The sequence below is a fragment of the Agelaius tricolor genome, unplaced genomic scaffold, assembly GCF_023055355.1.
Source record: "Agelaius tricolor isolate 1412-34295 unplaced genomic scaffold, bAgeTri1.0.p SCAF_18, whole genome shotgun sequence".
NCBI lineage: Eukaryota > Metazoa > Chordata > Aves > Passeriformes > Icteridae > Agelaius > Agelaius tricolor.
The window spans coordinates 7777484-7849572 of NW_027269278.1; the positions used below are offsets into that span (position 1 = coordinate 7777484).

Sequence of the window (72089 nt, forward strand, 5' to 3'; positions counted from 1 at the left end):
GGTAATTCATCTGTGATGTGCAGACCTGTCTGTACATGTTACAATCCACACTTGGAAACAACTTGCCAGGGTGATTCCCTTTGTCTCTGCCAACCCAGTGTGCCTTTCAGCTCTCCCAACAAAAGGAATAAATAATTATCCTGTTCCTCTCTTTTTTCAAATGTGTTCATGTGCCCTGGATGCATTATGTGATAAATACAGGCACAGGCTATCTGTGAAAGTTTATCACAGTGCAGGATAAATCACAGTGACTTCACAGATGTTTAGGACAGAAATGTAGTACAATCCTGCCAATGAGGAAAGTTTCATTCACTGATTAAACACAGGAAGAAGAAAATAAAAGAGGCTTTCAAAACATGAATGGTGGCCTTGGTTTTATAAGGTAGAATTAACAGCTGCTTATTGCAGTGAACATTTTACTTTTGTGATATGCAAAATCCCCCTTAGGAGAAAGGCTTGTCAATAGCTTTTCACAAACAGGAATTTTTCAGGGCACCATTACAAAACTGTTAGGCAAAAAGTGTCCCTTCCAGGAATAGCACATGCACTATTTTAGTTAATAGAAGATGGATATTTTAATCCACATGCAAATGACAAAGAAAAATTGTTTTCTCACACTGTTCCTCTGAACTGGCTGATGACACAAGTTACCAAATGGCACTCCAGAATCTACAGAAAGAGTGTGCCAGTGCTCCTTTTGTTGCAAAGAAATTCTCTTTTTTCAATAGCTGCCTGATGACATTGTGAATGATACCATTTTAATTCACAGCGTATCATTCACTTCATTCTTCCATCAAATATCAGAAACCTTGAAAACTTTCTGGGACACCCTTTCTTCCACAGCTTTTTGGGAGAGGTGTAAAGGTTTTCACACTTTTGTTACTGCTTCATATTTCAGACATTTTGATGCAGCTTGTGAAATAATGTGAGTACTGCATCTGCCCTCCTGCACTGACACCATCTTGCACATTTATCATCTCACATCTTAGTGTAACTGAGTGTCTAGCTGACATATTTCTGCATGGGAAGTCACCTTTGCTATAATTAGATAGTAGTTTAATCACTTCTGTATTGCTGGTCTGGTTCATTCCAGATGCAGAAGTTTAGGAATTGAGACACCTAGATATGTTTTAGATTTTTGCCCTTCTCTTGGGACTGTAGTACCTCCACTGGAAGCACAGAGGAGTGACAAAAAATTGGACTGTGGGGAGGAGTGCTTTTCCTAAAAGGAAGAATAAAAGAGGTGATGATCTGTTATGATTTTATATAATGAATATATCTCTGTGGGTTCAGAAATTTTGAGGGGCCTCTACACAAGAGGGGAGGGGGCATGTCCTAGGCTAGACTGCACTAGAAAACCATGTGGGAATTACAGATGGGCAAACTGTATCTGCCCTGTTGAAAACTGCCCACAATGCACCCATCAGTAATAGAAAAGAAAGAAAGAGGGTAAATAGTTTCTTGAAACTGAAACTTTTTTAGGTTTTCATTTAGGGAATGATGATAACAGCATTAATTGACTGAAAGTTTAGAAAAGACTGAACAATGAGACACTAAAAGCTTCTGCTATATGATTATATAGCAATAGAGGGGGAATTGTCATGGATATTCCTCTGCATGGCTTACCTGCAGTGGCTGCCTCCTACTTATTAGTTCTTTGAGTTTAGGAACATAGATGACTTCTTTTTGCCCTCCCTTTTGTCAAGTCTGGCAGTGCTGAGCTGCAGCCCAGCCATGGCTTGTCCATGTATTTCTCAGGGACAGGGTGACAGTACAATGCCACTTTCTGCAGCCCTGCCTGCTGTGTCTGGCCTTGTCCCATGGAAAGTCTCAAAGCCCCCGTCAGAAATCAAGCAGGAGCTTCCTGGCTCCTTTTGAAGGCAATATTTCAGAAGTGGCTGTCAAAGGGGAGCTCAGGCAAGGCTGCAATAGCTCTAAATGTGCCAGCACTGGAAAAATCACCTGTTGTAACCACTATGCTGAAGTGGAATAGGTGGCAAATCCCAAACAAGATGGTGTTGGAAAAGTCTGCATCCCCTTGATGTTTCTCTTTCAGGATATGGATTGTGGTGCTGAAGCTTCACTGACCAGATGAAAGCAAGCCAGTGACTTTTGTAAAAGTATGTTGAAAAAATCCACACTTCATGGGTTCTTTCAATGCTATCTCTGTGAAAATATAAATCAAACAAGTGTGTAAAATATTCCAGAATTGCAGAAAATGGATTTTAAGATGCTTTTTCAGAAAGAGTTGGGACAAACACATTAAATATATTGCCAAAGGAGAGCAATATTCTTTGTAGATTTCCTGCCATACAGAAGATGGTATAACACAACAAACTTCCAGCAAGCTGGAATATTCTTGTGAGTTGTCTGAATTATAGAAAACTGTCATTTTACAGAAGGATGTATCTTTGGGTTCTTTCTTCTTTCCTGTTAGGTGATTTGCTAACACTGATGGCACATTTGGTATCCTTTATGTTTTTAGTGATCTGAAATTTAAAGTTTTGTTTGCTTCTGCTACTTTTTCACTCTCAGCACTGAAGTTCACAGTCAGGAAAGCCATTATCTTGCTGTTTTCATTATGTGGTTGTGTAATTCCCCCCACAGAGCACTTTAGTTCTGTGTGGTTTATGAGGAATCTCTGCATTTCCTGCAACACATTCAGTTGCCTGATGGCAGCAATTGGCCTCTCCCCGTGGATATGGCACTGTTTGACCACTGCTTTTCAAAGACACTTGGGAGGAGGGCTGAGTTCCAAACTGAATAAAACTAAGTCATTCCATTAATTCATTTGTACAGTAAGAAATTTGTTAAGATGGAGAGCAGAGAGACCCTCTCTTGAATGTCAAGCAGGCTTTCCTAATTGTGATTTGTGAAGCTTTAGAAAAAGTTTCCCAGGGGAAGTTGTGGAAGACATGGTTCTATTATGTGTAAAGCTGCCTTAATTAATCTTGTCTGCTTTTATTTTTAGCAATATGCCTGAAATTATTGCTTTTTTCATTTCTAAATTCTAAGGAATTTCAACCTACCTTGATGTATCTCAGACACAGAATGAGGTGCTCTGATAGGTAGTGAATAACTCTGTCACCTGCAGCTTATATGAGGAGATATAGATATGTATAATGTGGTTAAAAATGTATGTAGTACAGTCTGTATCTGGGCCACTTTTCCATCCACTGTTCAGACCTTAATTTAAGCTGAAATCAGCTGGGGAGTTAATTGCTCAGAACAAGAGCAAGGTGGCAGAATTTTCCAGGTGTCCAGCCTTTAACTTGGAAAATCTAAGCTGCATCATTTCCCTACAGTGTTTTCACTGAGTACTCACTGTGTGTTTTTGGTAACCACCAACAATGGAATTTCTGCCTTTTCATTATGAAATCCTTCAGCACCACAGTTTAAGGATTACACTGTAAGGACATGGCTCTAAGGTAGTATATGTTGAATATAACTTTGATTTCAGTCAAATACTCGTTAATTTGCCCACTGGCAGAGTAGTTTTCTCTTCTTCCAAGACTCAAATGTACACATAATTTTGAATATGATTAAGGATTTGGTTTTTTCCTAAAGAAAGCCACATACTCTGTATTTCTCCCAGTCTAAATTAGGTGGATACAGTTCACATTTTGTTCAGTGGAACCTTGAAGCTGCACAAGGCCAGTACCTTTTATTTTTTTGTTTGCTTTTGCACATTTAGTGCCTTGTGACTGTATGGCAGTTTTCTGTTCTCAAACTCACGCTGTTTGAGTGAGATTTTGCTGTGTTCAGATTGAGCTTTACAGCAGCTACTCTTGTGTGGCTGGAGCCCAAGCATCACACCTGCAGCTGTGAATGTGTGAGCAAACCAGGAGACAAATTTTCAGTGATAATAGGATTAACATTGGGAGATTTAATTCCTTTATCTCTCCAACCCATAAAACATCCATTGTTTTAATGCTGGCCGGGTTTTTTCTTTCAAATCAGATTTCCTTGAAGAAATTTGGAAAACTGTTACCTGTGTGTGAATGTGATTAAGCTGATGCTGCAGCTCTTTATTATCTGAGCTATTAAGATTCAAAACCTGAACCAGTCCTGCTATAAGTAAGAATGAACAGGAAAAGTATTGTAAGAAAGTCAGACATTTTAAGAAAAATGCCTGAATAGATTTGGTGGCACTTTGCAATTTGAAAAATAGGATACAGGATTCGTGATGGAAAAGTCGATGTTCACCACTGTTAAATTGGCTTTATCTCTGTCAATTTGCTGTTCTAAGACACAGAAAATAGATTTTAGATATTTTTTCCGTCCCCAGAGATAGAAATAGATTTTCTCATATTGAAGATTTTGTTTTGTCTTTTATTCTCTGCATTCTCTACAGAAGTTCTGAGATCGAAGAACATGCACTGCACTGAGCAGGAGAATTGTCTTTGTGTTAAACCTCAGCTTGCAAAACACGAAGGGAGTTTGCTACCAGAGTGGAATTGGATTTCAGCCCTTGCCGTGCATTTGTCTTTCAGGCTGCCCTCCCTGCTGAGAATGGCTTTGTCCGTGGACTCGGCTCGGTACCGCTGGCAGCGACGGGGAGCTCGCGGTCCCTCCCGGGCTCTGTCAGAATCAACACCTCTGCTGCTTTCTGCCAGTGCCAAACCAAAACTCTGTCTAAACACATGGAGGATTGTGCTGCCTGACAATGGGAGACACTGGAAGGACTGGAAACAAGCTTCTACAGTTTATTCTAGAAACAGGATACAGACCACGAAGTACACATGGTTCACTTTTTTGCCCCGAAATCTTTTGAGACAGTTCCACAGGTAAAAAAATTCATTCAGTGTAGGCACCCAGTTTGTGGTGATTGGAGTGGGGCTGGCCCAGCCCCATCCCATGGGCACAGCTGTGAGCAGCAGGTGAGCAGCACTGCCAGCAATGAGCCATGGAGTGCCAGGGGCACTGAGCAACCACCAAAGGGAGCAGAGGGCACACAGGGGCAGGGCATCAACAGGAGGGCATAAAAGGTTGGGCTGAAGAGCAAGAAGGGCAGATGCTTGCAGCCTTCAGAAGCGATGGGATGGTGCTCTGTATGGGTTGAAGCTTTCTGAAATTGTGTAGTGATACTTTGTGTATCGTGGCTGTCTCCACTGCAACAATTCAATGATCCTTGAGATTCAAGAACTCTCTCTGACACTGTGATACTTGAGTGTGATGGAGAAGGGCTGCTTTCGTTGTAACTGCACTAAAATTCAGGTGATGGTAATTTTTAACAAAATGGCTCTCAGTTGACACTGAAATGGTGGATTAAAGCAAGCAGGGGAGTGCTTAACCACTGCTGTGACCAGCTTTCTTAATTGAATGCTGCAAGAGTTCTCCTTGTAAAAAAAATCATTTTTGTATTTAAAAATCCTTCTGGTTTTGTGTTGTATAAACTTCTGGTTTTTAGAGCACAAAAGGAATTCATTGAATGTGTTGAGAACACCTCTGAAATTTTGTAGATTTCAGCAGCTCAATTTTGATTTAGTTTTAATGTTACAAAGTGACTGTCTACCAATGTAGAAATAGTATATATGTATGTGCAAGTGCAAGGTCAGGTTTCTTTCCAAGGTCTGGTTTAAAATTATGTAAACCCCCCCACCCCCAGCATAAAGAATCAAGTCAAAAAGGACTGGATTCCAGGGAACCATCATCACAATAAAGAGAAATGGAAGTTGTAGATTCATCTCTAGCTTTGAAATTTTAATTCTGTATACTATTTTGGCCCATTCATAATTTGACCTGCCATTTGCAGAATCCTTCATGGATTCCTGATGGGTACATTTCTATAAATTCATTGGTTAGCTTTTTGAGGTTTGTTTGGCTTTTGTTTAATTTTGTGCTTATTTTCAAGACTGAGGGGCCATTAAAGACCTTGGAGATCCCACAGACAGATATTGTTTCCAACATGTGAGAAAACTGGAGCTAGCTATAATAGTATGAAAATTTATGTCGCAAGCTCTTCTGAAGAAAAAATTTGCATCTGGGTTAAGCAGCTGATTAATTTGTTCTGGAGAAAGGAAAAACAGGGTACAAGAGTGAAATTATTAATGTTCCTTTGACACAGAATGGGGGTTGTTCATTAAGAAAAGGATACATTCTAATTTCTGACTACTTTTGATTTATTTTATACCTTTTCAGGTTGGGTAATCTTTACTTTTTCTTTATGGTGGTTCTGAACTGGTTCCCACAAGTGGAAGTCTTCCACAGGGAGATTACCATGCTGCCTCTGGTCATGGTGCTGCTTTTCAGCATGATTAAGGATGCTCTCGAAGACTACAGAAAATACCAGTATGATAAGACAATAAACTTCACTAAAACCAGGGTATATGACAGGTAAGTAAACTAAATCTATTATTTGTTTCCTTGCTTCTGTTGTCATAGAAACTGCTCATCTGATTTTACAGGAACTCCCTCACTAACCTTTCAGAATACTCTAAGTTTGGAAGAACCATTACAAAATATTTTTTTCTATCTTTAAAAATGCCTTATTTATCTTACTTAAATCATCTCGATATCACTGAGGCTTTGTTTCATATCACAACAGTGTGTGCTGATACATACAGGTTTTCATTTCAAATTTTCAGAGCAGCTTGTCAACACACACAACATCCTCTCCTCATAGCAGAAGGATCTGGAGGATAAATGGAACTTACTCAAGCCTGGAACAGAAAACTGGGGCTGTACAGAAACTGGAACAAAGTCTTTCAAATGTCTCACAATAAAGCCAGTAATACAGAAATTAATGATCAACTACATTCCAGGTGAATCATATAATAATAATCAGGAGATGAAAAAGCAGGATTCAAAATCATATAATAATCAGGAGATGAAAAAGTTTTAGGACTTCCAGTAAGCAGAGAGATCAATACAAGCCAGCTTGGCTTTGGAGCTGGTGCAATACCTGTGGGAAGCTGTTTGCTCAGGACTGACTCAGAAGGAAGAAATCATTTCACTGCAATTCTTGTTGCAACATTTCGATTTCATCAGAGTTTCTTGTCCAAGTACTAACTTGAGACTGCTTACCTTGTCACTACATCGTGAAGCAAACAGGAGCTTTCATTTAAAATAAGCTTAAATATTTGTGTGCTTTCCTTTTTTCACCTGCTCTTAAGCCCAAGCCACAGTGAAAAAAATTGCTATGGTTTACATACATGTCATTAGCTCTTGTGGAAATGAGCCCTCATCTGTGCTGACATATTTCTGTGTCAGAGGAAGAAGGCTCAAAGGGGAAGGGGTGTCCAGGTAGAGAGAGGAGGGCCTGGGGAGAAGGATCAGGCTGAGGGGCAATCCAGGTACATTGTACTTCCCTTGTTTCTGTCTGTGTCTGATTCCTCTGGCTACAAAACCAGAGGTTTACTTAGCTTGGGGGAATGGGGTTGGTTGTTTGTTTAATAATAATCGATCTTATGGCCATGAAAACAAACAATAGATAGAGGAAATAAAAGAGAAATACTGTCTGTTCTGAGGCTGGTAGCAATCCTTTGTTGACATCTGGGACACAGAGCTCTGCCCATTACCTTTGAGCTTCCTGGCAACTCCCAGGGCTATAAAGTGATCCTGAAACTGCTGGAGTGACCTGTGAACATCGTGTGTGTGTGTGTGTGTGTGTTCCCAGCTTTGCCACAGCTCTGCGGTAAAGCAGAGACACTTCACACGAGCAGGGGAGGGAAATGGTCTGAGCAGGGCCTCCAGGCATCTGCTGGCAGGAAGAACAAAACATTCAGGATGCTTTTGGCAGACGTGAGGTGCAGCTGCCCCAGCAGGATCTAGGACCTGGTGCAGCTGAGTCAGGATGATCCCTGGCCCTGGCTACGTGGAGGTTGGAGTGGAGGAGGCAGCCCTGGGATTCAGACATCTCAACTCTTCTCTTCACCATTTGGGAGTTCATTTGGACTGCTGAACTCTTCTGACTTCATTGGTTTTCAACTTGGAGCTACTTTTTGAAAGAAAAACAAGATGTCAAGGAAAATTGCTCCAGGCTGCTTCTCTACAATGGCATGGAAAAAACATTTTTTCAAGGAAACCTGCTGCCAGTGTGGTGCTTCAGACACGGAAATCCAAAATGAGGAGCTGGAGAAGAGAGGAAAAGTAAGGAAAAGAAAGAAGAAAAATGAAAATAAACGTGTTGTCATCTCCAATTTGCCCTTTGGAAGCAAGAAGTGGAAGGAAAATCCAAACAGATACTATGACACCAATGAAATTAAGACCACAAAATATACCATCATAACTTTCCTCCCTAAAAATATCTATGAGCAGTTTCACCGCTTTGCTAATATTTATTTTGTGTTCATTGCACTGCTGAATTTTGTGCCAGTGGTGAATGCTTTCCAACCAGAGGTGTCTGTGATCCCAATTTGTGGCATAATGGCCATCACAGCCATTAAAGATGCTTGGGAGGACTTCAGGAGGTATAAACTGGACAAAGAAATCAATCACATGGGATGCTACATTTACAGCAGGTAAGTTTTGTATAGCTTTTATTGCCAAAAATATTGGGTCAAGATCTTTGATCAATGGTGAGGCTTTTTCTTTAAAAAAATTAACAAATAACTGCTGAAAAAATCACAGTCATTAGGTGAAATAGGGAAAAGTCATGGGCACTATATATCACCTGGTATTTGTTCTCATACAGGGAATTTTTTTTTAAGTATTATTGTATTATTTAAGTTGTTTTGTTTGGTTTTTTTTTTTTAAGTATTATTTGACTGGAAAGTTAAGTTTGAGTTTCATTGTATTGGTGTGTCTACCAGCCTCTTAGACAAACAGGTGCCTAAAGAGCTACCAGCAGCTGAATTTCTGAGACATTTTCAAGAGGGTTTAATTCTACTGACCTAAGGTAGCACAGAACAAGATCTGTCATGGGACTTGTTTGCATTCTTAGATGCCAAGAAATCACTGAAAAACCTGGCTCTTTGAACTACATTTTATTTTGTACTCTATGTTGTTATCTAGCTTTCAGTTATTTTTTCTTTCTTAGGCAGTATGTAAAAGGAACCTGTAAAAACACAGTCTAGAAAGGAAAGATAGTAATTTATACCTCTGTTTAGTCACCTCTAAATGAATTAACTACGTGTGCCTGTGCTCGCTTCCTCAAAGTGCTTCATGAGTTCTTGCTTTTAGGAGATTCAGAAGATTGAAAATTATGTTTTATTGTATCAAAACTGTTCTCTCAGCAAAGTAGCAAATGACTTCTCCCTGATAAAGTCAGAAGTGCAAAACTTTCCATCTCCATGAATGTACCTGTCATCCCTCAAAATAACCAACAGTGCTTTATTTGGCATGTGCTTTCATGGGCAAGATCCTGCAGAGCTGTGGCTTTTATCACATGGGACTGTCATTTCTGTTTGTTTCACCTGCATGTGTTTGGCAGATTTTTATTTTTATGTGCTGCAGGTTAAATAGGAGAGTAATAGGTTTGCTTGTACAGGGACTAAACTTAGGCCCACATATAGATAATGATTTGTCATTAAAAAAAACTGCACTCCTCTCCTTGCCAACTTTTAATAAAAAGCTGGAATTTCACAAGTTTCTAAATATTGAGGATTTAAGGTCTCATATGTGGTGAAGAATGTCAATAATTGTAGCTCTTTGGGTAGGATGGCAAACTGCCTCTTCTGTCTATCTTTGAAATTTCAATCTGGCTGAATATTCCAGCTTTTCAGTGTTGCATTAGCCTATGAGGCAATGGATTATCTGTTAATACTTGTTAAAACCAGCATGAGACAGCATAAGTGGGGCAGTAGGTGCTAATGAATAAATCTGCAGAAGGATCTTATTTATTTCCTCTTTACACACAGAAACCATGCCAGATTAAATCTGAAAGCCTTTTACCATGGGAACATGAGAAGTAGGGAATACAATAGAACTTGTTTTGTATAAGGGAAAAATATCCACCATGGAATTATAACTTATATTCCACTCCAGATTCAAGATTGTTATGCAGAAACATGAGTCAGGCCTGCCTTAAAATTGGTTATTCCATCCCATATAAAAGATTTTGATCTATGAATCAGTCTTGTCTAAGATCTTGTCTTTCACCAAAGTTTTATGGCCCAAAAAGGTGGTGTAAGGGAAAGGAAAATGTGAAGGGTTTCAGACTACAGCATTCATCCTCTCTGGAAAAATTGTGGGTAATAACATTTGCCATCAGATCAGTCACTACAGCTTAATATATTATGAATAATTTCAATCAGGCTTCTCTGGTGCTTTGGGAAGCTGCAAAGTCATGGAAGGGCATGAAGTCTTCTAATTTTATTCCATATGAATCATGAAAATAAGTAATTGTTTTAGTGTAGGTGAAAGTCTTTTTGGGACACTGCAAATTTTGTTAATATTGTGGCAGCAAAAAGTTATTTCTAATAGAACAACTGATCTCCCATCCTAGATGAAATATTACTTAGATTTTAAGAGATAATCTTGGAGTGTATGTCGTCTTTATTTCATATTTTAATAAGGCTTCTGGCACCTGTTCCAAAAGAAATACAAAGGCAAACCAAACTTCTCCAGATACTGAATGTTCTCCAAAACTTTCTTGAGGACCAGGGGAAATGCAGTAAATTGCCTTCTTTCAACAGAGAGCAAGGGAAATTAAAATTAAATAGGCTGGCCTGTAAACATATTTATTCTAATTTTCTTTTCACAGAGATCAGCTGAAATGGGAAAACTGGTCTGCTGGTCAAATGAAAGAAAAGACACTTCCAGTAGTGTATTTAAAGAATGTTTAATTGAAAAAATGGGAAACAATTAATAGGCATTAAAGTGTCCTGGGGAGATGCAATAACCCAGATGTTTGATGGAGGAGTTTGTACTTTTGGAACCCAAACTTTTGAAATCATACTCTGTAGACAATCTGCTGTGCTGTTGGAATGAATCACACACAAAAAGGAAAGAACAGAAATCTGAATTGCAGATGGTTCAGACCTATGTTTAAATGCCTGCTTTCTCATGGTGTTCTTTGAAATACACTTTGTCTACTTTATCATTTTCCAAGCAAGGCAGACTTCCATTACTACAAAACACCAAAGCATTTTCTATGATGCTATACTTTATTATGCCTCTTTAATTGCATTTACATTTCTTAAGTTGCCTGGTTTCATGGAACCCTAATTAGTTAGACTCCATCCATAACAGTCAATTATAATCTCCAAATATGTGTGATTTTTATCATATTCATTTTGTTGCACCCAGATGTGGGTGAGGGTCCATAGTGACACAGTCCCCAGGCAGGTGCAAAGGAGAGCTGCTTTATTGCAAAAACCAGGCCTTTTTAAGGAGTTTGCCCAGTATCAGTTACATAGTTTTAAAGCATAACAAACACAATTCAACCAACCACCATACACCACAATGTGAACACACAATGGTTTATAACTCGTTTTCATACCCCTAATTCAGCTGAGTCCCTTCCCCACAGTCCTCTTCTACTTAGCCACAGTAGCAGGCCTGAGCCATGGTTTTACAGGGGTAACAAGGCCCTTGCTTTACAAGGCTGTACCTATATGCAACACCCAGAGACATTTTAGTCAAGACTGGCACACATTGCTCTCTTCCTCCTTCTAGTCAGTCAGACCCTCCAAAGCTCCCATGGTTATTTTTCTCTAAACTCTCTCATCAGTTTATCATTAACTTATTAACAGGGGCCAGCACTGAATGTGGTACACAAACCTGAAAGTGAATGCCAGTGCAATAGTTGCTATAAGCTATCATATATATTCAATTTTCTTGAAGTTCTATAATGTTCAAGGAACTAATTGTTGTGTAACTATTATGTAGCTTGGCTGTGATGTACCCCAAGGGTTATATCAAGCTCTGTAAACACTCCATAGCATTCAGACAGGTTTTTGCATCAATTGCACATTTTTAGAAGATTAAACCTATTTTTTCCTCAGTGTTTTAGTAGACATAAAGATACAAATGCAAAGGCTATGCACAGTTCATTATGGCACAGCAGCAGTCACAAAAACATTAACATTATTTAAGCAATTCATATTTCTTAATTGTACAAGCCTAAATCCAGGTATCTGAAACAGTGACTCAGAGAAACCTTGTTTATGTGCCTTGAATCATCCTGTGGCCCTTTTGGAGAAGCAGGTAAGCCAACAGGCATCCTAAATGAGGTGGCCTGGTTACTCTTTCCATAGAAAGTTCCTCTGTAATACTTTCAGACCTTGTCATTTTCAGGTAGTTCCTACAAGCATCAATTTCCTCCTCCTCCTCTCTCAGTCCACTGATGCCTGTGGCACAAAAAGTTTAGGCTGGCCTTCACTCTGACTCTTTGTCTACTTAGTGTAAGGTTTTAAAACATTTAAAGATTTTTGCATCAGCACTAACTCTGGGTTAGCCCTGGAGCAGAGGTATAGAAAGAAGGAAAAAATAAAGCGCTCATTATTGTGGTGCATGAAATGAGAACTGCCAACAGCAGAAAAACTGAAAGTGGCTTAATCTGGACCCACTGTTTTGAAAGAGAATTAAAGTTTTTCAGGCAGCTGAAGTACTGTGAGTCTGTGCTGCAATTTTCTCTCTGGCAGCAATGGAGATTTGCTTGCCTGCAGGTGGCCATCCATACTTTATGGGAAGCTGGGCAGCAAAGGCTGCCCTTCTGTTTGAACCTCCTTCACCTGCTCTGTGTAACTGGATTTCTGAACAGAGGAGAGATTGTATCTCCTGTTGGTGCCCCCCCTGTCTGGGATAGTGCCTGGGACTGGCCAGGGATGCAGTGACCAACAGAGGTATGGGGCATCTGGAAAAGAGCAGAGAAAGGGGAACATGCTTGAAAACAGGGATTGACCTACTGTCAAAACTCAGAGTTTAAAGAAAAACAATTTTTCTCTGGACTCAGAAATATCATAAGCAACTCATTCAACCCAAGGTGAACTGAAAGTTTGTAAAGTAGAAAGCAGGATGAGAGAAAATTCCCATTCTGACAAGGGCATAAGAACTGAAAGATTTCTTGCCAACACTTAATTAAAAGTGTTGGTCAGCAGCACTGAGTTTTCTCTTGTTAAAGAGCCTTTTCTTTCTGCTTTGTTAGTTTTGTTTTCTGACAAAGCATACCTTTAAAGACTAGGAGCCTGCTGGAGGCCTTAGTGGGTTCATTTTACACACACAAAAAAAAGGGCTAAAGTCTGTGTCCCACTTAAAACCTCACCACAGGTAAAATTGCAAGCAGTTTTCTTGGGCATAGCAATATCAAGGCTTCAGTGGTACCTTCCCTGAACAGCGTAGGAATCTCACCAGCTGGAGGCTGAAGACCTCCTGAACAGGTGAATTCCTGTGACAGCCACAAAGCAGGCACTTGGACTAGTTGAAAGTTACTACTGCCTAATGTTAAACATGAGTGTTGTTCTCTGGTAATGGGCATGCCCTGCTCTGCCATCCCTGGCATTTTTGTCTGCTCTTCATGTACTGTGGAAATTTTGTCCCTAGTTTAGCTGTGGATGCCTGAATTAGCAGTGAGTTTGACACAAACAGTGCCTTCTGCTTGAGGAATTCTTCAGCCTTGCAGTGAGAGAGAGAAAATGTCCTTACCCAACAGAACACTCAGGTGTGTTGTGTCACCATGGCACTGCTTGAAACCAGTGCTACTAAAATCATGAAGAAATTAAAACACCTTGTGTGGGATATGATGATTGCACTGTGAAGAATTATGGACAAGCTGAACTGAATAAATGCAAAGAGCTCCCAGCTGGTCCAGGCAGCAGCACCTGAAGGTGGAAGAGCAGTGAGCTGCAATATTGTCAGTCAGGGTGTATTGCTACAGGAGGATCCTCAATCTCTGTGGAACAAAATCCATAAAATGCATTACTAAAGCTACCACTGCTTCGTGTATTGCTTGATCAGAGCTTTCTTCAAGATCTATTACCTGCCAAGACAATTAAAGCTGCTTCACAGAAAAGGTGCAATGGCTTAGCAGCAGGAGCTAATGACTAAACATTAAGACCAAATAAATAAGAATCTCTGGCTTTGGCTCAGAGACCTGCAAAATCATGGCCTCATGGCATTAAGATTCAACCTAACTGTCTGAACTTTTAAAATACCACTAAACCTGGAGAGTGGAGGGTTTCTACCATGTGACCTCAAGAGCTACATGGTCATATAAAGATATGACTATCAAAAAGCTGATGTAGGCTGTGCTTTCCAGAAACTTTACCAGTTAATTAGAGTCCATAGAAACTAATGCTAATGATTAGGAGACATCAACTGAGTCACCTTGAAATTATCTGTTCCTTCCAACTGGTGCCAGGAATAATTGTAACAATAGTATTTTGTTCAAGGCAATAAAAAAAAAATACATTTTCCTAAATACAAAAATCTACAATTTACAAAATTAACCTGGTAAAGTCTAGGTAACATGCTGTTTACGTCTGTTTTATTTTATTTCTTCAAAAATGAGTTAAAATAAATCCAAAACCATTTATATGAACAAATAATACATTTATAAAGATCTGGTACTTACTTAAAGTTTACATAAGGTTCAGTTTTTTATGGAAGTTGAGCATAGGCTTGTATCATTGAGACAGTAAGTTGCTTGTTATGATGCTATAGGCAGTTTAAGCATATGGGAAGATAGGATCTGTTATTAGCATTGAGGAATTTGGAATGCCAGTATGATACAAGTGTATGTACTTTATTAGACTTTAGAAATATTCCATTTCAGTTATTTTTAAAATATAATTTTGCTGTCTTAACATAGTGTTCAAATCCTGAGAGTTTGGTGCTGTGAGGAAAGGCTGGGGCTGGGTACAGGACTGGGCACTGATAAATGGAACCATTGGTGCTGCTGGGCTGGTGTGCTGGAACAAAAACTGGGATGGGGTGGGATGGGATGGGATGGGATGGGATGGGATGGGATGGGATGGGATGGCATGGCATGGCGTGGGGTGGGGTGGGGTGGGGTGGGGTGGGATGGGGTAGCGTGGCATGGCATGGCATGGCATGGCATGGCATGGCATGGCATGGCATGGTGGCAGGAGCAGTGACACACCCACACACACACCCTGGCACCTTCCCATGCCCAGGCAGTGTGTGCAGATCAGGAACATCATCAGCCAATTGTGCTGTACTCTGACCTATGGACAGTTTCCAGAATCAGTTCCTGTCTGACCTAGTGACTTCCTTGAGTCCTAAATCTGGTCCTTTGCTGTCAGGTTTTTTGCTTTGTGGCAGTAGCTCTTGATGGTGAGGTCATGGACATGAAGTGACCTTTGATCTTTGTGAGGGGTTTGCATATCAAAGCTATATAATCTTTGATAGCATAAAACTGGGCAAGACTTTTACTTGCAAAAATAGACTGTAAAGAGTAAGCAGCTGTGTGATTCAGCCTGTTGCCATGTAGACCCAGGATCCCAGGATATTGTTTTTTTATAAAATAGGTGATGCTTGAAGGAGGCCATTTTCAAATACAGCATTCTAGCAAATTTACATACAACAAAATATAAATATGTAGATTTCTCTATTGACAACACTGATATATTCTTCTGTGTGCCATGACCTGGTGACAATTTGGGGGGATATGGTGCAGAGCAAACAATATCTTTATTTTGAACTGCAAAGGATCTTGAGATAGAGCTTGCAGTAATTCTAGGGAATAAGTTCACTGGACTAATTGTCTGATAAAATGTTTCTAGATGACAAAGATTTCTGAAGATCTTTCTTTAAGACAATCTAGCAGACACACATACTGTGGAGTGCATGTGAAAAATTACTTTTATTTAATCTTTTCTGTATAGCAGAAAAATAACTTTTATTTCCCTCCATTCACCATGCATTTTGATCCAGTTTTTCTCTGAAATTTATCTTTATTGAATCCAAGAAAGTGAAATCAAATTGTTGACACAAAGTCAATAATTTATTCAAGTTCCCCCACAATCTCCAACTGCAGCAGGATTTTTTTATGATCCTTTTTTTTTCCCAGAAATTACTTCATAAAATCTGTTTAGTTCAGGCCTTCTGTTCAGATTTGATGAGTTCAATAACAGTTCTGGCAGACATCATTTTGACTGTTCAAGGCCTCTTTTCATTGGCAGTATCCTCTGATGGGCATCATCATGATATCTATGAGCAAGGGATCACTTTTTGAATGTGCTTTTGATCAATTGCCTGGTAAAAGAGAGCAGGGACAGAGGAACTTTCATCTTACCTCTTGTCTTCAGTGTGCCACAGCCCTGACACCACACGCTGTACGAATCAAGGGTCCAGATTCCCACCTATGGAAAATCCCCACATCTGGTGGTTTTTATTTTATTGGTTCAATAGCTTTGCCCTTTTTGTGTGTTTCTCATCAGACCATCTTGGCTTTATTAAGCTCCTCTGTTTATTTAGCAACCAGAGCTTGTGCTGTTAACTTTCATCAGTGAACAGAAAATGGGCAGTGTTCCCAGTTACAGGGATTGCTGAAAGGAAACTGCTTCATCTGAAAAATCTTGTTAGACAACTAGGACAGAGCTGCCGTGGGGTGCACCAGTTTCATCATGAAGTGCTTTCTTCCTTTCATCCACTGGCAATTCCCTACAAAGTTGTAGAAAAGCTTTGTACTATTTTTAGTATTTTTAATTATTAATCATATAATATAATCAAAATTTTAATCTTACAGGTTCAGATGAAGTTTTCTTCAGGAGCAGAAAATTCTTTGAATACTCATTGGGATAGAGTGACAGTTCCCCTGAATACAGGTTTGGGATTCCAGCAATCCCTGAGCTGCAGTCCCTGTGCCTAGGAAGGCTTTTCCTCTGATCTGAAAGAGGTCATTTGGCTTTTCTGACTCACTGTCTTCTCTCTAATTAGTGACTGGCTAGAAGCCTGAAGCTTTACATGTAATGTAGGTTTCGTAGCAAGCTATTGGAAAAAAAAAATTACAAATCCATTATTTCTGTGGATTATTTGGGCTAATCTGATTTCTTTCAGCTGATGTGGAACACAGCTAAACAAGGCCCTTCTATATCATTTTATGAGTGGACAAAATCAGAAATATGTTCTGTAAACTTCTGACTTGTGCAAGAATTGACGTACAGAGAGGTAGGATTACCATGGAGAAGCCACAGTAAACATTATATGCAAACTATAAATGGCATCCAAATGTCTAGGATGGTAAGACGAGACATCTGCTTCCTCTAAACTGATCTTGTATTCTTTCTTTCATGTTTTAGGCAAACAAATTAAGAAGTCCTCTTCAGAAGTTGTTTGGCATGGAAAGGATTGGTGCTTACATAGTTGATTTGTTATATTAACTTAGTATCTGCTTTGTAGAGGATTAAATACTCAGCATACACTTGCTAAAATACTTTTCAAATAGAAATTTAATTTGATTTTTTTAAAATGCATAGCAGCACCTAATTAACTTACAAAAACCTCTGTTCTTCTGTGTGGTCTTTTATGTCTGTTGTTGCACAAAAGAAAAAGGACATGCAGGTAAGCAGAATAAGACAAAATGAGAAGAATTAAAAATTCAAGAAAAATCAATGTAAGATGAAAAAATATTGCTACAACCTCATTGTTCAGTGAGTGCTTCAAAAGCAGCAGTAAAGGGATTCAAACCATCAGTCTGGAGGGTTCTGATTTTTTAATGAAAATTCAGAACTACTGGGAAATGGACAGAATTGAACTTCTTGCATGAGCTGCACAGGTGCCTGCTTGTTGCTGTTTTGTGGCTGAGGGTGCAAGCCCAGTGAGAGGGTTTGCCTGGCAGTGCCAAGGCTGGCTCTGCACCAGCCCAGCAAAGTGGGTGAGCAGGGAGCAGCCCCTGGCCTGGCAGGGAGGCAGCGCTTGGACGTGTGCTTTGAACTGCAGCAAAACTCTTTATCTCTCCCATCACTGCTCCCCTTCTCTGACACAGACACTTCGATGGAAGATAGTATTCTCCATCCAATAGATGAGGATGATTAAAAACTTAACCAAAAATGAGACTCTGAGTCATTACAAAAAGCCTTTAATTGTCTGTCTGGTAAAGTATCATGAGCATTTTCCCTCTCACAGAGCAAGGCATAAGATGATTCAGTTATTCATCCTGAAAAAATAAATTTCTCTCAAGGAGTTAGAGGAACCAAGCCATTGTTGCAGTGCTTTTTTTTCCCATTAACTAATTTTAAAGCTTATTGTGTTGTTTCTGGTCTGCTTAGATGGTTAAGAGCAGTTGAAGGATTAATTACTGAAAATACAATGTCAAAAAATGTCTGCTATTTGCTGAGCTAAGTTCATTGATGAAATAGTAATTTCTTTTCTTTGAACCCCATAAGCTCTTTTTTTTTTTAATTTTTTGTTAATTTATAAGCTCTTTGTTTCTTACTTTAACTTTTCCATTAAATTTGGGCTCTGGTTGTATTTTTTTTTTTTTTTGCTTAATACTAAGGGACCATTTGTCAGCTCTTCCACCTTTTGAAGTTGTTTCTCTGCACTAAGCTAAAAATTTGTAACTGCCTCTGAAGAGTTACAAACTGGAAAGACCTGAAGCAAGTGCAGCTGAAGTATCAGTTTACTTCTTTCAGGAGCTATATGCTGATGTTGGAAAGTGTCTAGGAAACAGTCACAGTCAAAAACAATAATCTGAATTTCTTCAGTAAGATACTCAAAAATACCTCTGTTAGTCTGAACTGCCTGCAATATTTTGTTGTGCAGATTATAGGACTAGTGCTAGAATGAAAGAGAACTGCTGAAAATGTTTTATTCCATGTAAAGCTTTAGTTTGAATATGACAAATGATGAAGTTGTGCTGCGGAAGTGTCTGAATCCTTAATTTCTAGCTTCTGTTCTGTGTTCTTTAAAAAAGGTTCTTTAAAAATGGTGTGTCCCCATGCCCTATTTTCTGTTTTTGAAGCCCCCCAACCCAGCAGTCCTGCCTTCCTAATGCCCCTCATCACCCACGTTGTTCTTTCAATGCCACAGGGAGGAACACGCTTACGTGGAGAAATGCTGGAAAGACGTCAGAGTGGGGGACTTTGTGCAGCTGCAGTGCAACGAGATTGTCCCAGCAGACATCCTGCTGCTCCACTCCTCTGACCAGAACGGGGTCTGCCACCTGGAGACCGCCAACCTGGACGGGGAGACCAACCTGAAGCAGCGCCGCGTGGTGATGGGCTTCAGCAGCCAGGTCAGTGCGGCAGGGCAGCCCACAAATGGCTGTGCCGCCCACAAAATGGGCACATCTGTCTCCAGCCACTGCACAGAGGGGTTCATTTCTGCATGGCAGCTGGAAGGAAGCTCGTGGTCCCCTGCCACAGCATCCGTGGGTTTCCTTATGGACTCTGTGTCTCTGGTGTCCTGACACACCAAACTCACTGCGTAGGCAGGTGGAGGTGTGGGAGCTCAGCTGGAGCTGCTCTAAGGCACTATGGGCTGGCAGTTATATAGGAACCCAAAGTAAATTAGTTGGTTTTTATTTTTTTTAAAGTTAAATGTTTGACATCAGTTTGTGATTCAGTTGGAATTCTTAAAATCACCATTTATTTTTCATAGGCAGTATCATTTCCTTTTTACCTTTTCCCTTTACTTTCCTTTCCTTTACTTTACTCACGTGGCTCATGTTGGAAAAACCTGAAGTAAACTAGAAAATATGACTTACATATTGTTGTTACATTTTCAAGTATCTTTAAACAAACAGCAGGGCAGTTTTTCAAATAACCCAGAACAAGGAGTGGTAGCACACGAGGAGGAAAACTTTGTTCCATTGGAATCACTCCAGCAGACAGGAAATAAAACCTCTCAGATAATTCTAGGAATTACATTAATTTATTCAGCAATTATTACCAGTGCCACTAGGAAGATCTTTTGGGATTACTGGTGTGTGGGACACAGCTGCCATGGAGCAACCAGACATTAAACAAAGCACACCATTTCCATGGCCAGTTGAGATCAGGGGTGTACTCGTGTTATTCGCTTGTTGTTCAAATGGAAATCACTTTTCAAAGACAATTAAGGGCTGTCTCATATTGTGGCATAGCACAGGCCTTTTCTAGTGCCTTCCAGTGATGATTAGGGAGAGGTTTTGTTCCTGAAACACCCTCTAAATTTTAATATGTAAAGATTTAGCAGAAAAACAGCAATCTGGCTACTTAACGTTTTTAAAATGTTGCATTTTTGTCACATAGTTCTAATTTACATGTTAGATTTTCTACCTATTTTTCCTTTTAGACAAGAACAGGGTGCTCTGCCATTACACAAAATGCAAACTTTTGCCCCAGTTGTTCATAATGTGTGGAAGTCTTCCACTATATCAGAAAATACCCCTGTGCTAAATTATGCCCCTGACTGCCTATTCATGGTGATTTTCTTTAGACTTTGAGTTATTATTGAGATAAACTGTGTGCCCAGGAAAGTCTATACTTAAGAACTCCTGTTACATGAACAGGGTGGAATGCAATTCTGGCCCTGGTGGCAGCCAGTGCTCAGGAGGTCAGAGCTGACAAAACTTCCTGGATCACCCTGCTCTTGTGGTGTGCTTGTGTAAACAGTGTCCTGGATAAAAACCCCAGTGGATGTGGTATCACACTGCAGGTTTTAGTGTGCCAGCTTCTTCCTTGTTCTTTGAGCTTTGCTTGGTCCTGTGATTTATGAACTGCCTGAAACCCCCTCAGATGTAATTCTGCCTATAAAGTGACTCTTTAAACAGGGAGGAAATAAATACATATTAGTTAGTTCTTCAGTTGGGTTAGAACTAATGGGCTTAGTTCTTCAGTTTAGGATGCAAGAAAGGTGGAGAGAGACTATTGACAAGAGCATGGAGGGACAGGACAAGGGGAATGGCTTAAAACTGACAGAGAGTAGGTTTAAATGAAATGTTAGGAAGAAATTCTTCCCTTTCAGGGGGTGAAGCCCTGGCATAGGTTGTCCAGAGAACTTTTGGGTGCCCTATCCCTGGAAGTGTCCAAGGCCAGGTTAAACTGGGCTCTGAATCAGCCTGGCCTAGTGGAAGGTGTCCCTGCCATGAGTCCTTGCTCAGAGCCCCATCCAGCCTGGCCTTGGACACTCCCAGGGATGGGGCACCCACAGCTCTGGGCAGCTGTGCCAGGGCCTCACCACCCTCACAGGGAAGCATTTCCTCCTAATCTTTAATGTAAATCTCCTATCTTTGTTATATTCACTTAAAATGAAGACAGGTGTTTCCACTAATTGGCATCTGTGATGTCTTGTTCAGTACACAGCATTTTCTTCACTTAATTTAACCAGTTGTTACTCCAAGATGAGGAAATACTCAGCCCTTCTGAAGCTCTGCTTCAGGCTGAATGAGTTAAAATGTCTTTGTATCTCCTGCTAGGGCAAGTGTTCCAGCCCTGGTGGTCTAAATTAAGCTTTTTTTGGTGTTTAGCATTTCAAATACTCATTGGATCTGACACTCAGTGTGTTTTCTCTTGTAGGATACTGTGTTTGAACCAGAATTTTTCCAAAACACCATCGTCTGTGAAATGCCAAACAATGATCTCAATAAATTCAAAGGTTACATGTAAGTATTTGTTATCCATAAATGCATTTTTGATCTGTACTTTGATAGTCCTCTTGGAGGAATTGGATAGAAGGAACATATTTTGAGGAAATTGATGGTTGTCACTATTATCTATTCCCAGATCCAGAAGTCAATATAAAATGTAGACTTGGACTCTGTTTTGTGGCAAGGTAGAACCAAGGCTTGGCATTGCATTTACAGTTGTTTCCTACAAATTATTTTCACAGAGATTCAGCTCTCTTCAAAACTTAGACATAAGCTCATGTACATTTGACCTGATGATTGGACTAAACTAGATTTTAGATAAATCCTTCCAATTGTTTAAGGTATCCATCTGCATGGCTCTGGTTTCTTCACCTTTACAGCCACAGGGAAAAGGTGTCTGAGACCTAATAATCCAGTGTTTCTTCTTATTAGAAAGGTAGAAAAGTCAAACATGCATGCAAAATGCTATTGAACTGATGCACTAGACTAGTATAAAAAAGTAGGGTAGCTTTCTTTTTTGTCTTTCTTCATTAAATAATTCTGGTACAGGCATAACAGCAAATTCAGCAGATTTAACCCCATTTATGAATTATAAGGCAAATTTCTGTGTCATGGCTCATGTCTTAACATTCTCTTACCCTCCAACACAGAGCAGATTATTCCCACACCACAGCAGAGAGTTGTCCAAAGTTCCTACTGCCCCAGACCAAATGCCTGCCCCATTGTCATGCAAATAATTGAACTGCATGAGTGTGCCAGCATCCTCACCCATGCCCCAGCTTTGCTAAATTTACCAAAAGCTAAACTAGGAATTAATGGCTCTGCAAGAAGCAGTGAGAGTGTTGCACCTGGAGGAGCTGCAGATGGCTGGCTCTCTGACAGAGCAAACCAGGGAGTGTCTCCATTAGCACTGACCATACCTAACCTGGTTTTGAGGCTGTGCCCTGTAAGAATGGTGCCTCTAACAGCAATGCCAATTCTCCTCTGCTGCAATTTCTTACAAGGGAAAAAGAGGTCGAGTTTGTATTGATTGCTGGCTGTGGTTGTTGGCTTCAGGGCACACTGGGTACAATCTAAATTGAAGCAATCCCTCCAATTAGCAAAGAGCACTTAGATTATAGAAAAGTAGGAGATATGACACAAGGAAACACACACACAAATACACACCCTTAGCACTCAGGACTGGCCTCAAAATATTCAACTCTCAGCTGAAAGTCTGTGACAGAAATCTCCTTGGTGAATGCCTATTATCTCACTTGCTTGATGGAACATGGAATTAGCTGCCTTTCTCTCCCCTCTTCAGGAACAGAAGAAAGGATTTGGTGGGGAAAATTCCTTGCTGAGAGTTAGTGAAGTTTCTGTCTTTGGTCTGCTGGGATTTGAGCTATTTTGTAAACACAAATTATTTGGAGCAGGCTACCTTCTTGTCCATGAACCCTTAATAAATTACTGAGCCTCTACTGCCTTTCTATAAAATAGCAGGAGCAGTCTCTGATAAAAATGATAAGAAATAACTTGGTGACATCCATCTGACATGTCCAATCACAGAAAATTCTGTTCAAGGGGATTCAAGAAGGCTTCTATTAAATGAGTTCCCCAAGGCTGAATTTAGATTCCAAGAAAAATAGATTTCTGGCATTATGTTTTTACAATTCCACCAGCTGTAAGCTGTTGACACCTACACCTTTTCCCTTGGCAAGTTTAAGTTGTGTAATCATGTGCAGCTGCACTTAGACATTGGACTTCACTTTGCTCTAATATAACACCCAGCCTTGCCCCTCATTTGAGAGATGAGACTATTTGCTGGCAAATGAAACACAGAATTCCAAATAGAAAGTAGAGAGAAATGATTATTCTAGGAAAAAGAAGGTCTTTTCCCACCCTGACCTTTATATAACAGAACAAGACAGAGCATCTGAAATAGAAGCTCTCAGCTTTGGTAAAGATCTCAGGAAGAACCTACCAGTGTAAAATGAAAGCTGTGGGTAGGGGCAGGTGTGTGCCATCAATTTTCAGAGGCAAGCAACAAATTTCCTGCCTGATGGGCCCTGACATTTTGGTTTTCACCAGTTTGTGGTGCAGGCAGAAGGATCTGGTGAGTGATGGGGCACCTCTGGCCAGGATGAAAAGTCTTGTGTCCAGGATGAGAACAGGAAGAGCTCCTCAGCCCAAAGGCTGCTTCAGTGAAGTGAGATTCACAAAGACTGTTGGTGGCTGATGGAGTCACAGAGGCTCTTGCAGGGTGAAGATGTATTCATCTGAACCTCTGCTCATCTTTCTAAAATAAATTTGGCTGTAAGAAGTTGCAAAGTGACTCTTGTTTTCTTTTATAAGATATTGAATCTGCCAGATAAATTTCCAAGTGAAAGCCAAACTTGCTTTGTATTGGCATCATGACACACATTGTGCAAGTGGTCTTTAAAAGAAAGACTTGGACTTCTCTGTAACATTTTGCTGGAAAAGTTTCCTTGGAGCTGAGGAAAATAAAAGCAAAAAAGGGCCTACAAAATTACTTTATTTCAGCTTGAAACAGACATGCACGTGAAAATTTTCTTTAACACTCCATTAGAAGAGAAAAATTAATTGCCCTATTTGATTATATTTCTTCTAGGGAGCAGCCAAACCATGAACAGGTAGGTCTCAACATTGAAAACCTCTTGCTTCGTGGATGTACAATCAGAAATACTGAGGCTGCAGCAGGAATCGTTATATATGCAGGTAAGATGGACTTTTTATTTAGGTAAACTGAGAACTTCCCTGTAAATATCCTTAAAAAAATAACTATATAGTCTAATATTACAACCTAATTAGACATTTTGTTTTAAAAACTGGTAGTGCACAGAAAAGGTATATAACTTTTTTTTTAAGGTACTACTCATCCATCTCCAAAGCCAGCAAGTCTTGCACTGGGTCTTTGGCAAGTGACAGTATCCTTGTGCATGTCAAATATCTTGTAAAAATATCCAGACAAGTAAAAAATTGCTCAGGTGTATTTAACCCTCAGCTCTTGCTATATCACTAATTCCATCTGTCATAAAATCTACACAGCTGCCCTAAGGGAGGTCTCACTGGCTCCTCAGGGTAGAAACTGGAGCAGCTAAAGAGCTAATTAGGAAAAAAAAAAAAATTCATCTGTGAATTTCATTCATCCATTCAATCTGTGCCAGTGCCAGCATGCAGGAGGCAGTGAGGCAGCAGCTGGAGGTGACAGAAAAGGCAGCAGCAGCTCAGGTTTGTGCTGACACAGACAGAGTGTGTCTGTGCAACCATGAACTTCATGCAGGAGACATGGACAAAGAGAGGCAGTGTTGGTGCCCAGATCAAATGCAGCAGTGGCAGGTTCAGCAGTGGGTCACTTCATCTGTTCCTCAGCATCTTTTACCTTTGGAGTGTTACCACTGCTTTTGCTCAGTGAGCATGATTTATCATTGGCTTTGCCAGCTGTGTCCTCTTCTGCATCAGACAGAGTGTATCAGCTTCCCTCTTCTTTGCAGATTAAATAAAAGTCAATTCAAGCACAACAATTAATCCCATTAGCTATTATTATCTTTCCAGTAGAGTTATATTAACTGTTTTATGCCTAATCAGCAGCGAGGGGTTCAGGGTTGAGCCACCTAAGAGAAAAGAGAAGTTACGCCTTTATGAGAGTCATTTAGCTTAGATTAATCTCCAGAGCCTGGCACAATTTTCCTGACAACAGGAAAATTTCACTGCTCCACAACTGGACTCTGAATCTGCAGCTCCCAAATGTTTCCAAGGCAGCTTTGCCTTTGCAGGTGTCTCACTGTGAACACCCCATGCAAGGGTGGTGCCCACTGGGCAGAGGAGGAGAGCCAGAGCCAAACTCTGTAATCTTTTTTTTTAAAGCAGCTACTGTATAAAAATCTCAGTGGGGATCATTCCTGATATAATTGGGGTAATTTATCTTCCCTTCTCCTGTTGCAGTTCCTCATTTTCTCCTGTTTAGCTCAGATTTCCCAGTATGTTCCCTTCATCAGTAGCACAGATCCTAATGTGGATCTCCATTTATGTTATTTAAGCTGCCAGTAGAAAAGGTTGGAGTTTTAAAGTTTTACCCAAGACATGGTGGTTTTCATAGGAGTAGGTCTTCAAATCAATTTCCAACTGAGTTCTTATTGTTAATGTCAGCATAAAAGTTTTGGGGTTTTTTTTCCCTAAAATTAGACTGGCTTCAGTCAGTATCAGCCTCATTTCTAGGGTTCTTTGACATTGATTATACTCTGGCTTTTAATCATGGTCTGTGACCTTTTCTGAACAATCAAGATCAGTCACATAATAAGATGGCACACTTTCCATTTTTATGACTCTATTACTCCTCAAACTTTCTTTCTAATGGGAGCCTTTGTGAGGAGTGCAGCCATCACTTAGTGCAATTGCTTGGTCTGTGCAGTTCCCATCTGACCCGAGGACAGTTCTACTTTTCATGGCTACCCAAATTGTTCTACACAAAGCAATAGCATAAAACACAAAAACCTCATTACAGAGTGACAGCCAATGCAGTTTTCTCATTCTGATTGGGACAGCAGCAAGAATTATATGCTTTTCATATACTAAAGTACCAGAAAATTTTAGATGAGCCCATCAGCATCCAGAAATAGAGACAAGGTACCAATAGGGGGGTAGGTGAGCTGCTGTGCTTTACAGCACAGGAAAGGGTGAGGATTAGAGGAGAACAAAGCTGTTTATTTCCTATATTTCTGATTTTCTGGTCCTTAGAAGGTGATAACTGTTACAGAACTGTTCTTTTCCTGATGATCACCTGAAGTGGAAAGGAATGGTAGAACTGATATTTGGAAATAAGCTCATCACGATTTCTTCCTGAAATAAATTCATCAACACTTCTTTGAGGGCTTTCTGGGAGGGATTAGAGGGCTTTGACTTGTTTTGATTTCAATACAAAGCATTCCATTACACCTGACATAAAAGAAAAGTGAGGAATAAGATTCACACAGCTGCTGGAGGAACAGAAATGCAGCAGCAGTGCTGTCCCCTTCAGTGTAGCTCTGTGGTTAAGAGATTTTGCTCACCAAAGGGAAGGCTTAGGGTTTGTTCTGAGTTCTGCCTGTATGGGAGGGAGCACAAATCTCCTGCCTGTACACTGAATAGCTGCCTAAGGGGAACAAGAGGGTTTGTGCTTATGTGTGAGTTGGAAGGACAGAAGCACTGGTAGCATAAACTGGTCCCACTGACACAGCTCCAGGTTTTGTAAATAATTACATATCCATTGGAATATTAAGCCAGGATCCCCAGCTCTTGAGTGAATGTCCTGAACATAAGGCTGGAGACTAATTTTCTCTCTAGCTCTCTTCTTAATTAATAACCACTGATGTAAACCTGGAATGAATCCAGCAGGTGTGATTGAACTGCACCTAACTTCCAGATCTTGAGTTAAAACACTTCCCTAGAGAAACCTAAAAGGCAGTTTGGAAAACAGTCCTTGTCACACACATCATGCACATACAAATGAAAACTAAATACAAGCCTGCAGGGTCTGTGTTTTCAGGGAAAAGGACTGCAGAAATAAACATAAAATATACAAATCAATATAACAACAGATGGTGTCCAGATATCCCAGTTGTGGAGCCACAATTTAGATAACATTAATAGAACTGAAAAAGTAATTTCTGCTTCTTGACTTCTTGCAGCACTCCTTTTTTTTTCATTATTATTATTATAGCTGCTCATCTCTATCTCACTAAGTTTAAGGATTGGGGATTTTTTTATTTCTCATATGACTGTTTTGTCAGCACTTTACAATCAAATAATGAAAAGCTAAATATTACTGTTTTTCACTGACTTGTTGAATTTTATTTAATATACAAAATGTATCTAGTGCCTTTTGAATTGCTGCTGAAAAATATTCAAATCTAGGTTTCAGGAATCTGTATAGCACCTAAACAATTTGTTCATAAAATGCCAGAATATACTATCATTCATTTTCTTGTTCTTCTTGTGGTTATTTGGCTTTGATATTTTATATAAACCTTATGATCCTACTTAATCTGCTATCATTGGGACAGAAAAATGTATATGACAGCTGAAACCTGTGATATAATGGAGGTTTTTGGTAAACTGCAATATTTAGACTCTGTCAAATAGGAAGATGGACAAGGAAAGTTCTGAATGTCAACATTAGTCAGCCTGCCCTCAGCTGGGGGGAGAATACTTTTTTAAAAACCAAACCAAAATGCAAACTATTACATAAGCATGATAATGTTCATTTGTGTTTGGAAGGTCATGAGACGAAGGCCATGCTGAACAACAGCGGCCCTCGCTACAAGCGCAGCAGGATCGAGCAGAGGATGAACAGGGACATCTTCTCATGTGTGGGACTCCTGCTTGTGATGTGCCTTGTTGGAGCTGTAGGTATGAACCACTGACAAAAGTCTATTTCCCAAATGGTGATTAAAATGGATGTTACAGACATGAGTGAGATCTACAGCTGAATGCTCTTGGGGTCTTTAGGCTCTTTGGTCTTTCCAATGAGTTAAAATGGCAAATCTGAGCAATTCAGGTGAAGAAAACGTGGCTATAAATGTTTCAGATAAGATTCATCCCCACCATGGTATCAAACATGTAAAGCAAGAGAAAGCCATCCTGTAGGACTTGTAGGAATCATTGTAGGAATGGATATTTGTCAGCTGAGATTTTCCTTCCCTCCTGAGGGGGTGTTTGTTCCTTGTGCATAGCAGCAAAAGTAAAATGATTTTGCTTTACTTTCATTTCAGTAGTGTCTTCCTCTGATATGTTTGGGAGTGGTATTAAACAGAGACACACAATTTAGAACCTATGAGCTGCTCATAGCTAATTCATTCAGTTTACATCCTCCACAGCTTGCTTCCTTCTCAAAAGCCCCTTTACATCAGGCTGTGAAATGGATTAATTGCTTATGTTGCAGTATCCTGCATTTTTCTGGGGTCCTTGCTGGTGACCACGTGTGAATTTATTAACTGGTGTTTGGTAACTGACTGGAGTTTACTGGACTGGTAATCTCACAAAGATCATCTTCACTGTGTGCAAGCACCTGCTTGCCTTGCAGCTCTGATGGCAATCTGTCCCAGGCAGGCCAGAATTAACAGGATCTCATCATTCAGAGCAAAGGACCAAATTTTAAGTGTACTGACTTTTGAATAGGGCGATGCTTTAAGGAGATGACAGGGGCTCCCATGAGCCCCTTTTCCTTTTAATGGATCTTGTTTCAGTGCCAGCTTACTCAGTGCTACTGCTCTGATTTAGCAACAGCCAAATCAAGTTTTCCTGTGCCTGCCCTGGAGGAATGTCATGTGGCACCAGTCAGTCATCAGGTGGGATGCCATGGGAAGTAAGGACCATCCAAAACAGATGAACAACTGAACAGGCTTGATCACTGCTTTAGCATCACTGCTTCATATTGCAGTGGGACTTTTGGCACCAAAATGGGATTTCAGTTTCACAACTGAGATCTGTGTGAACGAGAGATTTTATTTTCCTTGTTCCCTGGCTGCTGTCATGTGAATGTAGAGACTTGCCTTGTCTGGTGTGTAGGGGCTCTTGAGTAATAAAGTCCTTCAATTTAAGGTTAAAAGAAGTCTGAGATGAAAAAAATCAGCATTTGAAAAATAATTTATCTAGTCAGGTTAAAACAAAATATTCTTCGTCTAAGTTAAACATGTAAAAGCATAAAAAGTCCATTACCTTTCAGCCATCCCAAATGTCCAGAGACTCTGCCATGAGTTGTTGCTTTGCAGCCTTGTCTGAATTTAGGGTTCTAGGAAAAAGTATCACTGATGGATCAGTTATCAGAATTGTTCTTGCACACAGTGATAAATTGGGGTAAGAAGTGGCTTGTAGAGCAGAGTTCTCCTTGTTCAGATGTGACTGTGGTCTGAAGCAGCCAAAGAGTATTGCTGAAATAATTTGAATATTTTTGGCAGCATTTCAGTAGGCAGATGCTGCAAAACAACTGCTTGGTTAACTGCTGTTAATGGAAGTTTGATTTGAGCTGGACTGATAGAGGTTTTGGCATCTGGACAAATTATGCAATGAGGGAAACCAAGTTGTTTGCCTTAGCTCTGTGGGAAGCTTCTGATGCTGTAAATTTAGTACCCTCCTTTACAAAAGTTTATTTCAATAAGGAAAGTATGGAAAGTGGTAAAACAATTGTGATGGGATGTTGTTAAGTCCTGGAACAGAGGCTTTGTTGTAGCAGTGCAATGATATCTACTGCTGGTATTTAAAACACAGAGGGAGAAGCAGTTTGAGATATGATTTAATTGAAGGAATGTAAAGATGAGTGGCCCAGACTGAATTTAGGGCATTTGTCAACTCTTAGCAAAGACAGATTGAAATCAAGAATGGTCAGGGAGGATAAGAAATATTTTAGTTTGTCTATATACAAAGATTCTAAGGTTTACTTCTGTGAGAGGAAAAAGAGTCTTCAGCTCTGAGGATTTTTATGGATAGGTGATAGGGATGGAGTCTTCCAGCAGGGAAACACTGAGTGAGAAAAGATCTGTGCAGAGCTAAGAGCTGTGGGAAACACCTGATGAAGCAGAGGTGAATGAAAATATCCCTGAATACTCATTTGTCACTTACATATCAATCATGTGCATGTGCTGCAGAGCTCTGCAGGTGCTCTGCATTCTCCAAAAGATTTGCAGCATTGCTTGGGGAGCATTGTTTTGGAAATTCTCTCTCTGCTTTGTTAGAGCAGTCCATATCTGCACGTTTCAGAAGCTTTGTCCCTCACTCCACTGCCCAGCCCATTTCAGTCTTGTTCCTCATTCCTACAGGGCATGGCATCTGGACAGGAAAGTTTTGGGAGCATCCACCTTACGATGTCCCAGACCAGAATGGCAATTTTGTGGCTCCAGTTCTTGCTGGTTTCTACATGTTCCTGACAATGATAATCCTGTTGCAGGTAAAAGACAAAAACCTCTCTGTTACCTCCACAGAAGAAGCTACGCAAAATTGAGTATAATCACTAATGAATAATTAATATCAATTAATAGCAGTGCAGTGCCTTCTTAATCCTCCTTGAAAATATTGCTAGGAGTGTTTCAAACCAGCCAAGTGTGAAATAATGCTTCTTTTTTCTTTTTTTTTCTTTCTAACTTCATATTTTCTTGCTATTGAAACCCCACAAGGATATATATGTACAATATCTTTAACTCAGAATATCTAGCAAATGCAAAAAAGATATTTACATCTAAATGCCAGCTTTTTTTTTTTTCTGCCTATATCCAGAATTCCAAAATAAGAAGGCCACTTAGCAGCTCAGAAAAACAGTGAAACAAAAATTGCCATTTGCCAGTGGGGAATAATAACTAGGTATGGTTCATCTGGTCTAGGAAAGAAGCTAAATTAGAAGTAGGATACTTGTATATCTGAGTGTGATTAAGCCTAATTGGGAAAGAATATTTTATTGGGTGAGGGAAAAAATTACATTTGCTTTTCAGATTTCTTGATGTCAGCACTGAGATTTAAGTGGACAGAATTTCTTTAATATTAACAAAATTTGAATATAACTTTCAGAGCTGCTCAGAGATTCCTTGGGGGATTATTCTTCATTACTGAAACAGAATATTTGTGCATCTTAAGAATTCATTATTCTTTGAGGGCAAGGAAGCTTGTGGGTGGGAAGTGTTGTGTGCAAAGTAATGGTTTGTGAAACTTTTCTGCACTAAGAGTCTGTGCTAGTCCATCCTTTCAGAGTTTCAGAAGGGTAAAAGGGAGAATGATCCTATGTCCAGAAAATGTGTTTTGTAAGGGCATCCTATGAAAGACCCACCATTGAATTTAGTACTCTAGGAATTGAGTCTTATGTTTGCCACTTAGCCCTGTTTCTCCATCGCAATTGTGTGCAGGAATTTTTTTCACCCCTGAATTCATCAGTCCTAAAATATGTCTCTAGGAAGAGCTGTTTCTTTGGAAATCATTCAACCTGTGCCAGGACTAATTGCTGGTAGAAAGCAGTGAAATTTATCTCGCCCCTCACTGAGAATTTAAACTCTCTTTCAGATTTTAATCCCCATATCTCTTTATGTGTCAATTGAATTGGTCAAACTGGGCCAAGTCTTCTTAATTCACAATGACATTGACCTGTATGATGAAGAAGCAGATTTGCCCATCCAGTGCCGTGCCCTCACCATTACTGAAGACCTTGGACAGATCCAGTACATCTTCTCAGACAAAACTGGGACACTAACAGAAAATAAAATGGTATTTCGACGCTGTACTATTGATGGAATTGAGTTTTCCCATCAGGAAAATGGTGAGAGACAGTTTTTTATACTTGATTTTTTTGTCCGAACAATTAAATGTCATTAATTTAAATATTAATACCTAAACATACTGAGCCCTCTGATCAAATGTAGAGTTTTGTGGAATAGTCACTTTTTTGTGGGAGACTGCTGTTACAGAGATTCACAAAAGTGAAGGTGTTTTAAATGATTCAGAAGGCAGATGGGAAAGGTTTTCCAGATCCCTCTGCAGGCACCTCCAGGATCTGCCCTGCATTCAAAGAGAACACTTTCTCTTTCATTTCTAAATGAACACCGGACAACCTTTTTTATAAGCTCACAAACTGATGCTAGTTAATATTTAAACTCAGTGGGTCCAAAAGTAATTATTTCTGTGACTGTGTAAACGTACCCTTCTGTGTGATATGAAAAATCCAGGTACTCATTTCCTGGAGTGGATCCTGGCTGCAGTCCGGGTCTGGAGGATCCTGGCACTCGTGCTCTGAATTCATGGTGTTGACTCAGGCTCCTTCTTCGTCATTACTTTCATGCTCTGTGTAGTGGAAAGGATCCTGTTCAGCTGGCAAGCAGCTGCCAAAAAGATGTGTGTGTTCTGTGACTGAAAACATTAGCAGATTTGTGAATTACCATATTTCACTCTCCTGTTCCAACTGCAAAAAGCAGCTGAAGAGACAAAACATTAAGAGAAGCCCATAAAAGTGACTGATCACTTTGAAAACACATTTTTATTTTCTTGCAATAATGACAGTGGCAATTGCCAGAAACTGCTGGACAGCAGGCAGTGAAATTTTTCTGGTGATGGCTTTTGAAATGTTTTGGCTTTGGTTTAGTTTGTTTCAGGTTTTTTAACTGATCAAGGAATTCCTCTCAAACAATGAAAAAAAAAATCAGTGAAGAATCAGAAGTCAGGTTTCATTTTTCTTTTACAGACAGGCGACTGAAAACACAGAGAGAGCTGGATTTAGACAATGTGGATTTTGCAAAGCTTCAGCACTTCACTCTTCCTCCCATGAACCTGGAGAGACCAGCCACCTACAAGCCCAGCACGGTGAGGCCTTTGAGGCGGTGCCAGAGCGACCGGGCGCATTCCAAGGGCCACACCAGGAGCAGGTCCATGGGTCGGCGTGACAGCAGCCAGTCCCAGGTGGCCTTCAGCAGCCCCATCGTGAGTACCAGCAGCCTGGGCCAACACCTTCTAACTTACCCCACCTGCTGCTTTTGGGAGGGAAAGCTGCGGGAATCCGAAAGATAAATCTTCACCGACTCAAGAGGGTTTGATTCACAGCCTTAGAGATGTCTAGATTGGTGTGAAAGGAAGGTACACAGACATTGAACAGAGAAATCATAAGCTTATGTTTCTATAGAATATGTCTTGAGTAAGAAAGTGTATTAGATAAGATGATGAAGGGTTGTATAGTGTAGTATTGATTTGTGGAACAAACAAACTCCACAACTTTTGTGAAAGTTGTAAAGCCAGTATGTTTATTACAGCGCTGGATGCATGTGGGAATTGCTCCCCTAAAATGACATGTGTGCCTCTGGGAACTCCAGATTCTTTTTTATCTCCCTCTCAAATACATATTCATGCAATTTCACAATAGGTCCATACATATTCATTCTACTGATTTCGAGTGACATTTGCCGCTAATATTTTTTATCCGAAAGAATCTCTGGGTCAGGAGTCAGACCAAACAGCTATGTTTGCAAGCTACAGACTTAATTCAAAGATGTACATTTCACCTAAATCAAACTGGATTTCTGCTCTGGAAAATTTCAGTGTCTCAGTATTGTGGTTTGAATAGAATAAGCTAAGAGTTAGAAGACAGCTAGATGTTGTAATAGAGACATATATGTGTACATGTAAGACCTTATTGGACAAAACTATCCACATTGCAGCAGAAAGAAGTCAAGGGGACAGGTTAGAAAAGCAAAACACTCTGTGGCAACTGTCCATTGGATTAGAAAGTTATATACTGTCTGCAACAAAGAACTTGTGACCATCTTAGACTGACTGCTTGCTGTCTTATAAATCTCATGGCCTTTGAGACTGATGTTATCTAAGCAATAAATCATTCTTAGTCTAATTGTGGTCCTGACCCTTCAATTAATGTGATAACAGCCACAGGTAGAGAGGAGAAATCCAAGCCTTGCTGGAGCTAAGAGAGGGAAGGGGGAGACAAAGAATCAGAGTCCTCAATTGGAGCGTGCAGGCTGCAGTCTGGGGGGAGCAGGATCTGTTGCAGTTTAGGTCTGAAGCTTCCCAAATTCACCCACAGCCTAATTAAAGTCAGACTGTTCTGCTCGTCTTGAAAGTTTTTTAACAGACGTTTCAGACAAGGCTTTTGTGAACACTAAAAGGTCATACACTTTCAAAATTAGAATTCCAATTAAAGTTAAAGGCCTGGAAAACCCATCCAAATCTTTTTATTAAAAAAAAAATAGTCTGATAAATGCAGAATTCTCAGAACTCTGCTGCAGTTGTTATAAGATCCTACTTACTTCATTCAGTTCTGCTGTCATGTAGTAAGTTCCACTCAGAACTCCTACTGTTCTTGGAATAAGAGAGTTCTCTAAGTTGTTGTTATCCCAGTATTTTCCAGCCCAAACCTCATGAGTTGATGAGAACATCTCCATGGATTCTTGAGAACCCATGAGCCATGACTTCTGAGAACTTCTTATAGGTCATGACTATTGAAGGATGATAAAGAAATTTCTTGCCAGTATATTTTCCAATTACATTTTTTACTGCCAGGCCTTTTCTTTTTCTTCTAGAAATAAACATTTTTTTTTTAATTCACTGTGAAGCAGTATCTGAGGAACTAGTATCAAATGCCTCTTTTGTAGAAAACCATTAAGCTGCTCTTATGGAAATAACCAGCCTTAGCTGCTCAAAGGTGTCACTCTAACTGGATAAATTGTTTTAATGTCCTATGACAATTGTGAAAATAGAAACATTTAGATATTGCACAGAGCCTGCCCTGTATGATCTTTAAATGAGACATAGTACTATCCTTTGCCACCTGAGCCAATTCCCTATTAATAAAATGGGAATAATAAATTTTTGGTGTCTCTATAGTTCCTGCCCTTTGGAACTTGTATCACTTCATCTGATTCACTAACAAATCACTAACAAATCTGCAGCATCCTGAGTACTCCTGGTATACAGAGTGTGTTTGTAGACTTGTGTGTATGTCAAGAGAGAGAAGTTTGTAAGAAAAATCCATTTTTCAGAACTGGAACACGATAGAAAATTAACATTTACTCTCTACCTTTAGGAGTTCTTATGAATTAAGGGACAGTACATTTCCTTCTCGATTTAATAGTTCCAATAAGTAGTGCCTTGCTATTAGAAACATTTAACAAAGATTTTCATTGTCCCATGGTCATCAGGTTTTCATGCCATCAAGTAGAAGAAATGCTATCAAGTTAATGAGGAAACCTTAAAACTGAATGGCACTAGCCATTTTTTATTGGCATTTTCAGTAACAAAATTGTTAACATTGAAAAGGTGGCAAATTTAAATGATTATCATCATTAGTGCTGTTTTATTCAGTTCTCTTTTTAGCTTAGTTAGGGTTTTTAATATATGTTCAGGCTGAAAATTCAGGTCAGCGCTGTTTTCACTTAATGTGAAAAAGATAAGAAAAATTGTTGTGATAAATATTGATTTTTTTTATTGTTTTGTTTTTAAAACCTGTCTCTGATGCCACAATTAGCCTGTCAATTTTCAATTTTTCCAGAGGAAACTTTTGAGTTCAGAAAGTTGCTGCTGAAGTGAAGTACACAGCAGTGAATTTTCTGATTTTTAGTAGATCTCAAAAGAAATAAAATTCTGAGATCATCTTCGTTTTGAAGATGCATTTCCTTCTAATTATCTAGTGATGCAGCTTTTTGAAAGACACCACCTTTCCATAGATGTTAAGTACAAAAGGCATTTTCTAGGTCTAAATTCAAGAAGTCTATGAAGTTGCCAGTTCTTCCTTGAGGACAAGAGTGAATGAAAATAATCCTGAGTAATTTCTCTTCCAGGAAAAGGACGTGACTCCTGATAGCAGGCTGCTGCGGCGAGTGCGAGAAGCTGCCCTCCAGACTGAGAGCTTCTCTCCTTTTATACACACAAAGACTTCCACATCCTTTACTGATTTTTTTCTTGCTCTCGCCATTTGCAACACGGTTCTGGTCTCCACAGCTACTAAGCCAAGACAAAGGGTAATCTAACTTTAAATACACGAGGAAAATGGGTCATGCTTCCATTTAACAACCTAGTGTCCAGTGAAAACTGAAGTGGTGAAAAATGCTTTGTTTGATTGTTGTCCTCTAGTTCCTTTACATTTTCTGTAATGTCTACCGCTTCCATGCCTGTGTATCCCTTCCTAGCTTGTCTTATAATGTTTGATGACAGCTAAGGCTACCCCAGGATCTGCACTTTTTCTTTTAGATTTTGTATTATATATGCTGTAAGAAGTTTGTTGAACACACTGGGTTTTCTCTGATCTGCCAGGCAATTGACAGAACTACAAGAGCTTCATTACATCTTTGCTTCAGAAGCAGAAATACAAATCACCATCAAATTTGGATGGCATCTCTCATATGACTTCTCTATTAAATCCTTCCACCACGGTTAAATGGAAGGAGAGGGAAAAATGGAAATTTGCAGTTATTGTCATTTAGGTGCAGAAAAGTAGAGAGAGGTTTTGAGAAGGCTCTTGAAGTTCACATTTATTTATTTTTAACCTTCGTTTTTCTCCTATTTCTAGGTCACAATCCCACCACCAATAAAACCTTCAGGAATCACCCTGGAGAAGATTCATCAGATATTTCAAAGGCTAAAATTAGCAAGCCTTAGTCAATCTTTTTCATCATCTCAGTCTAGCTCACAGCTTGGTGCCAGCTTCAGTGCAAAGAACACCGAGGAGCCTCTTGCTGTGCTGGAGAGCTGTGACAATGACAACGACAACGACGGCTCTGCCAGCAGTGGGGGCCAGGAACTCCAGGACAAGGGCAGCACAGAGATCGGTGCTGCTTCCTTGGATGAAGTTTTTAGGTCTGCAACCAACATTTCTGTGCCAGCAGACTTTTGTTACGAGGCCGAGAGCCCGGACGAGGCAGCTCTGGTCTATGCTGCCCAGGCCTACGGCTTCATGCTGGTGTCGCGCACGCCCGAGCAGGTCACGGTGCAGCTGCCCCAGGGCACACTCCTGACCTTTGATATCCTCTACACCCTGGGGTTTGACTCAGTCAGGAAAAGGATGTCTGTAGTGGTGAGACACCCTCTCACCAAGGAGATTGTGGTCTACACAAAAGGCGCTGACTCTGTAATAATGGACCTGCTGGACAACTCCACCACAGGTAATGAGCCAGGGAGGTTTTCTGTTGTGTCTCCTAACAAGAAGTGTGCTCTGGTCTTTTCTGCATGACATATTACATCTAGATATTAGGAGTATAAAGAAAGAATAAGCTTTGTCTAGTATTATCCTTGCAGATCAGAACTGAGATATTTATTCAACTTCAGAAGGGCTTAGAATATGGAATGGGATAATTAAAATTCACTGATAATGCTAACGCATGGGGATTGTGTACTCTGCAATAATACTGTCATAAGGCCCCGACCATTGCTTTTCAGGTTGTCAGCCAGAGTGCTGTAATGTTAATTTAAAAAACCACAAGTAATGTTATTTTAAAGGCAACAGGAATTTTTAGCAAGATTTCAGCTTCTGCACAGCCAATACTTTTGAGCATTTCAAGAACTTGGTATTGTAATGGAATCCACTTTTCTCCAATGCCCACTCTTTTTTAATCTTGGGCCATTAGATTGAAAATTATCTGTACTTAAAATATGGAATCTTTTCCTTGTGTTTCACAGGTGACATTAGCTCAGACAAGAGACTGAAAAGAATAAAAGAAAGAACACAGAAGCATCTGGACTACTATGCCCATGATGGACTGAGAACCCTGTGCATAGCTAAGAAGGTGGGAGAGCACCAGGTTCTGTACCTGGCAATAGAATTGCTAGAAAAATATAGTGGTTATAATTCTCCTTCAGACAACCAGCCAGATATAGCCCATCTCTTTGTCCATCTATTTGCCTTGTCTGGAGTCTTTTTTTCCTCAGTGTGACCCAATGAGGGATTTTTAGTCAGTCTCAAATAATTTATTTCTGTTTCTCCTATAGTACTCAGCTGACCTACTCAACAGTGCTTCCAAGCAAGAAACAGAGTCTGCAGAGCAGCCAAACTTCTTCTCTTTTGCTTGGCATTCAACTTTCAAAAATCTTGCTCTCAGGCTGAATTACTAAATTTTAGTGTCATGTTGTCAATGTGCAACAAATAGATCATATTCAAGCTCTGGAGAAATGTAGATCAGCCCTCAGAAACTGTGTGCTCCCAGATAAGCAAGAGTTGTGTGAGCAGGAGTTTCTCTACGTCATATTTTTGAGTCTCAGCTGTAGGTCATTTGTACAAACTACTTGTTCTTGCAGTTTTCTCTTGGAAAAGTCTGAGTTATTTTAAAGATGACACAGTACTTTACCAGTTTGGATACAAGTTAAGTCTCTGTGATCCAGAATTTTGGCATTCCTCTCTTATTTAAATTTCAAATAAACACTGTTTAAATTGTGTTATGCAGGTCTTGAATGAAGATGACTTTCAAAAATGGGCCAACTTTCGTCAGGAGGCAGAAGCTGCAATTGACAACAGAGAGGAGCTGTTAATAGAGACAGCACAGCATCTGGAGACCAAACTCACCCTGCTGGGTAGCTAAAAATAAGAATTGTCATTGCATGAAGTATCACTTGCTCTCCTGTGATAGTCCTGGCAGTATGGCAGACAAGAGCTTATACTAATTTATATCTAAAATACTTCCTCTGTGGTTTGGAAATCTCCAGGCTAGGGAGATAAAATCCAATGACAGTGTCTGTACAAGTTCTTGTGCATTTGGGGCAGCAGTAACTTTGAAAAAGTTACTTGAAGCTATTGTGTGCCCTGAGCAAAGAACATGCACATCAGCTGTTACTGTGGCTCAGCTGACACAGCAGAGAATGAAGTTCCCACAATTCAATCATGCATACATATCCTTAGATAAACCTATAAAATACCAGAAATTAACTTCAGTTTTGGGCATCAATTCTGAGGGAATTTTGGTAGTTGAACTGCATTATAAAATCCAGTAACTTGAACATGTAGGTGTCTTGCTGCTGAGTTCCTACTGTTGTTGCATTGTTGTGCTTGCTTTGTGCACTTTGTAAAAGGATGTTTAGCATTAAAACTTACATTGATTGACATTTCTGCATTGTTCATCTCATATCTAACAACATCATTCTGTTAAATTATGGAGCACTTCAGTGCTTTCTGTTCTATTTTGTTTGCAAACATTTTGTTCTTTATGACTTTGATTTTTGGAGTTGTCATTTTTCTTTGACTGCAATTTGTGCCCATATTTTGTTAAATTTCTGTGATTGCAAGTAATAGCTTATATTATGGCTTCTCATAATCTCTGCAGTGATTTAAAAAATTAGAGTAATAATGCTAAATGCCATAAGCAGACCACATAAGAGGTAATGTAGATTTTGTCAGAGTCTGTTACCTTTGTCAATTACTAAGGCTCTATGTGCTTTCACACTTTAATTTGCAAAAAGTGTTCCCTTAGCCTAAATCAATATCTATCTTTAATGTACCACAGTTACAGCATCTTCAAACTGACCTCTAGTGGAAGGGATAAGGAGTATTGTAACATTCAGATGGTCATTTCCCAACATCATCAGGATGAATGTTGGCATCTGCTTCTAAGTTTGTGCATGTTCAAAAAGAAAATGTACTGTTCTGTTTCTTCTGCCTTTGATGGCTGAAGCATCTGACTTGACAACAGGGACAGCATCCATTTAAACAGTCAAAGTTCATCTTTTCTGGTTGCTTTGATGGGACTTAATGCAGCATTTTTAAAATTCATATGCTGTGATTCCTCTGCCAGCACATTGTCATTTTGGATTATTAGGAAGAAATGAAATGCATTGTTCTTGCAATAAGCAAAATGAAGAGACAGAACTTGATTGTTGACACATTCAGACCTTAATCCAAATGCAGATCATGTGCCTGCATGTTTGTTTGTTGGAAAAAACCTTGGTTCAATTCTCAATAAGTTCAGCAGCGTGATTGGAAAGCAAAGAGCTTTTTTTAAACAAGAAAATAGCAACTTGGTTTTCAATAAAAAGATAATTATTTCTCTTCTTTTCCTGTTTGCCCAGGAGCAACAGGGATTGAAGATCGCCTGCAAGATGGAGTACCTGACACTATTGTGTCCCTCCGAGAAGCTGGGATTAAAATTTGGGTGTTGACAGGAGACAAACAGGAGACAGCAGTTAACATTGCATACTCCTGTAAGCTTCTGAACCAAAGGGACACTGTCTTCACCATTAACACTGAAAATAAGGTGAGTAAAGAAAGACAAAATGCAGAGAATTTCCTATCTTACCTTTTCTTTGTGTCTTGCAGTTTGGCATTCCGTTGCTTTAGACCTCACTTAACAGAGAACAGTCAAAAAGCCCCAAGTAGCATTAGGAGCAAGAGGCACAGTGAGCTCAGCTCTCCCAAGGGCTGGCACGAGGCTGTGGAGGGCAGGCAGGGCTTCCCTGTGTGACCAGACAAGTCACCCACCTGGGCTGCCTCAGCTTTTCTCCCCAGAGAACCAGTGTTCCCAAGACAAGCTTGCTTTTCTCAATAAAGCTATTGTGAGGATTAAGTAAACACTGTTAAAATACTGACTGGTTTAGGCAGTTGCATGGAGCAGTGAGATGGTTTCTAACTGCTTTTGTCTGCAGCTAGTACCTCTCCAAACGAGAAAAAACCCTGTGCAAATATCTGTCTCTTTCAATGTCATGGAAATAGAGAAACAGGCAAAGATGATGTGGAATCTGGCACAGAAAATATTCCAAGGTGTAATTCCATTTGAAACACATATCTGCTTTAACAGGAAGCAGAATGAATACATTAGGGATGGAAATTAGACAGGGGTGGTGCCAGAGCAGAGATGCTACAGGCAGGACCACCCTGGCTCCCAGAAATGCCAGCATGGGCATTTACTCACAGCAGCCTCTGTGCCCTGGTTCCAGGCTCAGAAACAGCCTGCATACACATGGGGAATCCCCTTGGTTCAGGGGACACTGGAGTTTCTCCACAATAAGATTTAGTTTCCTCACTTTCAAAATTAAACCAAAGACAAACTTCTGAAAGAGGCTCCCAATAGCAGCAGCAAGGGACACAAGTAATATATACAAAGCATTTAACCTGTTCCTTTTGTCAGAGTTAGGTCTTGAAGTGGTGTCAGTGGGAAGGGCCTCTCCTTACCCCTGAGCCCAGCAGATTATTCCAACACTGAAAATGAGATATCTTCCAAGAAGATGCAACATAATTAGGTAGCTTGGCAGATTTGTTTCAAAAGGCAAGTCCAGGCAAACCAGGAATTTCCACTACTGTTTTTGGTTTGTTCACAGAAAGATGACGTTTCTTCAATATTTTTAGGGGTTTTAGGTGTTCATGCTAGATGCAGGTTTTTATTAGATGTCAGAGGTACATTTGATTCCAGAACCTCCCACTTAAGTGTAATTTAAATCTTGCAAACATCCTACACATGTACTTTATGCTACATAAAGTGAAAATAACATTATAGAACTGAATCATCACTCAATAAAGCTGACAGAAAAGGCAGAAAGAGGAGTGATTAGCTCCTCAGATATTCAGGGCCACTGAAGGAGGACTTTGAGTACTAAGAGGGAGCAAAATAACTTTGATATCATTTTGGATTTTCTCTGATAGTGATGTGCCAGTTCAGGAGATCTGGATGGGAGAGGTGAGAGTTCTCCCCTTCAATCTGTTTCCATCTAGTAATAAGTCAATTCCAGTTGTTGGCATCTAAAAGGGGACTTGATCCAACATGAAGCAGATTTGCTAAGACAGAAGGACTTTGTGTTTGAGGCACAGTGCTTGAAAATATGAAGTTCTGTTTCTGTTTCTAATTATGACACACACCTGATATGTGACTTAGAAAAAGCCTAGCTCTGAAAGTTTTGGATAATTTTGAAAATGTGGACCTCTTGTTTCTCTTACCACAGTTTATTTTTTGTGGAAGCCAATGCTGCAATATCTCACATCATTCATATCAGAATTAGATTTTTCAATCTCCTTAAAAGAAAATATTTTTTTTTAATTTCTGAACTCTCAGCATAAATGCACACATGCCTTCCTGATGTAAACATTATTATATTTTCTTTTACAATAATTCCTTACCTCAGTTAACTGGCTGATAAAATGTGCAGTGTTTTCACTGAGGGATTGGATGGTATCCTATTGAAATAATCTCCAATCAGATGAATCAGTGCATTTTCTCAGTAAATTTCTCAGTAAATTTCCCCTCATGTTTATCTGATAGGCTTAAACCCACTGGCATGATTATACAAACACACATTTGGCAAGGTGCTGTGCTGTAGATGGAGATAACTATTTCTAGAACCACTTCTGTTTTCTCACAGGAAACCTGTGAATCTCTCTTGAATTTAACCCTGGAAGAGGTGAAGAAGAACTACGAGTGCAGCAAACCACGGAGGAAGTTTTTTGGCATCATCCCAACACCTTTGCCAGCCCCTGAGGTGGCCAGCCCCGAGTTTGGGCTGGTGCTGGATGGGAGGACGCTGAGCGTCATCTTCCAGGGAGGTTTGGAGGAGAAGCTGCTGGAGCTGGCGCAGCACTGCCGCTCCGTGCTCTGCTGCCGCTCCACGCCCCTGCAGAAGAGCATGGTGGTCAAGCTGGTCCGCAGGCAGCTGAGAGCCATGACCCTCTCCATAGGTACCTCCACGCTGCACCTCACACAGACAGGGGAAGCAGGCTCTTTCCTGGAGAGGAATGTGGGGGGTGTATTGTACAGGGCAGATTTTTGTGCCTCAGGTAGATGCAGTGAGGAAACAGCAGTGATTAATCTGTCCTGATCAAAGACCATATAAAAGTCCTGCTTCAGCTTTCACGAAGCAAATCCGCCCCCCTTTAAACAGGCTGAAGGCACTACAAATTCAGAATCTCCCAGCAGTCCCTTTCATGCACATCAGTACAAACACATGCACATATTGCCTCCAAAACATCCTTGTTTTGGGCCTGGAAATCACTCATCATTAGTCACTATTTTATCTTTTCATAAAGCCCTTTTCCTGAAGGATTTTCCCTGGTGAAAACAGAATTATCAGAGTGGTATTAAGCACTGACTCATTTGCCTTTTACCTCCAAATATTGTGAAATGCTTTGAGTTTCCTTCCACACTTGGTAAGTGATGCCACCAAAATCCTTGATGAATTGATTTAGATGACTCCAAACTAAACAAATACACCTCTGTGGACAAAACAGAAAAGTCTATTGTATTTTTGAAATATTACTTTGCCTTACAGTTCAAACCATAAGCTTTCAGCCTTCTGCTTCATTTACTTTATCAACTAACCTAATTTGCCATCTCCATATTGCAAGCAATAAGCATGGCTGTTCTTTCCCTGGAAATTTGGTTACATACTTAACATATTGCTGTGAGTTGAAATGAGCAAAATAATTCTTGAAACTGGCTTGTTACATTGTCATCTGCAATCAAATTTGTCATAGATTCAGAGAATTCAGTGAAATAGGGTGTTGCAAAACATGTTCCTGAGCATATGGATTTGGCCAAGCAGAAACACAAAATGATGTTGACGTAAAGGGTGTTGGGGTTGCTGTGTCACCACCCAGCTTGTCCCAGTGCTGGATTGTGCTCTGGTGGAGCCAGGGAAGGAGGGAGACCAAGACCAGAGCCTTGATGCCATGCTTGATGCCACGCATCAGTTCTGATCAAGCTGCATGGTAGTACTGAATATTTGAAATAATCAGCCTTGCTGAGATTATTTCCTTCTTCTGGTGGAGTCAGCCCTTCTTGCATTGTTATTGTTCCTTCCTGTCTTCCCACTCTAGGGGATGGTGCAAACGATGTGAGTATGATTCAAGCAGCTGATGTTGGAATTGGAATATCTGGCCAAGAAGGCATGCAGGTATCCTCTCAGTTTCTTTCCTCTTTTGTCAGGTAGTCCCTTAAGGCTTAATAAGTTTCATAGCAGCCCTACACTCTCAAGAGTCATCTTAAAAATGCAAGTTGCCATCATAAATTAATATGCAGTTTGTAATTAAGGGTCCAGCAGCAAAAAGAAAAAGAGCATTTTGAGCCAAAAAATTATCATGTGAGGACAAACCTGTGTTTGCTCATGAGACTGGAAAATTAGCAGATGTCTGCCCAGTGTTAGGTGAGCATCTGGTTTCTGAATCTTCTCAGCTGCTGCGTTTCCAGGTTTCCAGGTTTTGTGGATTCCCTTCCACAGGCTTCTGCCCTGTATCCTTTCCCACACATCCCCCTTCCTTATTCTCCTTAAATGGAGAGCTCTGCAGAGATAGAAAGTTCCAGCTATGTTCTTGAGGTCTGTTGGTTTGTTTCTTCTACAATATTCAATAGTAGGAAATTACTTCAATGTGTATGTTCAAATTTCATTACACAGCATGTAAAAAGGATGTATTGTAAATGACCTTCTATTCCTTTTCCCCAAGGCTGTGATGGCCAGTGACTTTGCAATATCCCGATTTAAGCATCTCAAAAAGCTCCTTCTTGTCCATGGACATTGGTGCTATGCTCGCCTGGCAAAGATGGTGATTTACTTTTTCTACAAAAATGTGGTAAGATGATTAAGATTCTTAAGTGTTCACCCTAGCAAAGGTTAATTCCAGGTCTGAGGGTTTTCTTGGTTGTTTGGTTTTGGTTTTTGCAGGTTATACTCTTACTTTTTATGAAGCTACAGTTCGTGTTTCTTCACTTTGCAAGTTTATAGTATGCCCCTTCCTTCTTAGCAAGGTGCTGCATAAAGCATTGAGAAACATACAGGCTCTAAATATATTTTGAAATAGCATTATTCCAGAGGGAAAAAGGACTCAAGGCTTAGTAATTTTATATGGCAGCAGAAGAAACTTTATTAATAATACCCATGAGCCTCAAAATAAAATTTGCATGAGGGAGATCAGATTCTTAGCACTCGAATGCAGATGAGTGTGTACTAAGAACTGCCTGCCTTGAAACCTCTGAATTTTTATAGGAACCACTTGCAAGTAATGATGCATTCATATCTGTCATTTTTATTAAAAATTTAATGTATATGCAAATGATCTATGCATTGAAGTCTGATATAAAGTGGAAAAAATGAAGTAATTCAGTTTCTACAAGACTGGGAAAACAAGTCCATTTGACATGAAATACGCTCTGAGCATGAAAGGCGTTTTACCTAGAATTCAAGGTATCTGGTTTTTTTGTGAAGTTTTTAATAATTTTCAATAAGGATTGCTTCTTATTACTGTTAAAATTTGTAGTGGAAATGAACACTTTGCTTTTTTTGACTGGACATCCTTTTAGAGTTCAAATGCTATTTATTTGCAATATGAAATAGTTCTCCAGACTAGGATGCTGCTGTTCTTTAATCTCCCCCATAGCATTGGGGAGCAGCAGGCCTTTGATTCCACATGGACAACGAGATTCCAAAAGGATTCTGAAATCCGGTGCTCAGGGCTGTGAACAGTTCACTTAATTATTCTTTGATATGTTCTCAAAGAACCATAATGGCTTTTAAAAAGCTGTGTCACAGTGGATCACTGTGAAACAGTCCCTTAGGGTATATTGCCCTATGGAATGAAGTGCAGTGCCTTTAACCAAAATCCTGTCCTCAGAGGAGGCCCTGTTAATAACCAGTGTCTCAACCAGGTGTAACTACTGTGTCTGTTTGTCTGTGCCTCTTCCAGTGCTACGTCAACCTGCTCTTCTGGTACCAGTTCTTCTGTGGCTTCTCAGGCAGCACCATGCTAGATTACTGGCAGATGATTTTCTTCAACCTCTTCTTCACCTCGGTGCCCCCTCTTCTCTTTGGAGCCCTTGACAAAGATGTTTCTGCAGAAACGCTCCTACGTCTGCCTGAGCTGTACAAGAATGGACAAAATTCAGAGGTATGTCATGACTGCTGAAATAACTGCTTGATAACCCAAAGGACCACACGGGTTTTTTGTTCAGGAATAAGGGAAGGAAGAAAAGAGTTTAGACGTACTTGGAATGTTGAAACAGGGGCCCAGTATTCTGTCTCTCCAGTAATGCATTCCACTCCATGGGAGCTGTGACACCATCGGTCACTAGATACATTTAAATATGGCAAATAGTCAAATTAAAATGACACAAAATAAGTGTTGCATTAGAAGAAAGGATTTTTGACAAATTTTATAACTCTAGAAGGAGCTTGGATAAAGAATTTGAAGAATAACATCCCTTGTGAAGAGATTTGACATTGGCAACATTTGGCTTTTAATACTCTTGGTAGACTTGGTAATATTCCTAAGGTCTGTCTTTACTTAACACAGATAAAATGCCTGTTTAGAGATAAGCCTTTGGTTTAATCAGCTGCTCAGGAGGTATTTATTCATAGAAAGAAACCAGTTAGCAATAATTAGTAGTGTGAATGGAAGACAAACAGCAATTATGTTTGCAGGACAGGCTAGAGACGTATATCCCATCATAATGACTGTTATCTGTAAACTCCTGCAGATATACAACTTGTCAGCTTTTATTATTACAATGTTGGATGCCTTCTATCAAAGCCTCATTTGCTTCTTTGTCCCCTATTTGGTAAGTAACAGGCTTATTAATATTCTCACTCTCCTGTCCTCCTTAGAAGCAGTAAATTCAGTTCTGAATAGTCAGGGCTCACCACAGTCTCTCTGCCTGTTTTGTAGACGTACAAAGACTCTGACATAGATGTGTTTTCCTTTGGAAACCCCATCAACACCATCTCCCTCCTGACCATTCTCTTGCACCAGGCTCTAGAAATGAAAACATGGGTATGTATTTGACCTGTCCTGTTCAAAGCACTGGATTTTGGGGTTTTTTGGTGAATGTTGCATCTTGTATAGGCATAGAATTCTCTTTCAGAGTCATTTACCTGAATTCTGGGTCACAAAAGGTAAGTAACAGGTACACTAAGATTTCACAAAGTGCCAGAATTTTTTAGTAGCCCCAGGTTAATACTCTCATGTGCACAATGACAGAATTTGTTTCTATCATGCCTTTGGACAGGAGAGTACCAAATATTTGCATACCTCAGTATATGAGGAAGTGTTACTTGGAGAACTATATTCACTGCTGTTTTCTAAATTACTTTCTGGCTATTTCTCCTACTGCAGATTTCAGTAAAATGCACTGTTAGATGCACTCTTTGCAGCTGCCTTTGTCCCCTCGTGTCTCACACCCAGTCAGGGTCTCACTGGCATCCCTTGTGCTTGCAGACCGTGCTGCAGCTGGTGACAATGATCTGCAGTGTGGCTTTGTACCTCATCTTCTCCGTCATCTACAACGCTGCCTGCCTGCTCTGCAACCCCCCCACCAACCCCTACTGGATCATGGAGAGGCAGCTGCAGGACCCCACCTTCTATTTACTGTGCCTCATCACCCCCGTCATCGCGCTCTTACCAAGGTTTGAACGCTCTCCTCTTTCCTTTTGTGGGTTTGCAGACATGGGAGGGAAGAAGCGACAGGGATGTGTACAGATATGTGATGTGTCAGACACGTGCTGCACAGGATAACTGATCACAGTGGAAGTTCAGATGCCTGAGTTCAACCTTCCAGTTCATGAACCATTCATTTATTCAGTTATATAACCCTAGGTCAGTCACTATATATTTTCTACTTTTGCCATCAGGAAAACCTTTCTTCTTGGGGTGCATCAAAATTTACCAGTACAGATCTGCTACCTAATTATTCACTCTCATGACCACAATGTTGTTGAGCAGATCAAGATTATAAACAAATCTTTGAATTATTCCTGTATGTTTGAGAGTTACTAAATATATTCTTGGTTTTAAGTACATTATGATGCATTACTAAACTGAATTTAAGAGCATTTCTATATGACAAATATTCCTTGCATCCAAAATTTTAGTTTAACTTTGTATTGCAAAAAACCAGATATGTTAAAGATAACTTTAATTGAGACTGGATAATATTTGGAGAGGGATAGTTATTGAGATGTGTTGCTGAAAAAATGGTTTAAAAAACAGAATTATTCTGTTCCCATATACCTATGGGAACATTACTACTTTTGGTGTTCAGTAACTCTTAAAGCAGGTATGTTTTGAGTTACACCATTTGTTTCAAATATTTATTTGTTATTTGCTTGGACATTGAAAAAAATGGGTTGGTTTGACTATCTTGCTAGTTTCCTTCTCATCCTAATTCCCATGAAGTAATGCAGCATGCTGGTATTACAAAATTCAGGACAATATTTTTAGTATCTGATTTTGTAAGTGCTTTAAGGGATTAGAATCTGAGCCTTAACTCTGACAGAAAAGGAACTTTTCAACAATAGATGGTGTTTTTCTTCAAACTATTATTATTTTCCCATTTGAGTTGAGATGCTCTTGTGATTTTATGTTATATAATATAAGTTCAGATCAGAATAAACAACACAATTCAGTAAGGTCTTATGTCTTCTAGGCAGGGCATCCTTTTCCAGTCTGCTTTGCTCCTGCATGACTTTTGTTTTCCTATCAGCCCTCATTCACAGTGACATTTTTGACCCTGAGCTTTCTGCTGAGAGCTGCATCAAGCACGTGGTTAGAGAGCTCGTGTCTCCATCTTGGGAATTCAGCACACTTAAGATCCTTGCTGCCTCAGCAGGTTACTGAGGTTAAGGGTTGTATATTCATATCCTCAACTGCTGTTCCTTCATATTGGTACCCCAGATTATTTTCTGCACACTCCTTCACCTGCAGAATATCCAGGCCCTGTTTCTACTCCAACTGAGCTGTGCCACCAGATCTCAGCAGTGGTGAAACCACCCTTTGCTGAAATGCACTAAATTTTAACTTCCATTCCATTCCATGGTCCATTGCACTGTTCTGCCTGCTCCTTGTCTCCTCACTCGGTGTCTGGAGGTTCTGGGTTCCTTCTAACAGGTTTTTTTTAAATAATTGCCCTCCTGGGTTCTTCCCCTCCATGCTGCCTTTTGTCTGAGCTGCAGCACTCGGGGGGAGGCTTGGCCTGTGCCCTGCCAGGGCTGTGGCAGGGCAGGAGCAACTGAGAGCAGTTTACAGGATGGGAGACACAGTTCCCACTCCTTCTCTGTCATCCTGTCTGATTTACCTGGAACTTGCACAAAAGATACAGAAAACGAGCTGAGGGGAAAGACACAGGACATTGTGATCCACAGCAAATCTACAAAGAAAGTCTTGGGCTCTCCCGTGCTCTTCACTTCCTGAGCAGATCCAAGATTCTGTTGGGATTGACCAGCCTGAGCACAGGCACTGCAAATAAACTTCATCCACTCCTGCTTGTGCAAGCCCAAGAAATCCATTGCCTTAAAAGCCCTTTCTGTACCTTGTTAGCCTTTTTAATCTTGTAAATCTGGTTTATAGATACATTGAGCAGCAGGATGTGAGGATGGCACCTTTCGAAATGCCATTTCACAGAGTACCCATGTTTGTTATAAAATACATGTTGAAGCCACCTATGTAAAGGTCAAATCCTAATAAAAAGATGCTTTGAAAGAGACTTTGATTTTCACACAAAGCTGACATGACATGGAGAGAGGGTGTATGCAGTCTCACAACACACAATATTTAGTTACTAAGTTCTCTGTCCTGCAAAGGGCAGAGAGGACATTTCTGTTGCTGCTTTGTGAAAAAATTCCAAAAGGTGAGGTTTTTAACTTCTGATTTTCTCTTATCTAACAAATTAAGATCTCTTCTTTAGCCTATTTTAGCAGTATAAATGCAACTTCCATATTTTCAAATATTGCATCTCTTGAGATTTCTATTTTTCTTCACTGTTCAGCAAACAAGTAGTTATAAATACTAAAACAATGATAATCTATACATGTAGTTGACTCTATACAGGTTAACCTAAATATGTAGTAACATGTTGTGTTAAGATCCAGGAGTCAACTTTCATCTGCCAGGTATAAGGTGTCTACCAGATGTCTGTAAAGCAATGGAAAATTAGTATCTGTATTTGGGATATGTGATGTAGATTATGGAATGAGCCCACTGACAAAAAAAATCCATTCCCTTCCTCCTTCATCAGGTTCTTTATTTTTGCTCTGCGAGGAACCCTTGGAGCATCTCTTGTTCTGAAAGCACAGCAAGTAGAAAAACTTCCTAAGGAGCAACAGGACCTTGAAATCCAGAAACTAAGATCAAGAAAAGAAGCTACTTCTAGTGCACCTGTGGCCTCACCTGCATCTAATGATGACCTTGACCAAAGCATCAGCCACTTATGTGTGTCACCATTTCTACATCCAGCAGCAGCCTTGTCTCCCAGGGACACAGAAAATCTGGGAGTTTCTGCCTCTAATCCCCCCGGGAGAAGGACATTTGAGGAAGGCTATTTCTTCTTTAACAGGTGGGCAGAGGAAGAATCTGCTGCTACTGATTCTTCAGCAGGGCCTTCCTCTGGCCATCATCCCCTTGTGGCCAGCAGGGAAACAGCTCCTGGGCAGGATGATAAAGATTATCTCAAAAACTTTAATTACGGAAGCCACCGGCGGTCAGTGAGCTCAGTGACACTCTGAAGAAACTTTCAGAAATGGAACCCACAGCCCATGTGGAGAAGGACTCAACAGGGAAAATAAAAATGTTTCTGCTTAGCCATTATTCTCACCAGAAATGGAGAGAGAGGCAGCTGGAGTAGTGCAATAGCAACTCCAATATGCAGCCTTAGCTGTATGCATCATTGTCTGGGTTTATCAGTACACGACTTTTTTATTTTCCTGGTTTGGTCATGTCACAGGAACATTACATGAGCATCACACAGTTGCTGAGAATTGCACAATTACTTTCTTTCAACAAATATTTTTGTATCATATGAATAGGGAATACTTGTGAAGTTTCAATGTTGTTATTATTATGCTATTGAGTTAATAGAAAGAGAATCCATTATTTATTAAATCAACTCTTAAAGCAACACATCCCACTCTAGATTTTTACTCTCAAAGTCTTAAAAGGAGCTTATTAACTTAAAAATTATAATTGTGCATAAAAAATTACTACCTGCAGATACTAAAGGTACTTGCAGAATAATAGCAATGGAGAGACATTAGAGAATGTCCCAGGTTTTAATATATGTACTTTACACATACAACAATATCAGCTATACAGCCTGAAGTGTTCCCTGAAGAGTAAGATTTTTATGCAGAGAGCAGATTGACCTGATAATGTTAAGGAAAGGACAAATGAGCTTATAAAGATGAAGAATACAAATACTGAACTACAGGAACTGCCAAGACAACTTGGTGGTAAGAGGAGTCTACTTCTTCATACCTACAAAAGTAGACAGATATAAGTCACATTCAAGGATTTATGTCCTGGAATTCTAAATTGTCCCTGATTTTTCTTCTAGAAATTCAGTTTCTCAGTTCCCTATATTGTTATGTGGTGCTGTTACATTCAATCAAGTATGAATCATGCTCCTCCCCACAGTGGGTCACATTCATTAGTTGGTGGATCTCAATAATGGAGATTTTGACAAGACATATGTGAAGGTCCCCAATCACATTGTAGGAAGTACAGGGTGTAAAATGACCAAAATATGCATAATATGTTGTCCCTTTTTTGGTATCTCAGGGCAAAAAGATGCAGAAGAAAACCATAAGATGTCACCATCATAACTACTTATTGCAATGCAATGAAAGGTGACTGATATTTCTTATAGAAATGCTGACTAGTAAGACCATTTCCCAAGGTTTTCTTCACAATGTGGGATGAAATCTTACCTAGTTTCAAATTCAAACCATCTGTACCTTTGTGAATCTATCACTGGTTCTGATTTAATAGGTTTTTATCCTTTTTTATACAGGTTGTGTTTAGCTATTTACTACCTAGGACAACATGTGATCTTTCTAATAACCTATTTAGCAAATGCTAATTTAACTTCTGTATGTGATAATAATTACTGTAGCTAGAGTCTTCAAGTTCTTACTTTAAAACAACTCAGGCAAAATTGAGTAGCATATCTCCCACTGGGATTTCTGGTAGCCAGAGCAAGAGCATATGTAAGAACTCCTTTTGTTAAGAGTATTAATTGTCAGCAATTAATTATTAAAAGATTTTTTTGCTTGATGAGCAAAATGAAGTAAAATAGGTATAGATGAGATTATTGTTAATGGAGGGTGAGATTGCTCAAATGTTTGCTCACTAGCTGGGAACAGACCTGGGGCAGCAAGACTAAAGAGAAATCCTTTACCATTCACAGCTTTTTTTACATTAAATGGTCCATTTCCTTTGAGCTTAAAGAAGATGTCCATTGCTTACACATTGTACTAAAAATGTGAAGTGTTTTATAGAAATAAGTGTGTTAAGGTCATGCCTTGCTGTGCTGTTGAGAGGACAAAAACAGAGGTGGAGAAATGCTTTTCCTACTGTCACCCCTGAGCAGCAAACTCCTGTTTCCAGAGGCTGCTCCTCTGCACAGCAGCAGCCCTTACCAGAAGAGCTGCATGACAAATGTATCTGAACGTGCACAGGGCCAGACAGGAGATGTTTCACCAGTTCTGGAGACTTCCTGAACTGAATGCCAGTTGTACGCCTTTCCTGAACTGAAAGCCAAGAATTAATCTCATGTTTTCTCATCAGTCTCTGCAAAATGGTTCTACCAATGGATTTTGCCCTGGCTTAGGGTTAGAAATAGCATAGAGGGGAGGGAAAACAGGATTGATTAGGAACTCCAACAAAATAACCACTAAAAGCTGTTTAGTGATGCATATCCTGCTGTGTCTGGGAATAAAAGTGGAAGAAGAGTCATTTTCTAAGTATTTTCTAAGCTGTAACCAAAAATAGTTATGTTGGTTAAAAGAAATAAATAAATAATTCAATGCAAATCCAATTTTGCATGGGTGCAATTTTGCATGCCTTAAATAATTCTGTAGCTAAACTTACAGACTGATAATTCTATTGTGTGGTGGATTGCCACAAATGGTCCAATGGATGAATTTACCTGGAGAGTTTGCAACATAGAAGAAAACTACCCCTTCATTTTCCTTGATCCTTGAGGAGAGAGAAAGCTGAAATAAAAAGAAAAGAAAGGCAGCACCATGCAAGGCTTCACCTCTGCACTGCAGCTGGCTCCAGAGCTTTCTGTGCATCCCCTCGTGGGTGACAGCCATCCTCTGGAGCAGATGCTGCCTCAGTTTGGACCCACAATAACTGCTAAACAGAGTCATCTTCCTTCTGCTCCTGGCTATGCACTTACCATGAACTATCTCATGTTTAAAAAAATGTTGAACAGGCACTTACTTCCCTTTGATCATGAGGTAAATTAGCTGAGACTGTCCTTCCTTTGGGGATGTAAGATCAAGAGAAAAAACTTCATTTTCCAGTGAAAACAAGCCTCCAGCAAGACAGATAGTCTCCTAAGGAATTTCTTTGGAAGAAGGGAAGTGTATTTACTAAATGGGTTATTTAGACCTAACTGGATTTCCAAGGTAGCTTTATTTATTTATTTCAAGACATATTTAATAATACTGTCAAGGTCCATGTTCCATTAATTCTAATGTGAATGCTTCATGACAGAACAGGTGTCTCATTTTTAATGTATCCTCTGGTGATATTCAATATTTCATATGCTTGGACAATAAAATAATTAAATTAATGGAGGGATGTGTGAAATGACTGCATTCTTTTTATTGCTATCTATGATGTTATTTTAATGATTCTGCATATGGAGCAGTGAGCTATACATAGCTTTACCTAATGAAAAAGAGGAGGTGACATCTCACACAGAGGTGAAGAGGCTCTGGAACTGGCCTGCCAGGTCTGTTGGAGGTCATAGATGGAGTCCTGTGCTGCTTGCAGTGGTCAGTGAAGAGCCATCCCTCATGTTCTCAGAACAGGCACATTCTGGGCTCTTGTAACATGAGATGCAAACACAAACACACCTTGTTCGTGTCTGTCTCAATCCAGCCAGCTGGAGACGTCTCTGGCATCATTGCTGATTATCTGCTGCAAGTCAGCAATAACTGTGCAGTGTAAAACCCAGAACTATTCAGGTGTGAGAGAGGAAGGATTCCAGCTTGCTCTCTCCTTACATATCTCACTTTTAATACTCTGTGGAGATGGGTTCTCTGCTGAAGCAGAGTGAGCAGCCACTTTTCTCAAAGATGAATTGCATTTACTTTCCCACTTTGTTGGCTGATGCTGAAATGTTTAATTCATTTGTTTGGCTGGAGTTAGAGGTATGAGTACAGAGCTATTAGCTTTAGGGGTAAGGTGACTGCAGGCAGGATGTGGCATGATTAGATACTTGTAAGCAGCACTGATGAGTAAAAATATAAACGTGGAGACAAGAGGCTCTTGGAGATAATGATCACAGAGGGTGGGATTTAAAGAGAAGACCCAATAATACTGAAGAGCTATAAAGTACTTTTGACATTGCCAGGGACTGGAACTTGCTGCAATTATCAGTACATGAGACAACTGCAAATAGAACTCGCTGTCTGGCCTCTTTAATATAACACCAACTTAAGGCTCATTTACATGAAAAAGTTTGACTGAATAGAGCCTGAATCATTATTTTTCAAAAAAGGTCTGAGGATCTGTTGTCTGAAGGCATAGAAGGCAACAGTTATTCCCCCACATTCCCAGTGCAGCTACTGAAGGAGGCTTCCACATCCAGCCATACTTCTCCTGTTGGTGCCCAGAGAACTGGTGTGCTTATTGTGTTCTCCAGCAGGAGAGCAGAGCGCTATAAATTATCAACATAAATGACAAAAAGGTCAAGTTTTGGCTCACAGAGACTAAATTTTGACCTTCACAGAAACCATGTCATGCTGCTGCTTTCTTGTAACCATTACTGTACAGCACCACAAAGCTGAGACAAAAATTTAATGGAACTGGGAGGGGAAGCAGTAAAAATATTTGCAATAAGTAGACAATACAATGGAAGAAGAGTCTAAACAGAGATGGTTCCTGCTTTTTGTATTCCTCTTTATTTTGCTAACATTTTTCTATTTAACGTCAAACAAATCACTTAGGGAACTTCCAGACATTTATTGGTTTTATTCAAAAAAGGACAAACAGAAATCAATAGACTGCAGGCAGGTCAGTTGAGTGCATTTGAAATCAGCTGGCTTCCACTGGAGTTTTATTAGTGCCCATCTCATTTTGTTAATACTTTAATTCCAAGGACTTTTGCCAGGAAGGACAAATATGTCAAAGCTCAGTCTGAATGGATCCTCTTTCACAATGCTTGGGCAGCTTGTGGCCAGTGATTTCATGGTCTGAGTCGAGATGTGAAGGGCAGAGGAGACTTTCATCCTGTTCCTGTCTACATGGCATGGAATGGGAGTGAACTATCAGTATCAAGACCAGGAGTAATGGTAAAGGAAGAGCATGAGCAAATCCAAGACCTTCTGGAGCTTTCCAAACAAATTCTGGAACTGCTTTCCATCACTGTACACACATCATTAAGGGCTTTAAGTGTCCATCTAACATCCTTTATGACTAGAACAAGTGAAGTGTGCATTTATGCATGTTCTTGGTTAACTGCAGAGGACTGTGAAGAATGGCCACTCTCTTGCAGTAGCTAAAATGAGCATAATTTTAATGAGTAAATGAGCTAAAATGAGCATGGTTTTAATCATGTTTTAAGAGGAGGTAATGCTGTAAAGACTCAAATTGGATTTCTCAAAAATTTTAACATATAAATACTGGGAATCTGTTCTTAGGATCCTCTGCTCAATTTCATAATCTTCAATATCACAGTAGGGAAGGAATATAGCACACAGACATCAAAGAGACAGAATTGTGCTTGCAGCTATTAGTTCTTACATAAAAGACCCAAAGCTAAAATTTAGAGCCAATAGGAGTCTAACTCTCCAACACTCTTCAATAATGCAGTCCAAGCACCACACCAAATAAACATTTTAATTCCTAATACTGATTTTGAAGGCAGCTTATTTAAAAGGAATATTCTGGCACTGCATTTGACTTGCATTCTTTAACATTTAAAATTATTTGCAGTTTCTTGAGATTACTTAACTCCTTATTTGTGATATATTTTCACAGAATCAAACAAAAGTCCAGTGTCTCAGGAGAGAAAGACAATCCATGCCTATGCAAGTCTTTATTAACAAAAAAACCAAACTCAAACCCTGTGAGAAAGAGGATTAGCCCTGCAGTGGAGCATGCTTGAGGAGAACCTGCTACTGGAGTTTTGAAGATTTATCCACTATCTGTCACCAAAATAGTTTTTCTTTACTTCCAGTTTGTAGAAATAGATCACAATAATGGTAGGGATCTGGAACAAGCTCATATGCTGTGAAGACTTCCATGATTATCAGAATCTGTTTCATACCTCATCTGTTATTGTAAGCATAAAATGTGCAAATGTTCCCCACTGCTGTAAATGTCAGCATGCTGGGGGCAAGTGCTTTGATTTTCTATCAGCAAATAAAGTTAAATTATATAGTGTTTAATCATGCTTGGTGAGAGTGATGAACTTTAAGGAATGAGTTTCCTTCCAATCCCTCCATCTTCAGTTATGAAAATCATTTACAGGATCCTGAAAAAAACTTCCTCAGCCTGCAGAGCACTAAAATGCAAACCATTTAGACATAAACATTACTTTGATTGAGGAAATCAGGCATTTGAGCATATAGTTTCCAAATAAACTTAGAAAATCAGACCTCTGATTTTCTGACCCCTCTAGGCAGTGAAATTTTCTGCATTTATAAAAGAGTATACATTATCTGGCAGGACACAGCCTAAAAACTGTTGATTTCTAAATAAAGCAATTGTATTTACCAGTCAGAATGTAAGTGGTTAGAAGGTAGGAGTGCTCTGCTAGAATAACTGAAGTCTGGGGTTTTTCATGTGTGAGAATCTCACCTACACTCCCCACCTGCTCATTCCTAAAGAAAAGGCGCAGGTAAAGGCATAAAGGAGACTTGTACAAGGCTTAAAAATATAAAATTTCAAATACCAAAGGCACAGTGGAAGATAATACTGGTAGTATCTTAGCAACCAGTGAAACTTCAGGAAAAGCTGTACAGGGAAATAGGGAAATCAGCTACAGCCCATTTTAAGGCCTCTCTCTGGTTTACATTTGTTATGTGTTTCTGAAACTGGCTTTTTATTCACAGTATTTGAAAATATCTTTTATTGGAGAACCTCATCATCTTCGGTTTCTGCTGAGGGAAGATACATTTTTATATTTGGATCAGTAATTATTACTGATTTATGAGAGCAATTTCATTAGTGTGTGCCTGCCTTGAGGGCAGAGTAGAAGAGCCAGTAGTGAAAGGAGGGGCTGGTGCTGGACATGGCAGCTTCTACCCCCAAATAAATGTGAGATAAGGCTGCTGAGCCCACACTGTGGGGCCAGTGCCAAGGCCTCTGGTCCTTCAATGGCACAGAGACAGGGTCTGCATGTCCTGAATCAGGACAGTTTTCTATGTGATAACTTCACCTTTTTTTCTGATTATAGTGGTTTCATCACTGTAACTACAGTCTAGATTTTCAGGATTTCTATGTAACCCCAATATATAGAAAATTACACTTTTTTTTTTTTTTTAATCATCTGAAGTAAAGATATTTGTTTCATAGCAGTCAAGGGGCTTATGGCAAAATTTTATCACAATGCAGAATTAATATGACATCAGTCTGTTTTCAAAACATCAGATTTCTATTCAGTGCTTTTGGTATAAAAATGCAGAAATCTTGAAGGAAAATGGAATTTGCAGAGTTAGTCAAATATTAGAATAATTGGTGCACATAAATGCCAATACATTAAAGTTTCATATTCACTTTGTTGCTCTTTGATTGTAGGAGTTTCAGCACCTATTGCCTGATGTTATTTCTATCATTTTTAACCTTCATGATAATGACCACAAACATCAAAATCTGAAAACTATTTCACTGAAAGTATGTCCTAAAATATGTTCTATTTGTTACATATAATACTGTTTGATTCTCATACTGGAAAGTTACAATTACCTAAGGAAAAGCAGAAAATAGCTTAAAGTGAAAACTAGTTTTGTTTTAGATATCCAAAGTCATTTTGTGGGCAAACCTCTGTTTTGCAATTTATTCAGATCTGCTTGCTGTTCAGTGATAAATGAAAATCTTTCTAAAGATTGACAAGAAATAGGAAATTATCCAGAATCCCCTAAATGCTCACCTTCAAGAAATATATTGTCTTAATAGTCTTTATCTTGCTCTAATCAATACTGTCACAATCAAACAGATTGTTTCAGCTCTCAAATGCAAGCAGATCATTTATTGTAAAAACATTTTTATTGGCTTGTGTATAGGTCTTTCTTTGTTAAGCCACTAATGGCTCAGCTGTGCTAAATAATCAGACTTTTGGGAAGAGGAAAATAAATAATTTTACTGAATTTCTAATAAAGAAACTATACATAAGTAGTTTTAATCATGTTTCAGTAAGACTGAAGCTCTATGTATTGAAACTCTCTGTTACCCACAATAGGGTCTTACAGGTCTTGCTATTTACTGTAAATTCATCCCTCTCCAGGGCCTTTTGTCTTGCTGCCTGACCTGGAGCTGGCTCAAGGGCAGTTTTTAATTAGTATTTTGAGGTTAAGGTGTCGCTTGCTCGTTCCCTGGGCTGTCCCTGGCCAGCCCCTAAGGATGGGCTTCCCTCAGTGCAGAGGTCCCAGGTCAGAAAGATGCAGGTGCCAGCAGCAAAATGGATAATTGTGCTGCTAAAACAGAAACCAAACATGCCTTGGCAAATGTCTTTTTCCCAGATCTATCTGTGCAACAAATGCTTTAAAAGTTTCTCCCTCTGCAACAGCACTCAAACAAAACCAAAATGCATAAATGCTTTAAACCTTAATAAATACCTTATTATGCATAAATACCTTAAAGCCACCAAGTCAGGCTGCCTTGCAGGCTCACATCCCCCAGCAGGGTCTGGCCCTGGGGAGCTCTCCCACAGGTAAATAAATGATCTGCTGCTGGTTTCAGCAGTCACAGCTGCCATTCAGGGATTCTGGCAGAGGAAAATACCTGCCAGGAAATGGGAGCCATCTCTCCATGCTTCCCTCCCAGGCTGTAAGAGGAAATAATAATCCTTTCCTCTACAAGTGATATGAGAATAAACAGGCTTTAAGCTGTAGTGGCTGGAATGCTGGCAGAAGTGGGGGATGCTGGGCAGAAAATATTTGTGCCAAATGTGGAGAGAATACAGATCAGATTTAGCAGCAGAAATCCCTACTAATGTCTTTACCTTATGAGAACTAAATTTCAGAGGGAAGTCTGAATAGATTCACAAAAGGGAAATTTTAAGCAGTGCTAATGTCAATAGTTAACACCTTGGACAATGAACTGGAATTGCCTCTTGTGCCAGTACAAACATTCATCAGCACTGCTTCATGTCCTGCCACTCCAGCAGCTGACACCCATGACATTCACATTTCTTTAAGTCTTTCCAGACAATATTAACAAGACCCTAATGAACACCTGTCCATTAGACTAAATTGACTAGTTTATTGTCTTCATAGTCTTTTGAAGAGTGATAAGAAACAGCTTTTGTTAACAAAGATTTCTGGATTACAGCGTGTGCATCCATCCTGGGAGGTAGCTGACGTTGCCCTCTCTGGTTTGGAAACATTAAAATGAGACTGAGTGCCAGCTGGTGATGCTACCTGAGACAGCTGCTGTGCTGGGATTCCAGATGATGCCTCAATCCCTCAGTTTGAACATTAAGGGAAAGAGTGGCTGGAGAAGTAAGTAAGGAGAGATAAGCACTCTGTTATTACCTGGAGACCAATTCACAGCAGAGCGTGAGCTGCTCAGTGTCACTGAGATGGTCTTAACATAGAAGAGAAAGTTTTCATTTGAGGTAATTCTGAGATTCCACTCAGGACAACAGGCAGGTGAGCAAGGGGTGGCATTCACACTGGCACACTGATCCAGCACTGTCTTTCAGGGAGACTGGGAGGAGTCTTGTGTTTCAGGTTTTTCATTAAGTACTGAGCCCTCAAAATGAGAATCTCAGCCCAGTCATGCAAGGTACCAAGGATTTTTTTTCTTCTGAGAATGTCTAAGAGAAGTGATTCTCAGTAATTGAAAGTCTGCATTGCAAAATAACAAGAAATATTCCCCACTGGTTTTTATACTATTTTTTATACTATTTTTATACTATTTTTTTATACTATATGGGTAGCATTTTTTATTTTACTTTTTTTTTTCAGCAGCAATGACTTTCTGCAGACACCTGCTGCACTTGCAAACACAAATTTTTATCTGCTCGCTTATGCTGGGAATGATCCAAGATTCCCAGAAAGACAATCATCACCAGGCAGTCAAGTGGGCAACAGAGCTACAAATAGTTCCCTCTTGGCCAGAAGCTGAATGCTTTATTTATGTATGTATGTGTCTATATATATATGATGTATACATATTTATATATGCAGAATAGATTGAAATGGTTGGACATGGCAGCTTGCTACCCCCAAATAAATGTGAGCTAAGGCCTGCTGAGCTCACAGTGTCTTTCCTCTGGGCTCACACCCAGCCACGACCCTCCCAGTGGGGCTGAGAGTGCCTGACCGAGGCCAGGGGAGGCAAAATGAGGTCAAGACTCCAGAGGTGAGCACACAATGGCCATGGGCAGGCAAAGAGGCTGCCAGGCTTTGCACCTTGCTCCAGAAATCGACTGGTTTCTCTTCCTAAGTCACTGTTCCTTGCACAGATGCAGCCCAGATTTTTATAAAGTTTTATGAAATGAGTTTCCATTTGCAATCCCCATCCTTTGCCTTCTTGCGACTTCTTCTTCTTGGATGTTTTCCTTCTGCTTCTTATTTCTCAAGGAGATCTATAAACATGAAAAGCAAGAATGGAACAGAGCTGAGCTAATTAACAGCTGCTTTAAGCTGTTATTTACCCTGAACAGGAACACATCTTAAATCAATGCCAGTATGGATCACAAAAATGATGCTGGAAGAGACAGGCCAAAGGCTTGAAAGCCCATCCACCCTCTCTTTTCAAACCCACCATTTTGCTTCAGAGGAGTCCACTGAGAGACATTTCCTGGCTCCACAGGTCTCTGCCTGGAGGAAAATTTTTAGAAACATATTTCTCATCAATTCCAGGTAAGTGAAATCACCTTGTGAACAGTCTGAGTCAGTGCAGCATGATTACTACTTCAAAACAGGGAAGAAAGAAATCGGGAAATATTTTTCTTAAGAAAAAAAAGGAAAATAAAGAGAAAAGTTTAAAGGACTTTTGCTCTTTTCCTCCTTTTCACTGTCATAAAATTCTACTATTACATGTTATGGCATGAGCTACTGGGAAGGAGCCAGAAAAAAACTGTGCTGGTTCTGGTTAAGGATCCACATTTTCAGCATTGACTCATCTGTCCTGGGTGCCCAAGCACACCATGCACATACCTAAGTCTGTGTTACACAGACTGGGTTCCTGTGGGTTTGCAAGTGCTCTGAGTGTGGAGGAGGCTGCAAAGATGCATTTCAGCTCAGCTGTTCTGCATTTCAGTACAGGCAGCAAAACAAGAATAAATGCAGTTCAGTATCAAAGTTGTGACATTTGTTAAATTTTCTGGATCACTCTATGCTGTTGCCCATGCAAATATATGAATTTGTTCTGATTTCCATGAAAGCAATGTGGAAAAACTTGCATTGGCTTTATGAACTAAATCACAACTGGCAAAAAATGTAATCTGAACTTGCTTGCAGTTCATAAAATTATGCAATGATTTGCAGAAACGAAAAAAGCTTCTGTCAAAATGAAAGCAGGATGATGTTTGGTTGAACACACTGCATCAACATGATGAGCTCTCATTTGTTCAGCAGACTGAGGTGTGCCAGTGTCACCTAGCAACTTCTGAAGGGCATTCAGGCTTGGCCATGCTGAACTCCACAGAAGAACCTGTATACATTAATTTACAAACCAATATACATCAATTTACAAACCAATACTTTTTATAAATTTGTCAAAAGCATCACATTTAATATTAAAAAATTAACACTGTACAGGAGGAAAGGAATCAAGGAATAATTGTCATGCTGGCAGTAATGCAGTGGGAGGAGTGGAATTGCTAAACATGAAATGCTGTAACCCTGGGAAATAAAGGTGTGCATTTCCAAAGTCTCTCCTCTGACAGGTGTGCATGCACACCCAGGAGATTTAGAAACATATATTTATAAATGTGTATCTATGCACATTTCTTTAGATAGGTTCCATGTTTTTCCAGGTACTTATTAACAAAGAGGAAAGATTAAATTTCTTTAGTTTTGTCCAAAGCATTAAATACTTCCTTGTGTGTACCATTCCTTATTCTTCAGTAAGTCTATACTGAGCTGCTCTCAGCTCTCATGAAGACCAAGGCATGGAGCATCATGGTGGGCTGTACTGTGAAAATCCAGTCACTTCCCTGCCATTGGCACTGCCAATGGAGAAGATAAATGTGTGTGGAAGAGTTCAGCCAGAATGAACAGGAATGGTGGTCAGCAAAACTTGGGCTGATTTTGGCTGATGGATCAGCTCTGGTGAGGATCAAGTCAACCACTCAGTCTATAGTCTACGAGCTTAAACTACAAAAAACCAGAATTACTAGAAGTTAATTTAGGCTTATAATAATTTTAATAGGGAAATTTGAGTGGTTCTACATGAGGCAGGTTTAGGCATTCCTCTGCACAGCTGAAAATGAATGTGTCCCTTGCAGTGATTTTCTGGGTTTTGTTTTAATTATTAAAAGCTTTCAGAGAAGAAAAAAAAAAGGAAAATTTCCTAAGAATTTTCAGACTTGTAATGCACCAGGGCATTTGCTAAAAGTAAGAGGAACAGAAATTCTAGAAAAAGCAGGAGTGGGTGCACATCACATTGCATTGTCTGGCTGTTGGTGATTTCCCTTCACCCACACAGAGTCTGAGGTGAATCAGCCTCGCCCTGCAGCTCAGCCCTGCACTCTGCTTTCTCTGAGTTTACACTTGCAGCCATTCCCCACCCTCCAGGTCACACAGAGGGGCTGCTCCAGGATGGGGAAGGAGCAGGTGCTAATGGGATCTGCCTGCAGGCTTGTCTAAGCAGGCTATTCCAGAGCACATCTGAGAACTCTACAATGATTTAAATCAAATCTGAGCCTGAAAAAGAGGAAGAAGTTTGAGTGTAGGGGAAAAAAAAAAAAAAAAAAAAAAAAACCTTAAAAAAAAAAAACCCAAAAAAAAAAAACAAAAAAAAAAAAACTTAACTGGAAGCAAGACTGGAAAAATCTTTTCCAACAATTCTTAAATGGCTCTACTCCAAAACTTTTCCTGTGTTGCTTTCCTCCCATCTCTTGTGACTCTTGGGCTTAACCTCTTTTCAAAAACCTGTACAGGTTCTGTGGGGGCCACCTGGCTTTGAGACTATTTGAACTCCCAGGTCCCTCCCCATGCAGGAAGGGCTGGCAGGATCAGATCTGAGGGCAGCAGATTTCACACAACAAACATAACAGAGGACACTGATTATTCCTTGAGTCCTCTGTAATTCTCCTTTTGACCTGCACCAACCTCTCTTGCTGTGGCTGAGCCATGGGCAGAGCTGAGGTCCCCAGAGCCCTGCAGACCCTCCTGCCTGCCAGGCCTGCCAAGTGGGGTGGGGCTGGCAGGGTCTGGGGGTGCCTAGCACAGAATAACAGCACTGTGACTACTGCAGTGGCTACACACTGAGTTATTACTCCTTAATAACATGGATGCTGCAATCTACCTCAACCTACACATTTATATGACCTCAACCTACACTTTTATTTATGCTGCATCATCCCCATGGCCTCACAAAACATAATTTTTATTGAGCATTATTTCTCTTACAACACCTATATATATATAAAACAATTATATATTAAATGAATGATGGTAATTAGAAACTAAATCTGGCCTTGCTGCCTCCAGTCAGAACATTTTCTACTCCATGGGCTAAGATAAAACCACAGCAGATCAGTGAGACAATTTTTAATCATAACAATGCTTCTTATCTCCCTGTTCTTCCCTCAGCTCCCTTCCAAGACTGCTATTTTCTGTGAGAGAACATAAGTAACTTGTTTTCTCCTAAAGTCACTGAGCAATGCAGACTGTCCTGCAAAGAACAGGCAAAAAGCTTTGCTGCCTGGAAACCAAGTGTGATAAAAAGTGAAGTGACACCTCTCAACAGCAGCTGTTCCCACAGCATACAGGGTGTCCTGTTGTCCTTCCCTGCCCCTGGGGAGCAGGAGCAGCCTGGAACCAAGCAGAGGACACCAGAGCAAAAGACTTTGCCACACAAGGGGCTCCCCTTGCAATCAGCAAGAGCAATAACATAGGATCCAGCAAACGAAAGAGTAAAAACCATTGATTTGATGGGCTTTTTCTGACAAACTAATTAATCACTGGGGCAATCTATCAATATTATATATTATGTATATTATATATTATATAATATAGTATATATTATATAATATAATTATATATGCTATATATAATATAGTATATATATTATATATTATACATTATACATTATATATTATATATTATATATTATATACTATATACTATATACTATATATTATATACTATATAATATATAATATATAATATATTATAATATGATATATTATATATTATATAACAATAATATATATTATGTTTCCAGAGTTTTTGGTCCTACCTTCCTGTGGTGGCTGAACAGCAGGCCTGTAAAACTTCATAGACTGGACTTTGGCTCAACCAGACATAGCTGTGAGAAAGCTACCAGCCTTTCCTAAGAGTAGAATCCTGGAAAGTGAAAAACAGCTTGATTCCCTGAGAAAGGATTCTGAGATTGGGACTGTTGTACCTCTATAAACTGTTCTAAACCATCAAAGAGAAAAATGCAAACAACATCTAAAAACAGGTGCTTGCCAGCATGTAGGCATCTCTGGTGAATTCACCAATTGTTACAGGTAACAACTTGTTACTGACCAATTAGAAATAGGCATGATATGTTTGTAAAACTCTATATAATGAGAGGTGGGAATAAACCTTTACTTTTTTCTTCGTGAACAAGAGTGTGTCACATCTCTCTAAAGTGAGGTCAACAGCAATTCCTTCCATCTGCACTAAAAACTGTCTCTGCCTTTTTACTTTTTAAAGCTTCCCCTTTTACTTCACCACTACTTTCACTAACAAATAAACTACATCATTCTACTTCTTTCATTATTACTTTGCTCTACAGCTGCTGGGGAAAAGTGATGCTGAAGCAAAGCTGTAACCCCAGAAGAAGTCTGGACTTCTTCAGAACTAAGGTCCCATTTAGGAGACAGATGGAAAAAAGTTTAATTAGTGCTACAAATACTTCACAAGCCATGGGCTGATGAAGTGATGAGCTTCAGTTTAATGCTTTCTCCTGTGGCTATGTTATAGCACCAGCCACTTGCACTTCTTCTCATTGATAGAAGAAAGATGGTAAGAATTCACAGCAAATTCAGTGTTGATAAAAAGATTGCTGGTGGGTGGGATACAAGGCAGAACACCCTGAAAAGTGCCTGGCTGAGAGCACAGGGAGGTACCTGTGAGCTGATGTGCACCAGCTTAGGGAGGCACAGGAAACCCAACACACCTTTCTGTGCAGTGTGGGCAGCTGCAACAGAAAATCAGTTTCTGTTCTAAATGGTTAAAAAAACTCTTTGTGTTTATCAAATAAATGCAAATCATGTAATTTAGATGACTGGCAGCTGTAATGGGCTGTAGAATGATACTCTGCCAATTTAAGTGGGATTGGGAATGCAACCAGATCTCAGAGCTGAAGAGCTCCCAACTGAGGCTAAAGGCACAGAGACAGAACAATCTCCCATGGAGTATCCACAGAATAACAGTGGCAGGGGGTTAATGGGTCTTTCCAAAAGAAACCTCCTATTGATATGTCCCCAGTTCTACTCCAAAAGGCAGGGCTGAAATTATAGGCATTAGATCAAATCACAGTTCCTGATAAATTTATCTTCAGTGATGGAAAAGGCCACTCCCTTCTGCTCCACTGGCAGCTGTGGTCTGCTGATTGAGAGGGTGTGCCAAGATGCTGACACTGCATTTCCATCCAGAGCTTCCATGCAGGGCTGGAGCTGCCCTCAGTCACACAGGGGCAGAGGAGAGTCCCTGGTGAAAGTCCCCAGAGCAGGAGCTTTTCCTCACAGCTGTTCTGGCTCTTACTCACACTCCTCTGTCATCCATCCCTGGGCAAAGGCACACAGGCTGCTTTTATCTGCCAGTGGCACCCAAGGTCACTGTCTGACATTGATGTGCAATGGTATTCCTGTGTTTCATCAGTCCCTGAGCATGTGAACCCCACTGTGGGTGCCTTGAGCTCCTCCAGGCACCAAAGGACGATCAGCTCCCGTCTCTGCACCTTTGTGAAGCACTGCACCTCCCAGGAGGCTGCAGCACCCACTGGCTGAGGCACACATGAACATCCCTCCTCCCCTGCATCCCCACCTCCAAGCACAGCAGCCCAGCCAGCCCCAGCACTGCTGCAAATTCCCCTTTGTGGAGCCAATTCTCTGCCAGCTAACCCCAGCCTGGGGACCAGGGGCCCCTGCCTTCAGTGCCATTCACCCATCATCAGCTTCTCCTGAAGGTCAGCCCTTCTGAATTCCCACACAGCTGCTCACAGACAAAATACTTAGCTCATTTAGATTAGCTCATTAGACATTTTATTTTTCTTTTTAAGAAATCTTGTAGTATTGCAGTTAGCTCTGCTTTTCTCATCTTATTAATTTTGCTCTGGTTAAATGAAAGCTGATAAATTAGAGACTTCTGTAAGGCCCACAGAAAATTAGGTTATATAACATCTTTTTTATTTATTTAGCTTGATATCAAAGTTGTTTCTTATCGTTCTTCAGGTATATTGTGCTCAGGAAAAAATTCAATTTTCTATTCAACAAGGAGGGGCTGATTTTTCTACTGCTGATTTTCTGTCTTTTTCTCAATTCTCACTCTATTATTGGGGGAAAAATAACAAGCTTAGTTGGAGCTGGAGGAGCCCTTCCAGCTTTGCACATCACACTGTGCCATTCCTCACACGATCCAAGTGGTCCACCTATTGGGCTCTGCTCGACAGAGCAAGCACCAAAGTCAGAAGCACAATGATGTTTTTCTTGACATAGTTACTTGCTGATGTTGACAGAGTGACAGCTGTGCCCTTTTTAGGGCGAGATTTGTGCAGAAAACAAAGTCAAATAAATAATTTCCTCGGGTGTTTTTTCCAGCTCCTGCAGCCCCAGCTGTGCTGAGCTCCAGGCTGGCTGGAGCTGCAGCTGGGCCCCAGTTTCCCAAGTGTCAAATCCTGCTGCTGAGGGTTTCTATCAGGTCTTGACTTGCTTCCACCACAAAACTGCCTTATTTTACATACAATGAGATGGGAAGAGTGAGCAGAGACCTCTACACCCCCAAAACTGAGAGAAAGTAAGAAGGAAGGAGAAGCAGGAGGGTAGCTGGAGGCAGAGCTACCTCTTGGGAAGCCCAGCAGGGCTGTAGGGTTTGGCAGGGTTTGGTCCCTTCCACATTTACACCTGGCAGTGCCAGGCACAGCAGGATGAGGAGCATTCAGCCACCTCTGGCTGACACTCACTGGAAAAGCTCAAGGCTCCTGCCATGCTGTGTTTCTGCTGGAAAAATCCAGCAAGGAAAACCAGCAACCAGAAGGGAGCAGGGTTTGGGGTGCAACTGAAACATTCTCTCTCTGCTCTTCTCTGTGATCACAGGCTGAGCAATCTCAGCCCTTTGCCCTGCTTCCTCCAGACAAGCTGGGGACAGGGTGACAGCTGCATGAGGACTCCATCAGCACCCTGATTCACTGCAAAGCACAGAAGTACCAAAAAACCTTAGGGAAATCCACCTCTGCCTCTCAGACTTCACAGAGTAGGTCTTCCAGAAACCACACTGGTTTTTGGGAAAGCAGAAGCACAGGCAAAGGTGATTTGCTCAAGGCTACCAGCCCAGTTACTGGTGGTTGCAACCACTGCAAATTTCATGTGATAGCTCTCATTTTATGGCTCCATTTTACCCAGAGAGCAGCGTGGGCAGCAGTGCCTCAAGTCACACACAGAGGCAGGAGGAGAAGCTGGGGGTGTCTGGTTGTGTTCACAGGGGTCCCAGGACAAGGGAAGAGATGAGAATCTTGACTCCATGTTTCAGAAGGCTGATTTATTATTTTATTATATAAATTATATATTATATATTATATATATATATATATAAAAATTATATATATTGTATATATATTATATATTATGCATAAAATTTTATTTTATATAAATAATAATTCTATAAATAATATCTTACATATATTATTAAATTATCTAAATTATATAATATTTTTTTATAATTTAATTATATAAAATATTATAATTATATAAATTATATATTAAATATTTATATAAATTATATTAAATGATTATATAAATTATATATTAAATATATATCATTATCTATTACATCAGAAGGCTAGCAAAGAAAGGAACAGAATGATAAAATCTTGTGACTGCTCACAGCCTCAACACAGGTGGCTGTCATTGGTCATCAAGTAAAAACAATTTCACACGCTGGGTAAACAATTCTCCAAATCACATTCCAAAAGAGCAAAAAGCCAAAGCTTCCCAGATTCTCAGGAGAAAAGATCCTGGCAAAAGGATTTTTCAGAAAATATTTCTGTGACAGGGGTGCTCATGGGCAGGCTGGGGTTTGCATGGACACCTGTGTGCATGGACACCTGTGTGCATGGACACCTGTGTGAATGTACACCTGTGTGAATGTACACCCGTGTGCATGGACACCTGTGTGAATGTACACCTGTGTGCATGGACACCTGTGTGAATGTACACCCGTGTGCATGGACACCTGTGTGAATGTACACCTGTGTGCATGGACACCTGTGTGCATGGACACCTGTGTGAATGTACACCTGTGTGCATGGACACCTGTGTGCAAGTACACCCGTGTGAATGTACATCTGTGTGAATGTACACCTGTGTGAATGTACACCCATGTGAATGTACACCTGTGTGCATGGACACCTGTGTGAATGTACACCTGTGTGCATGTACACCTGTGTGCATGGACACCTGTATGAATGTACACCTGTGTGCATGGACACCTGTGTGCATGTACACCTGTGTGCATGGACACCTGTATGAATGTACACCTGTGTGCAAGTACACCTGTGTGCATGGACACCTGTGTGAATGTACACCTGTGTGCATGTACACCTGTGTGAATGTACACCTGTGTGCATGGACACCTGTGTGAATGTACACCCGTGTGCATGTACACCTGTGTGAATGTACACCCGTGTGAATGTACACCTGTGTGCAGGGACACCCGTGTGAATGTACACCTGTGTGCATGTACACCTGTGTGCATGGACACCTGTGTGCATGGACACCCGTGTGAATGTACACCTGTGTGCATGTACACCTGTGTGCATGGACACCCGTGTGAATGTACACCTGTGTGAATGTACACCTGTGTGCATGTACACCTGTGTGCATGGACACCTGTGTGAATGTACACCCGTGTGAATGTACACCCGTGTGAATGTACACCTGTGTGAATGTACACCTGTGTGCATGGACACCTGTGTGAATGTACACCTGTGTGCATGTACACCTGTGTGCATGGACACCTGTGTGAATGTACACCCGTGTGAATGTACACCTGTGTGAATGTACACCTGTGTGAATGTACACCTGTGTGCATGGACACCTGTGTGCAAGTACACCTGTGTGCAAGTACACCTGTGTGAATGTACACCTGTGTGCATGTACACCTGTGTGAATGTACACCTGTGTGCATGGACACCTGTGTGCATGTACACCTGTGTGAATGTACATCTGTGTGCATGGACACCTGTGTGCAAGTACACCTGGCAGGGCCCCCTCACTGTGCACTGAAGGGCCTGAGCAGGTCTCTGCCATGGCAAAGTGCTGCAAATGTGTAACTGTTGGAATAACTAATCAGGACCCAACACAGCAAATAGATAAGTAATTGCTGGAAGGCCCCAAGGTTCAGCTCCTGAGCTAATGCTCTCACTGTGTGTGTTAATCTCAATTAGGCAGAAAAGTCCATACTTGGTGTAATTGCAATCTTGGTATTTGATATGTGTCACAGAAAGGGACAAGTGAATGTGTGGGTGACACCGTTGAGAGAGAGCTCGGAGCCCACGGACACAGAAGTCCTCATGTCCTTTTTGGTTTTTAATAAAAAGAGAGTGTGACATCAAAGCTCCTGCATCTGTCAAGGATCTGCCTTCCCTGGGTGCCGTGGTGCTGTTCCAGAAGCACCCAAGTCAGCAGGAGGGGCCATGAAATGAAGGTCCCAGCAATCTGGAAACTTTGGGACATCATTCCAGCACAAAGTTGGAGGAGACACAGTGGGTATCTGTGAAACCAGGGGAGTGACAATAAACTAAGGGCAGGGGAGAGGGACTGGGGCACAAGGCAGGTGGCAAAACAAACCAGAATTGCTGAGGAAGGAAGGAAAAGTGGAAGGGGAGAAGGCAGTTGTTTGTCAGCTAAAGATATATGATACCCAGAAATTTTCCCAGTGCATAGAAATGAAACATTACAGGAGAGAAATACTTTCTGTATCTGTGAGTGTTTACATGTGCTTTGGGGCATAAATGCAGCTAGAAATGACCCTAACATCACACTAATCAGCTGTGATTTTCAGTATGACTTTTTATCCTGTTTCTTCTTCACACATACTGCCCTGAAAATGGCAGTTCACCTGTTCAGATTGCATCATTAGCTCTGGAAGTTATCAGGTTTGTGCTTATACTAAGGTTATGGACAAATTCAGTTCTTCTGTTTAAACAAAAAGTAAAATAAATCCTTACGTTTCCTTTTTTTTTTTTTAATTACAACAAAACTGTGAACACAGGTAGGAAAATAATTGATGCTTTCTAAGAAACCATCAGGCGTGAAAAATATTGAAGGCTCAACAACCATATTGATGCTATGAAAAGTGTTAGACAGCAGATTATAAGATATATGTGACAGAAATTAAGACAAGAAAATCCTGTGCAAACACCCAAAAATTTTTCCTTCTAGAATTAGGGCCGATACCCAGCAGCTGGCAGAGGGGAGATGGGGCAGGTCCAGGTCCATCTAGGCAGAGAGTTTTATCAGCAGGAAACACCCCCAGGCAGCCCCACAGGAGCTCTGGGAGCACTGCTGTCTGTGACAGAGGAAGGGCAGAGCTGTGTCATCCCAAAAACAAGTGAGTTCCTATAGTTGTGCTCCTTTGTGAATCTGAGCATGAACAGCCCCAAAAAGTCAGGTTCTACTCGTTCTCCAGCATCTGTAACCAGGCTGAATGAGCTGGGGTGCTTTTCAAAGGTGATCTGTCTGTGCTGACTGGGGTGCTCCCAGAGGAGCTGGTTCCAGTGAGGATCTCTCTCTGCCCCTCGAGGCTGCACCCCTTAACTCAGAGTGCTTGGCATCCTGCCCTAGTCAGGCTTAGAAAAAAGGCACTTTGTCCATCCAGCTGTTGATAAGCCCAGTGAAGAGTATCTGCCATGTCAGTCTATAGACAAAGGACCGTGACAGAAAAACATCTTTTTCCGTAATAGCCTGAGGTTTTTTCTTTTAATCAAAAGCAAAACAAACCCCCTGAAATGCATCAATTTCCCATTAGAACTGGAAATGTACTGACATCCTACGATATTGCCTTTACATTTTAGTGTTCTGCTGACATTTCAGGAATTAAAAATGAAAAATTAGCTTTCAAAAGGCAGGATCTTCTTGATTAGAAAAACTTGTTGAAATTGTAATGGAAAGATCAGAACAATTTCATTAGTCTTCATTAAAGAAAATTAATATTATTTCTATTCCCTCAACATACAATCATCTATTACAATTATTAATATTGCAGATGTTTCTTTTGTCCCAGCGCTTAATGTATAAAGCTGCAAACCTTCTTGCATGAAAAACAACTTATGATCACTAGAATGACATGCAGTTCATCTTTTTTAAGTTCATTAATTTTCTGTAAATAGGGCAGAGTCGCTTTGCATTGTTTGCATTAATGGAGAGCTCAGAGCAGTTTACCCTCTCACTCCTTATCATTCATTTGGGTGATAATTTTTAAAAGCTTTTAAATTAAAATAGTAAAGGTATTTAGGGGAAAGATACAGCCTTTCAGAATGTTTCAAGCATGATAGATTATCCCAGCCAAAAAGATGTTTCTCATTTAAGAAATGTGCCAGAGCTGGCTGCACCTCCAACAGTTGCATTTCAAGGTATTTTTCAAGCCCCCATATCAATTTTGGAGCATAACTGACCCAGCCTCGTGCCTGTGTCCCCCCAGGGGCTCAGCCTGTCCCGGG

The 72089-nt window shown here is 40.2% G+C and overlaps 1 protein-coding gene across 2 annotated transcripts; it reads left to right on the forward strand.

The window, feature by feature from the left end:
* Positions 1-4499: 4499 nt before the first annotated feature.
* On the forward strand, positions 4500-53375 carry ATP10B (ATPase phospholipid transporting 10B (putative)). 2 transcript variants are annotated; one of them, XM_071443147.1, is made up of 22 exons: positions 4500-4787; positions 6142-6336; positions 18877-19081; positions 21345-21430; positions 24027-24133; positions 27671-27802; positions 30208-30335; positions 31436-31688; positions 32607-32842; positions 35707-35886; positions 36435-37026; positions 37541-37647; positions 38302-38428; positions 39917-40101; positions 42197-42509; positions 43647-43723; positions 44271-44396; positions 45507-45707; positions 46297-46377; positions 46485-46589; positions 47034-47221; positions 49828-53375. In XM_071443147.1, exons 1-22 carry the CDS (start codon positions 4513-4515, stop codon positions 50312-50314), a joined length of 4386 nt encoding a protein of 1461 aa, XP_071299248.1. In that variant the 5' UTR covers positions 4500-4512; the 3' UTR covers positions 50315-53375. The 2 variants fall into 2 exon arrangements, with proteins under 2 accessions (XP_071299248.1, XP_071299247.1); XM_071443146.1 differs by lacking the exons at positions 4500-4787; positions 6142-6336 and adding an exon at positions 7955-8462.
* Positions 53376-72089: the final 18714 nt, after the last annotated feature.

Excerpts from the sequence above, each read along its gene's own strand:
- ATP10B (XM_071443146.1), top strand. The coding sequence starts at position 7,960 with ATGTCAAGGAAAATTGCTCCAGGCTGCTTCTCTACAATGGCATGGAAA. Across the intron at positions 27,803-30,207 it reads GTGCCTTGTTGGAGCTGTAG|GGCATGGCATCTGGACAGGA; the intron begins GTATGAACCACT and ends TCATTCCTACAG. Across the intron at positions 40,102-42,196 it reads CCATTAACACTGAAAATAAG|GAAACCTGTGAATCTCTCTT; the intron begins GTGAGTAAAGAA and ends GTTTTCTCACAG.